Source organism: Hippocampus bargibanti, linkage group LG11, assembly GCF_051943395.1.
Source record: "Hippocampus bargibanti isolate YZ-2025 linkage group LG11, ASM5194339v1, whole genome shotgun sequence".
NCBI lineage: Eukaryota > Metazoa > Chordata > Actinopteri > Syngnathiformes > Syngnathidae > Hippocampus > Hippocampus bargibanti.
This window is the reverse complement of record NC_142744.1, coordinates 18,436,440-18,508,528: the sequence shown is the minus strand read 5'-3', so window position 1 is coordinate 18,508,528 and position 72,089 is coordinate 18,436,440. Positions and strand designations below refer to the sequence as shown.

General features: G+C 43.1%; 1 protein-coding gene across 5 annotated transcripts; it reads left to right on the top strand.

The window, feature by feature from the left end:
- The first annotated feature begins 18,617 nt into the window (after positions 1 to 18,617).
- On the top strand, positions 18,618 to 61,332 carry mylk4a (myosin light chain kinase family, member 4a). 5 transcript variants are annotated; one of them, XR_016116427.1, is made up of 16 exons: positions 18,618 to 19,442; positions 22,459 to 22,566; positions 25,195 to 25,279; positions 25,432 to 25,840; positions 30,632 to 30,942; positions 32,357 to 32,462; positions 32,912 to 33,005; positions 33,297 to 33,406; positions 36,071 to 36,212; positions 37,003 to 37,073; positions 37,147 to 37,275; positions 38,588 to 38,740; positions 38,810 to 38,888; positions 38,968 to 39,022; positions 60,735 to 60,783; positions 60,890 to 61,332. XR_016116427.1 is itself a non-coding variant. In XM_089008163.1 (15 exons), exons 1-14 carry the CDS (start codon positions 18,957 to 18,959, stop codon positions 39,019 to 39,021), a joined length of 2,337 nt encoding a protein of 778 aa, XP_088864289.1. In that variant the 5' UTR covers positions 18,618 to 18,956; the 3' UTR covers position 39,022; positions 48,355 to 49,046. The 5 variants fall into 5 exon arrangements, 3 of the variants coding, with proteins under 3 accessions (XP_088864289.1, XP_088864288.1, XP_088864290.1); XM_089008163.1 differs by lacking the exons at positions 60,735 to 60,783; positions 60,890 to 61,332 and adding an exon at positions 48,355 to 49,046; XM_089008162.1 differs by lacking the exons at positions 60,735 to 60,783; positions 60,890 to 61,332 and adding an exon at positions 45,951 to 48,305.
- Positions 61,333 to 72,089: the final 10,757 nt, after the last annotated feature.

Here is a 72,089-nt window from a genome sequence, read left to right as displayed (position 1 = left end):
GGTGTCAGTTTGTACCAGAAAAAGTGTGACGATCGTGGGGGAGCTTAAAAAAATGTATTGTTTTCCAGATAGCTACACATAACCAAATAACCCTTCCCAGGTTCTTTACAGAAAAAAAGTCAGGAAACAAATAATAACACTATTAACGAAATAAATAATAACTAAATAACCCTCTCTGAATAACCCTCTAACAGATAAAAGTTCAACTCAGTTGTCGGAGCAGAATCTCTTGGACACAAATGAGCAGTCTGTTAAAGTTCTTGTGTTCCTTCCTTATAATCGTTTTGTAGGTTCCAGTAGGCTTGTAGACACCGCTGTTTGCAGCTCTCTCTCATCAACTTCCCTGTGAACACCACAAAGGAAGTAGGTTGAGAAACGGAACTAAGTGAGACAGCACCTACACAGCACAATATATTTCACTACCAGTATGGCTGTGAAGATGGATTTTATCCTAATAGATTTTATTGTGATTATATTTGTTTATGCTCAGAATGACTCATTCAACTCAGAAAAGTGAGCTTACCTATGTATCAGTACATAGGTACTGAACTGTGAACTGTGCATCTGGCTGGTGAGAAGTTGAATAACGGGTTCCATTCTAGTTACAGCCAGTCTCAAGCACTGATGCAAATGTTCATCTGTCAATCTTGATCTCATCGGAGTTTTCAGCAGTTTCATGCGAGAAAACGTTTTCTCATAGATATACGTGCTGCCATAAACGGTGGACATTTTCATTTCGTTTTTTTAAAATGTTTGGATATGTGTCGTTTGGTAGGGTGGCATAGAAGTCAATGAGACTGTTGGGCTTGAATGCGTCTTTCAGAACATCACAGTTCTGTAACTCAGCCAACTCAAACTGATATGAAGGCTGGGATTCATCAATGTTGGCAACAAAGGGGTTCTGAAAAAGACGGGTTTCTTTTGCATGAACATATAGTTCACTCAATCGCACACCGAACTCTGCCTTCAGCATTTCCAGTGCTTCCACGCACTTTTCAGCTGGGAACGGAACCGCTGGGTTCTCTGTCCACATTGGGTAGCAGGAAGATAGACAAAGTTGCACTTTTTCACTTGTTCCAAAAGCAGCGCTAATTTCACCTCAAAAATTTACATGTTAATACATGTTGCAAATGAGTTTCCGCTCACCTTGTAGCTGCAAGTTAAGGCTGTTAAGTACAGTATTTCTGTCAGGTCTGTTAAAAATGCGAGGTGCCATTTCCATTCTGGGTTAATCAGCCCTGGAATCGTTTTGTCTTTTAAATGAAGAAATGCAGGTAGCAGCTCGTAAAAACGCCTCAAAACTCTGCCCCGGCTCAGCCATCGGACCTCTGTGTAGTAAGCACATCTACCTGCGTAGACTCCAGTTCAGACAGGAATTCTAGGAACTGTCTGTGTTTAAGTCCCTTTGCTCTGATGACGTTTATGCACGACACCACAACATTCATTACAGAATACCACATCGACACTTTGCAGCACAATGCTTGCTGGTGAATAAGGCAGTTGACTCGTAGCGGGGCGGTTCATGCGTCCTATTAGACCGCGAGTTTCGCCCACCATGCTAGGAGCCCCGTCAGTCGTGATGCTAGCTAGCTTTGACCAGTCCAGGTCCAACTTCTCCATGGTTTGATACACTTTGTCAAAAATATCCTCTCCCGTTGTAGTCCCTTTGAGACTTTGGAGGGCTGCCAGCTCCTCGCCTATCTCAAAGTTTGCGCTAACTCCACGAATAAAAATGAGCAGTTGCGCTGTGTCTTGCACGTCCGTGCTCTCATCCAGTGCTAATGAAAAAAAAATATTTATTCCAAAAATTATTCACATTATTTCGTGTTCTGCTGCAGCTGGTCATGTACATTGCTCCCGATTTCTTCAACGCGTCTGGTGATTGTACTCGCCGACAGACTTTAAATGCATCTTTCTTCTCGGGACACACCTCCTCCGCGACAGTTTAGCAACCCGAAAGCTGGCCCGAACGGATGTCTTCTTCAGCTGAGCTTGGCGTACAAATGTATTCTGCTGAGATAGTAGTCTACTTTTTAGCTATGAGAGTTTGTCTGCTTGTATTTGGCCTTGTAAGCTATCGTACTTGTCTTTGTGACGGGGTTCATAGTGTCTGCGAATATTGTATTCTTTGAATAGCGCCACCGTCTCTTGACAGATGAGACAAACAGCCTTTTCTTTGCATTGAACAAAAAATTATCGTTTGTCCACTGCAGGTTAAATACCCTGCATTCTGAATCAATTTTCTCTTTCCTGACCTTTTCACTGTTCTCTCTTCGACAGGGCCTCAGATTTTTTTTGTAATGGAGGCCAAATAGGAAAAAAAATCTGATAGCATCTCTGGTATTGTTCAGAGGGCCGGGCCAAATATGCTGACGGGTGGTATCAATTCCTGCCTTCCTATCAGAACAGGCATTTACGATCCACTGGCACATAGTGGCGTATGTCGTCCGGCGCTGCCTCCCCATCTTGGTGAACGGTCCTACGCAGTTAGCAGTCTAGCTTTGAATGCTCTGTTGACGCCGTTGTATATATCCCAGCATTCACCGGGCACTACTTCTTCTAGGAGGAAAAATGGAATCTCGGCTGCTTACCGTTGTTACAAGACCTGTTGAGGCTCAATATTGATCCATATATACGGCGCACCGGATTGTAAGGCGCATGGTCAGCTTTTGAAAAAAATTAAGGCTTTTAGGTGCGCCTTATAGTGCGGAAAATACGGTACCAAGGCCCAAGGATTGGTCATATGTGGTGGAGACTTTAAAGGACAACCGACGTCTCCGGACAAGTTGTGTCCATAATTTGTAAAATGGTTTCAAATGACTTCTACTGAGCGTATTTTACAAATATTCCACCGCATATAGCTAGATTTTATGTTTTAAGACTCGCGCTGAATATTTAGGAAGTCTTGTTTTTGAGTTGGTGACGAGTCCGTACGTGACGTCACTAAAGGACCGCCTTTTGACCGTAAAAAAGACGCATTGTAGCGGTCCTTCCATCACGTCAATGCATTTTGCTGTACGTGTTTGGTCTGGGGACCTCGTGTTGCACTCAAAAGCCGACAGAAGGCCAGAAGAGGGCGTCCAAGCACCATATAAATAATTTATCAGTCTGTGGAAGCAGAGGTGGCCAATGGAAGTAGCCATTTTGTGCCTCTTTTTTTGGGTGAGAGATTTTCCCCCAATGTTGCCTCAAAATGGCACATATAATTCTTTAATCGATTGCAAACATGTCTGCTTCAGAACTATATTCATAACTGGATGTGTAACAAGAAAGCATATTCTCAGAATCTGAAGCCATTGTTTTGATTCACAAGCAATGCAAGACGTCTTGGCGTGACGTCACAAATTGGGGGCGGGACTTTCTGAAAATGCCCAATTCGCAGCTCAATTTTTTGCAGATTTTGGACACTTTAAGTCATTTTTATTGGTGTTTTGCATTTGAATAAAAATATCATACTGCGTGTTTTGAGTATTTTAAATGCATAAAACGTTTTTCTGGTGTCAGTTAAACAACAAAAAAGTGATGTCGGTTGTCCTTTAACATGAGATTGAATCTTAAAACAGATGTGTCAAAAACAACAAAGCAGCACTATAACACAATGGCGGATAAAGTGGGAAATATGGTAAAGAAGATGGGTATATGTGATGTATGGAGCGAGCTTAACCCAACTACTACAGACTATACTCTTTACTCAGCGCCACATAATACAATGATACCTCGGCTTACGAATGCCTCGTCTAACTAACTTTTCGACTTACGAACGTCAAATTCACGAGAATTTAATCTTGGCATAGGGTCCCACAAGGGGCACAACAATGAGCCCGTTCTCCAAAAAAAAGGGGCAGCTGACTTTTTTTCTCCTCTATTCCCGCCCCCAGTCTTTGTTAAAGCCGCACATGATTGGTCAAGAACGCAGCAGTGGGGGGGGGGGGGGGGTACAGAAACACAGCTGCAAATTAAAATGGACAGGCAGATGAGAGAGAGAGTGAGAAAATGGATAGAAAATACAGTGAAATTTGGACTTGTTTTAACTTTATTGATAGTTCAAAGGCAGAGTGTAGACTGCATTGTTAAAATGTCAGAATGAATCAAGCACCACAAATAACCGCACAAGCCATCTGTACACTTGATGCAAAAAAGCTATCAACCCAGCTAAACAGAACACAACTGATGAGGCACTAGGTAAAATTATCGCAGAGAAAGCACGCCAAATTCACTTGGATATTGTCAAGACTCAACCTGGAAGTTTGTCATCCATTGATGATTTCAAGGCTAGCCACGGATGGTTCGAGAAGTTTAAGCGCCGTACAGGGATTCATAGTGTCACTCGTCATGGTGAGGCAGCCAGTTCTGACGATAAAGCTGCCAAAGCTTACAAAGAATCATTCCTGAAGATGGTGGAAGAAGGCTACGTTCCTCATCAACTGTTTAATGCTGATGAAACCAGCCACTCCATTCCATCAAGCCATCAACGACCATCACAAAGGTAAATAAAACGACTTTACTATACTGTACAGTTCATTTCTTCAATTACAATACCATAGCATATATGTTATACAAATGTTGAGTATAGTTTTTGCTTTTTTGAATTTTGCTGTGCCGATGACTATTTTGGTTTTGGGAGCCTTTTAATGAGCGGATTGCTTGTTCTGTAGCCACCAAGGCACATAAGTCTTCTTGTGCCGGTCCCATGCCCGGATAAATACGGAGGGTTGTGTCAGGATGGGCATCCGACGTAAAAGCTTGGTCAACAAACATGCGGATCAAACCTCTAAAGATGGAGGACAATTATTTGCTGTGGCGAGTGCACATGCTCCTTTGGTTTATAGCCAGGCATCACTAGAAAAGGTGGTGGGCAGGGTGCGGAGGGTCCAGTAGGATTTTCCGCGCCCTAGTTTGGATTCTTGCAGTGTGCAAGTCCTCGAGAGTGGGTAGGGCGGTGCCAATGATTTTTTCCGCCGTCCTAACTGTCCGTTGAAGTCGGATTTTGTCCATTTTTGTGGCGGCCCCGAACCAAACGGTGATGGAAGAACACAGGATGGATTCGATGACAGCTGTGTAGAAATGTTGCAGCACATATCATCACATCTCCCTTTCTTAATTGAATTCTTTACTTTTAACAAATGTAGTGAATATAATTATGTCAGTATTTAGCAAATTTAAACTTGAATAAAGTCTTTCCAAATTTTGAAATAATAAATGAAACATTCACATGAAATATTCAATCATTTTTTTCTTCACATGATCACTTAGAAAACATGTTAAATGGTTCGTCTGTGTAAGCTCTCAGTCGTACAGGAGTGGTCCATCGATGAGAAGGTTTCTTCAGCCGTCATCTGTACAATTTTGAAGGTTTCGCACGTTTCGCCTCCTATCCAAGAGGCTTCGTCAGCGAACTAAAGTCTGACTGGTCTAAAAGAAGCGATTCTTATAAAACAACAAAATCCTTCTTTAAACCGGTCTGGTGGGGTGAGGTTCAATTTCATTTCAGCTCATTTGCATATTGGTCAATAGTTTCTCCAACTGTCTGTACACATGTGAAGAATCTGTGTCACATTGCGTTTCGGAATGCAGTAAGCTTCAAACTTTTCCATTATTTTCGAACGCTTCATATTGTCATCCTCAGCATCAAATGTGAAGTTATTGTAGACCTCCAGAGCTTCCTCTCCCACAACGTGCAAAAACATGCATCTTTAATCTGCGAATGGCTTTCATCATCTCCAATTGCAGACAAATACAGTTCAAAACGTTGCTTAAATCTCTTCCAGTTTTCCCCCACGTTACCTGTTTGCTGCAGAGCTGTGGGTGGACGTAAAGCTTCCATTTTCGCCGTTTTCTGCTGGGATTTGTGCTCAATGTCTTTCCTCCGTGGAATCTTCCGTTCCAAGTCCTTTTATCGTCCTCTTGTCTTGCAGACCAATTCTGACACAATGTGTTGCTTTGTGTAAGCGGGTTCGGCAAATGACACAACTTCTGGATAGAGTTGAGGTTCTTTATTAGGACGGCTGTGTTGGTTGGAGGGAGAAGGCAATTGACATTTGTGGCCCTTGTAGGCTCTCATCAGACTGACTTGAAGCAGCGCGCATGCTTCTTTGGTTTATAGCCAGGCATCACTAGTAGAACATGCAAATACGATTTGCTCATATCATTTGATGCAGTTCGTGACGTCACGCCAAGATGTCTTGCATTGCTGGAGAATGAAAACAATGGCTTCAGATTCGGAGAATATGCTATCTTGTTACACATCCAGTTATGAATATGATTCAAATAGTTCTGATGAAAGCATACATGTTTGCAATCGATTAAAGAATTTATTCCGTGCCATTTTGAGGCAACATTGGGGGGAAATGTATCACCCAAAAAGAGGCAGAAAATTTCGTCCAAGCTCTTGTGAGGAATGAATCAGCCCGTTTCCACAGACAGATAAATTCCTTCCATGGAGCTTGGTCGCCCTCTTCTGGCGGCTTTTTGGTGCAACACGAGGTTTTCAGACCAAACAAGTACAGCAAAATACATTGACGTGATGGAAGCACTGCTACAATGTGTCTTTTTTCGGTCAGGGGCGTTCCTTCAGTGACGTTTGTGGGGACTATATAGGATTTAAGCGGCTCCCTCGTCGTGAAGCGTTTTCACCCGTTGATGAGATTAGTTCCATTTTACTTTGAAATTGGCTTGCAATAAAATGACAGAAAATCAGCTATTTTCTGCAAATTTCCACCCCAAAAAAGCTAAGTACATCTCAAGCGTGTGTTCAACAATGTATTCGGAGCCAATTGGAGCAACACAGAGAACACGGAATTCGTGTCAAGAAAGAGGATGTTCGTCTGGTGCTGATAATTGGATCTCAGAGGAGTGTCGTTAAGGCAGGCGAGATATCTAAGACAGTTCAGCTACTTCTCCAAATCACGTTTTACTCATTTCTGACGATTAACATAACACTTCATTTTCAGTGCGTAAATGTAACACTTTTGAGTCTATTAATACACCACCACAATAAATAAACATATTGTCACTGTTTAGGAAAAATATGTAACCTGCAGTGTAAAACGTTGGTTTGGGAAAGCACTATTGATGTAAATAAACTTTCTCTCATGGTCACTTTTCACTGTGGCCAGCAGGTGACGTCTTACGTCAGAAAACGAACTGAGGGACTGAAATGGAACACATTTCACCATCCGTATGTTCGCCTGTGTCTCGGGGAGAAGCCATTTTAGGGGGCCGATGTTTAGTCAATTCATCTCGAAATTGAACACAGAAGGCAAAAAAATATATATTCTTTACTTATGTGCATGGATTTAGCAACACTGTTGCAGCTGCATGTATGTGTCCGAGTATTTTGACGGAAAAATGCTGTAAATCCACATTTGCTCTTTTCTGGTGCAGGTTCTAAATTATTTGCTGGATAAAAGGCAACATTTTACACCTCATCCACCGTGTTCGCGCACGTGTGCACGATTGTTTAAGCATATTTTAATAAATATGCGGCGTTAGTAAAGGACCGCTTTTTCGTTAATATGAGATATTATACAGGGACACGCACGCACGTCATAGCTTGTTACACACCTCTCGATGGCACCTGTCACTCTTTTGTCACAGGGACAAAGTTACGGTCACTGGGCTCTAAGTGCTGATATGAGCCGAGGGGGCACGACTGAATTAACGGAGGCTCTCTCAACGTGTATTCAGATTTGAGTGTCACATGCTCGACGCCGAGCTGTCATCCTTTCATACCCGTCAGTTGAAACTATCCTTCCCCACCCGGCACGCCCCAAGTCCTTCTTTAGTAGAGTGCAGCAAAGCGCGAACAGTAGAAGACTTGGGAAGAAGATGCGGAGGCGACCTAACGCGATAGGGGACTTCACCAGCACCTGGGATGTTTGGGTGGTCAGCAGCATGTGTGTGCTTGTAGCCTACTTCGGGTTCAGGCTTTGGAATTTACTCTGCTTCAGGAGAAGTCAAAGAGCATCATCACATGACACACAGGTACTACAGTTAACGCATGGAAGCTTATCTTTCAAAGAACTGCTTCATATAAATATTATACAGATCAGCCAATATAGAAAAATAATATATTTCTGCACAAAATAGGATTGGTCATCATCAGAAGTTACCCTCACCTATGTTTGTTTTAATGGTACTGTACACCAAAAGTATTCAGAGGTTATTGTAACCATGCAGTCCTCTTCAAATTAAAAAAAATATTACAGTGTACTACATTTTTGCAAATATGTACATATTGAAATGTACAACATGGCAATAAAGTTGCATTTGTAAATTTAGAAAATTTTGTTGAATATTTTTATTCCATTTTCAACTTAATTACAATACTGAACATAGACAGCATGATGTACTCTCGCTGGGACATCTGCCTCACCTTGCTGATGCCACTGCACTAAAATTTGAACCTGTAGCCCTGTTTCCCATCCCTGGTCTCGTGTTATATTGGCAAATCTATCTATCTATCTATCTATCTATCTATCTATCTATCTATCTATCTATCTATCTATCTATCTATCTATCTATCTATCTATCTATCTATCTATCTATCTATCTATCTATCTATCTATCTATCTATCTATCTATCTATCTATCTATCTATCTATCTATCTATCTATCTATCTATCTATCTATCTATCTATCTATCTATCTATCTATCTATCTCTCTCTGTCCCTCTGTCTCTCTGTCTCTCTGTCTCTCTCTGTCTCTCTGTCTCTCTCTCTGTCTCTGTCGCTCTCTCTGTCTCTCTCTCTCTTATATATATATATATATATATATATATATATATATATATATATATATATATATATATATATATATATATATATATATATATATATATATATATATATATATATATATGTATATATATGTATATACAGTGAGACCTCAACTTACAAACACCTTATCTTACAAACTTTTCGTCTTACAAACATCAAATTTATGAAAATTAAACCTTATAATAAGCACTATTTTCATAATACACACCCACCACGGCTGGCGGAGTGATCTTCGGCGGCAGCACACGACCGAACAGCACCAGAGGTTAAATTACCAACAGTTCTTATGGAAGGTGACTCTCCATAAGAACTCTTCCATAAGCCATCAACGACCATTAAAAAGGTAAATAAAACTTTATTTTACAGCATAGTTTATTTCTTTAATTACAGTCCTCATGTAATGCGCCTCTTTCCAAACAGCAATTCCCTTTGACCTTCGACCTCCAACGCCATTCCATCAAGCCATAAATGACCATCACAAATGTAAATAAAGTGACTTTATGATACAATGCAGTGTATTTCTTTCATTACAATACAATAGCACATTTATTATACATAGAATAATGTATGTTGTGTGTAGTTTTAAGGCTTATTTAGTTGAAAAGTATATGTTATGGAAACCCGGGAACGGATTATTCCCATTTTAATGGTTTCCTATCGGATTTTTTTTTGAGATACACACTTTTCGCCTTACACACTCTGTCTGGGAACCAATTAAGTTCGTATGTTGAGGTCTCACTGTATATATATATATATATATATATATATATATATATATATATATATATATATATATATATATATATATATATATATATATATATATATATATATATATATATATATATATAGAGAGAGAGAGAGAGAGAGAGAGAGAGAGAGAGAGAGAGAGAGAGAGAGAGAGAGAGAGAGAGAGAGAGAGAGATGCGCAACAGTGACGATGGAAAGCCAAGGTCTATCCCATTGAAGTTGGATGTAGAGGGTTTGGGGCTCCCCCCACCATCAAACTGCTAAAAGACCAGGGCATCCATGGACAGGCTCTGCGGCACACAGTTAGGTCACTCTCTGAAGCGGCAGAAAGAAGCAGTCACTGGATCTGGATGAAGAGGAAGGACCCTTGTTGGGCTCATAGGTCAGCAACCTAAGACCCCCCCCCCCCACACCAGCTTCTGAACATCTGATTAGGCATGGGACACAAGCGCGGGCGTGATCAACCTGTCGCTGGCCACCATCGATGAGGGTGTCTAGTGATGAAAGGCCGAAACACTCAATGATTCTTTGAAGCACTACTGATGATGTGTCCCAAATTCACAACCTTCCCATCCCCGAGGCACAGCTCCCACACCACTCTCAACATCAAGGCTAAATCTCGTGTGCGGACCATCCATTGGCACAAACGGACAGAATAACGTTCATGTCCAGTGTTTCATGATTCACACACACCTCTCTCTCTCTCTCTCTCTCTCTCTCTCTCTCTATATATATATATATATATATATATATATATATATATATATATATATATATATATATACAGTGAGACCTCAACATATGAACTTAATTGGTATATATATATATATATATATATATATATATATATATATATATATATATATATATATATATATATATATATATATATATATATATATATATATATATATATATATAAAACGGTGAAGTTAAATGCACAAGAACTTTAAAGTACAAATCACTAAATACATATAACTGTTTAATTTATTTTTTCATTTGATATTTCCATGACAGCTTTCCATGATATATATATATATATATATATATATATATATATATATATATATATATATATATACAGTAAAGTCTCGTTATATCGATATCGTTTATATCGACAGTATCGCTTATTACGATACTATTTCTATGAACGCAAGGAGAAGTCCCGGTTATATCGATATTTTTTCGGACTCCCGAGAATATCGATATAACGAGACTTTACTGTATATATATATATATATATATATATATAGTAATATATATATATATATATATATATATATATATATATATATATATATATATATATATATATATATATATATATATATATATATATATATATATATATATATATATATATATATATATATATATATATATACAGTAAAGTCTCGTTATATCGATATCGGATATATCGATAGTCCCGGTTATATCGATCCTATTTCTATGCACGCACGGAGAAAATTACATGCAAACAGGGTCGGATATATCGATAGTCCCGGTTATATCGATATTTTTTCGGACTCCCTTGAATATCGATATAACGAGACTTTACTATATATACAGTAAAGTCTCGTATATATATATATATATATATATATATATATATATATATATATATATATATATATATATATATATATATATATATATAGTAAAGTCTCGTTATATCGATATTCAAGGGAGTCCGAAAAAATATCGATATAACCGGGACTATCGATATATCCGATCCTGCGCCGAACTGCATTAAACAAAAGCCGCCAAAAGAGGGCAGCCAAGCGCCATATAAGAAACGGAGCTGGCCATTAGCTCCCTTTTTTTTGGGTGAGAGATGTTCCCCCAATGTTGCCTCAAAATGGCACATATAATTCTTTAATTATTGTAAACATGTATGCTTTAATCTTCAGAACTACAGTGTATTTGAAACATATTCATAACTGGATGTGTAACAAGAAAGCATATTATCCGAATCTGAAGCCATTGTTTGGATTCACAAGCAATGCAAGACGTCTTGGCGTGAAGTCATTTTTATTTGCATTTGAATAAAAAGTGACATCGGCTGTCCTTTAATACACAGTATGGAATGTTAATAATTTTCAAAATCATCGCGCTTCAGCAGACAAAACAAGAAACATTGTTGCAAAAAAAGATTGCATTCATATACAGTACAGTGGGCATGTACATAACACAACAGGGAAACTGCAACGCTTACATCTTACTGTATTATGTATACAATTTAAAAAAGTCATCAATCTTCTTCTGCTTCCCATTTTTACCTTTTAACACAAACACTTCAATCTCGTCTGCTACACACGAGCTAGCGTCTGAAAATGAAAATGGCTCTGCTACACGGGTGCTGGGCACGTAACCAAGTCACCTGACCAAGTCGACCAATGGCGCGACTGATGGCGTGACACGTAACCAAGACACGTGACCAAGTTGACCAATGGCGCGACGGATATATCGATATAAACAACAAAAATGGCCGGCGGGGGATGAAAAGGAGCACCGTAATAACCGGATTATCATAATAACCGGGTAGCGTACTAAACGGTACTAATTATACATAAAAAGACTAGAAATGTGCAAGGGAAATGAAAATAGTATCGTAATAAGCGGTACTATCGATATAACCGATATCGATATAACGAGACTTTATATATATATATATATATATATAGTGAGACCTCAACTTACGAACGCCTTACAATACGAACTTTTCATCATACGAACGTCAAATTTATGAATATTAAGCCTCATAATAAGAACTATTTTCATCTTACGCACTTCGGTGGAAGTGTGTATACATAAATACATAATCTTCTGCGGAAGAACACGAAAGCACACGACCTTCGGCTCTGGCCGAGTGATCTTCGGCAACCGAACAGCGCTCCAGCCGACGCTACTTTGCTCTTAAAGCAACGGTCTCGGGCAATCGAAGATGTTGAAAAACTTCTGTTAATTTGGATTCACGAAAAGCAGCTATCCGGCGACAGCGTGCGTAAAGCTATTTTATTCGAGAAAGCACGGCTAATTCACGCCGATATCGCCATGCGCCAACCTGGAAGTTCGGCGCTTATTCAGGATTTTAAAGCCCGTAACGGATGGTTCGAGAACATCTGAGGGCGAGGAGGAGAAGGCAATGTTGGCAAAGTGGAATGATGTGCAGGCTTTTACCGAAGAGTTCCATCCAGAAAAGACTGACTATGACAATCATCAACATGATGAACGATAATGTGATGCCTCAGCCTCGTAACACCTTACAAGACAGAAAGCTAAGCAAGCAAAGATAAGATACCTTTCTCTCACCCTCTCTTGTTTCCATTCCTCCTTTGACATTTAGGAGATCTACAATGACATTTACCACAGCAGATTTATCACTGTGACCAAGCTCTTCCCATGCGGCCTCCCACATTCTGTCATTGACCTTGAATGTCTTGTGGAGCATCTTCCCAAGTGTATGGATGACGCAAGGATAGGTGCAGTACAGCGCCAACTGTGCTTGACCACAGAAGCAAATGAAAGCCTAGTATAAATTTTATCACAATTGAAAAACAGAAACATTTGTTGGACGCATGGCGTAGGAGCTATGTCATTCAAAACCAAAAAGCAACCGGACAAAGCAAACCTTACAAGCAGGGGCTAACCTCATTGGCTTAGCTGGCGCCATAAATGACTGGACTCACGTTATTAAAATGACATTACACCCAGAGGGCAGCACTGCTTTACATTGTTTTTGTAGGCACATTGTTTATATTCCAACTGATTCCCATGACTCCATGGATGGTTACATTATCACAGCTGAGTTCCTTTTGGGTTTTGGAAACAGCCAGAGAATTCCCTTCAGCTTAAGTGGTTACATTGCTAACACCTTAATTGAATTCATAAAGAGTCCTACTGTCTGGGAAAAACAACACGTCTGTGGTCTGTTAGCTTGAGCTTCTTATCAGTCATTCAGCAGAGCAAAAATATAAACAAATGGGAACTTCCTGCAACAACCCAAGATAAACCCAACTTGTGCCCGGAATACACAAATCGACACATTATCATTTCAACATACTTCCTTTACAACACAGGTGTCCTAGTCAAAGCCTGAAGGGCAAATCTGACCCGCCACATCATTTTATTCAGCCCACGAAAGCAAATCAAGCATGTCAAGTGCCACAATGCTTGGAAAAGTCAGAACCAAAATTTCAAATTGTCATATGTAAACCACAATAGCAGTCATTAATTATTCTTGACTTCAGATTTACAAACTAGTTATTCATTAATTTGTAGTGCATTATGTATGTAGTCTGTTAAAGAGATGAAACATTCTAATGGTTTTCCCAAATTCATAACGGCCCGCGAGAGGAAACCATAACTTCAATGTGGCCTGTGGCAAAAATTGAGTTTGTCACCACTGCTTTACGATTATGACTTCCCTTCATTCTCAGTGAATATCTGAGAATATGTTGCACACAGCAAAAACTAGAGGAGGCGGCGGTTCACTGTACAACGGAGAAATAATAGTATCGTAGAAGACCTCAAAGGAGGTAGGCTAACTGTTACCTTATTCTTTAACCAAAATAAACATTTAAACCAGCAAAACTGCAGTGTATCAAAAGAAAGAAAAATTCCCTGGAGTGCCTCCTGGAAAGGCTTGACCTCTGTTGTTGGTGGCACTGCGATTGGACAGTCAAGGTTTCTGGGCTTTGGTATTGTAATCAATACATCATTCCAAAAGGCTTCACAAAACATTTGGGAACATATCCAACCAATCAATGTTGCTGTTTTGAAGTGCAAAATATTTTGCATGCAGAGAGAACACACAGGATGACGGCAAAAGAAAACTGAGAGACATAAGTATGGGGAATTAGGTTTCACGGCTGCCGCATACACATTTAAGTGCACAAGTTTCCGAAGTAAAGTCGAGCCAGGGCTGGCAGGCAGAGCCAGCACAGCGAGGCTGATTGGACAGTAGCCACACAGCTCAATGGCCCTACGCCTCTCGGGACATTTTGTTCTTTGACGAGGAGGCCACACTCCATTTTTAACTGATCACATTGACCACTTCCCAAATCGCCTGATACCATGGGGTAAGCCAGGTCACTCAATTAAAACCAAAAATAGAGATTTCCATGCACATAGCAAATGAACAGCAGATGCAATCCATAAAATAACCGGAAAACAGTATTTCACGCATGTTGGTACCTCGCAAAGCACTTTACAGTCAAGGGTGACATCAACAGGGATATGCAAATGATAAAGTTGCCAAACAATGTACGTGTCAGAATTTAGTAAACCTTGCTGATGAGCTGACCAATTGACTCCGGTGTGTTGGAGCGAGAGCATATCTAAAACAAATAAGATCAGAAAAGATGCCATTAAAATGTTCTGAAAAAACATGTTGCAACATGACCTCCCCTACATTTGTACAAACATGCAGAAATGTAACATATTTGGTACAACAAGGAATGTCAAAATGGAGTATGAAGCCGACGCCAAATTATTACTGCGAAGTCTTGAAGGACTTCATATCTTGTTTCTGCCACTTTATAATAAAGTGTGAAATGTTAACGACAGCATCTTCCCAAAAGGTGAACTTGTTCATAATACTTTTCAAATAACCCACACAAAAACCTATAGACTTTGGTGCTGCTGTTTTGAGTAGCAACAGAGTTAAACTGCTCAGCATCTACCCATTCTCTAAAGTGCCAATTCTTTTTGGCTTACGGGTGAGCTGGATAACATCTGATTTTGGGCAAGAGGTGGGGCACACCCTGAACTGGCCACCAGCTAACCACAGGACACACAGACAAACAGGCATTTATATATTCGACTGTCATCGCTGGACACCACAGGGGACATTGTGCTTTTTTGCGTCTGTAATGGGCAGCATCTTCACAGCCTCGCGTTGTTTAGTGGAAGGTCGGTGCTGTTGGACAGTCTGCGGCTGGATGGATAAATGGCATGAGGAACCCGCGATAAGAAGGAAGGAGCGTCAGCGCAGAGCGCCGATGCGTATATGGAACTGTCGCGGGATGGAATTGAAGCTGATTTATGTGGGACAGGAGATGTGAGACAATCTCTTTTCGTCAATGGATGCTACAGCTGCGTGTTTGCTTTCAACATTTAGCTTGTAGTCGACGTGCACATTCCACCATGATGTCCCTGATCCACTGGTGAAGAGGCGCTTTGATCCTCTCCTCTTTCATCTGGAACTGCTTTACGTAACAAAGAGGGTACAGAAAGTGCTGAAGAATGAATGTCTCTCAGTGTCTTTGTGTTGTCATGTTATTTGTTATTTAGTTTTTCTTTTGTTCTTTTGACTTCAAGACGGCGCCGCGAGAGTGGCTGCCTTACCAGCAGCTCCTGTGTTTTGCTTTTCTACTTTCATTTCTTTCATGACTTTGCTGCTGTGAAATGTAAATTTCTCCACTGCGAGACTAATAAAGGCAAATCCAATCCAATCCAAATCCAATCCAATATACATTGTGGTATCACTTTGCTGCTGTGAAATGTAAATTTCTTCACTGCGAGACTAATAAAGGCAAATCCAATCCAATTATATGTATTCATACCTGCAGACAATCTACAGTTGCGGTAATTGCAAAAAAAAAAAACACATACACAAGCATTAGGAAATCATGCATGTGTACCATAATAAAAGTAAAGTTGATCACAGATGAATAATTACTACGTATTTGTAGTGAACTTTGTATTGTTCCATGCACAAGAAAGCTACATGACATCCCGCAAACGACGTACACCGCGTGCCATCTATTGGAAACATAACATAATGGATGCTTGCTTTCTGTCCAATTGGTTTCTGTCACGTCAGAGCTGCTTCTTTCCTGGCCTTGTCATTGTGGTTGGGTACTGACAGGCAGTGACAATCAAAAAGCAGGGGACCTGCACAATGGAGGATCAAGGAATGTTTTAAAAATGAGTACTTTTAAAGTGAGCATTATTTTGTCATTCATTTAATAAGAGTCAAATGTTACATTTTGAACATGACTTGAACTGGCCCATGGCGCATTGCACCCATGAGGTCAGATCTTGGCTTGAACCATTACAGTGGCAAATTTGGCCAGGGTCACTCTGGCTTAGTTTGCAGTACGAGCCTCTGACATTGTCAAGTGTCATCACGGGGGCTGCAGTGGAAAACATCGCCGCTAAACTGCACCGGGATTTAGAATTTATGATTGTTTGAGTCAGTTCCTGATAGTGTAGTGTTTGCCTGACGTGTGCGGGCAGTGTGGAATTGCTTCCCACTCAGTGACGGTGTGGGCATGTTTGATTAAATTGTTTCTATTGTGTAGGTGCAAGCTTCTTGGCAAGCCTTTCTTTTATGGTGTCAATATCTTGATTCTGCCCTAAGTGACAAGTGTGTGGATCCACTCGTATAGATTGTGTTTGAGAGGGAAAGTGAATTATTTTCTGATTACTCATGGACATTTAAAAAGCGCTCTCTCTTTCCCGGTGGTTATGAGTGGCTGTGTTTATCAGTGAACTTGGTCACTATAACTTTTAGTCAGCCTTCTTTTTTTCAGACAGGCCAGTTATCTTAATGTACTGTAGGACCTTTAAGGATGTATAAGAATCGTCTTGCAGTAGATACAGTCAGGGGTCTCTTCACAAAAGTGCAAGAAGGCATTTTTAATGTGTGGAAAGTATTACATACAGTACACAATATAACATGTGGCGGGCCGGTTTTGGCTCCCGGGCCTTGACTTTGACCCCTGTGGCCTACAATGAGCTTCTAAGTATCTGTATTTTTTTTTTACCGTTGACCCAGTTGAGCTAAGTCACGTAAAATAAATTGGCAGCAAATTCTGCTGATGTTTAATCTGTGCATAGTCAATTTTTGACATGCTTTGCTTTGTTACAGTGTTTACCAACGACTTTGCTTTGATGGCACTACCATCTCCACTGCGAGACTAATAAAGGCAAATCCAATCCAATCCATTTAACAAACCAGCCAACTAACAAACTAACCCTCTGAGATTCTTGCTAATTTGATCAAATTTAATGTCATTGAATGATTACATAGTTTTTAATAAGATAAATGGCTAAATATTTGTGCGAGTATGATAACTAACAAACTTTATAATGACTTCAGCTAAATTCCTATTACACATGTCAAAATCAAGGCCGCAGAGCCCAATCTAGCCCATCACGTCATTTTATTTGGCCCGCAAGAGCAAATCAAACCTGTGAAATTCCATGATGCTTGCATGAACCAAAATTTCAAATTGTCTCATGTAAACTACAATAACTTACTGTTTTTGACTTCAAATTAAATATATATATATATATATATATATATATATATATATATATATATATATATATATATATATATATATATATATATATATATATATATATATATATATATATATATATATATATATATATATATATATATATATATTAATTTGTTGTGCGCTATATATGTCATATATGGAGAGGAATAAACATTCTAATGGCTTCCCCAAATTCAAAACAGCCCCAAGAGGAAACCATCACTACAATGTAGCCCGCAGCAAAAAAAATGAGTTTGACAGCCTTATCCGAGTACGACCACCCAACAATTACGTTTACTTGCTCACATACTAATTATTTGATTGATACATATTAAATTAGCAAATGGTTAAATAATGTTGTTGCTTGTTCACAAACTAACATGCTGACTGGAGAGCTAAGTTGCTAGTAGAACCATAAAGGTAATTTACTTGCTTACTGTTGAGCAAAGTTGGAATCATTAGATTTAATTTTCATCACAATGACATGAATAAAACACAATCTTGAAAACATTTTAAACACAGTAGATTTCTATTGTGACACATGTCTAGCAGATCTTTAGTTCCTCAAAAAGTGAGATTAATTTGGTGTCTTTGTCCTTTCATTTGCAAATAAGCTTTCTCATTTTTCTGTGTCACTCAAGTAGTGTGTACAATTTTTGACACCAGCCAGGCAAGTGGTGCTGGTAAGCTTAGCACTTAAAGGCTCTCAAATGTCTCATAGGCTGAGGAAGGCCAAGCCCCCTCCCCAAAAACTTGACCATGCTGACGTAGTCTATCCATTTACATTTAGGTCTGTGGGCTCACTGCAATCTCCTTAGTGTAGGCAGGAGCAGGCACCAGGAATATTGCACGAGAGAACTACAGCTTCACTGGATGGTTTCTTGCATGTTTATTTTTTGGTTCTTCACTGAAATTTTGCAGTCGAGATTGGTTGTGACAGGTCCTTTCCAACTATTGAGTCCTTTTTTCCCAGTGTGTTGATTGACAAGTTTGCACACCCGGTTGGAGTACTGAAGGGTAGCGCTGGCTCCAATCGTTACAAAAGTATTTCCGTCTGTTTCACGGACGTCACCGATTCCTCAGTTGTCTCAAGCTGGTGTCTTGACGTGATTTTTGTTTTGCACTGCAAGAACCATGACTTCCTTTATGAAGACAACTGGTCTGGGTAAGCGGATGGGCGAAAGCAGCAGTTTTGACCTTATCCAAAATCGAATCGAGTCTTTGAGTGGCAAGATGGACAAGCTCATTAACCTTCAAGAGAAGGTACTTGTCCGGCTTGATGCCAAGTCCAGTGGTATTGAAAAGGAAGAGGACTATGTCAAGAGCCAAGTCACATGTGGAGAAGTCAAACAGTCGCAGGGACGAGATGTCAAAGATATATACCAGGAAATGAGCAACATCATGTTGGCGGTCAATCATAGGTCTGAGATTCAAGCTCAGAAGCTGGAAGGAATGGAGAAACTGGTCCTCAGCATGCAACAGGTGATCAGTTTCATCGGAGAGACAATCAAGAGCTCTAGGGTGATGGAGCTCATGTTCAAAGGTCCTGGTGACTACAAGGGAAACAAAGGAAAGCAAGTCTCAACAAAATCATCAGACACAATGAAAAAGTCAGACAAGGTGAGAAATACCCATATATCACCGCCTAATTTGTTGGTTGCCAAGTATCACTTCTAATGTTTTTTGCTGATTTTGTCTCATCTTAAAAAAGTTATGTGAAATGGATTATAGCAGCAACACTCTGAGTTTACATATGACATAGCTTGTCATCCCTGCTCCAAGTACACTCCACACTTGGAGCAGGGATTGACCTGACTGGAGTAAGAGGAGTTGCCAAGATGCCAAGTGTGGCACAAGAAGCGACTCCAAGACCAGGGGGAGAATGTGACGGCCCTCTTTAAAAATGATTGTTTTTTGATCCAGGCCAGAGTATGTGCGGTGTGAAATGACGGAAATCAGCTGGTTAGTTAGGAAGTCCAATGTCAGCAGTGTCATGAGTCCAAAATGCTCTTGTTCTTGTTTTGACAAACTTTGGACTGTCTTTTTCTTGTCTTTGGTGTTCCTTGAAAGTTCCACACCAGAAAAAATGATAGGAGTACCAACGTACATTGCATATCAATGTTAAACAAAATGGTGTACTAAAGTTGCTCTCTTATATTTTGTCAAGCGGGTACACAAGAGACTTATCTGGAATTGGATACAAGTTGGTACAGGTGCTGGTGTCAAACATGAACCTCTGTCGCACTTTGTTTAATTAAATATTTAATCACAAATCTACACGATTGTTCTGTCCACACAAGTGTCCATCCATCCATTTTCTAGACCGCTTAATTCTCATTAGGGTGGTGGGGGTGCTGGAGCCTATCCCAGCCGTCTTCAGGCACTCGGTGTGGGACAGCCTGAATGGGTTTGTCATTGTTCCAAATTATTATACAGTCTATTAGTTAAAATTACTTATTTTGGAGCTACCTCGTTCCCACCCGATGCTAGCCTTTAGGGTTATTGGTTTTATTGATGATCCACTAGTATCCCTGACGGATCTTCTAAAAAATACTGGCCAACTTTTTATTCATTTGTGGCCACATCTTAAATGAAGCATGTAGACCACACGTGTGCAAGGCAAGGCCCAGGGGCAACATCTGGCCTGCCACATTATTTTATTGGGCCTGCGAATGAAAATTGAGCAGGTCAAGGATTATACTTGCTAAAGTCCGAACCAAATTGTACATTTGTTGTATGAACATGACATTATTCTTATTAGTCATTATTCTTGACTTCAGATTTGCAATTAGTTATTCATTAATTTGTTGTGTATTCTGTATGTAAAACTGTATGTGGAGGAGATGGAACATTCTTATGGTTTCTCCAAATTTGTAATGCCCTTCAAGAGGAAACAATCATTATAATATATGTAATGGAGTTGTTCACTGTTGTGACACCCGTCACATATAGCCCGCGGCAAAAAATGAGTTTGACATCCCTGATGTAGACTATATCAACATGCTGAAGGCACGTCATATATCCAAGGTGACAAGTCAATAGATTTGGTGCAAGTGCATTGCTACCGTGTTTCAGGGAATTTCTGTTGTCCCTTCAAGTGTGTCCTTGTGTTCAATCACAGGTGTGACATTCCTAAATTTCTGTCAAGTAATTTCTGTTATTCTTACATCTCCCGGTCCGTGATTCGATCTGAAGCAAGTGTGTCTGTCACCGGGGGGAAACACGGCACCGGAAATATCTTGTGCGTTATGTTTACCTCACCAAATGTGAGAACCCTCCCGTGGGTTCAAGGCAGCTTTTTATTCCATGCTAACCTGACCGCTCAATGATCAGTGAGTTTCCTCAGCTGCGCCATTTGGACCGTGGCCGACCATCACTTGTAATATTTTCCACTCTGGGTGAGACTTCCAACGCTTTGCATTCTATGGCTGAGTGCAACAAGCGATAAGCTATAAATTCGCTGGACCGCTGCCATCAATCCATCTGCCATGAATAGTCAAATGCATGCTGTCGTACCAACAGCGCACGCATGAGTGTTACCTGAAAAACAAAGGAAATTGTTGCTTATTTTTGTGCTACCGCAATGATCCATGTGTTTCCATAATTACTTCTCTAACATCATCACATCCACTTGTTGTCGTTGACTACTGAGAGAGTCCAGCTTCACATCAGTGCCTTTGTTTATCAAATATAACTTCCAACAATGACACATCAGCTTGGATTGATCACAGGGAACACTAAGTTACCTTCCGCGTTGCGGACAATTTAGAATCTTCAGTCATTCTAAATGCATATTTCTCGAATGTGCACAGGCGTCAAACCCAGATCCAGAAAGGAAAAACTTGGCAATAGTTCTCATTGAGCCACAGGTGGTCTGACTCCACTGGCTTGTGGCACCAATCACCTCAAGTCAAACTGGCGAGGTTTTGATTTTCTGGACATGAATTTGACACCTCTGGGAATGTGCGAGGAATCGTACTCGTGGAAAACCGAGACATGTAATGGGGCTTTTCATTATTCCACCAAGTCATTCGGTGAAAGGCCAGAAAAATACAAATTGAGCAATTCTAGTTAAAGGGATTGCTAGAAGAGTGGACACTGAGTAGTCAGCCTAACGTTTCAGGAACTTGGTGTTCTTTTTTGTTTTTGACACTTATAGTTCATGAAACTAAAATATTCCAGTCAGATATGTTACAAGGTGCTGGCATAAACCCAAAAGTTCTTTGGCCCCATGAAGTAAGATGAGTATTACTCTGCCGACATCCCTTCAATCCAGGGACACAAGAGTTTACTGGGGGTCCATTTATAGAGATGTTTTTCATTTGGTTGGGTATGACCAAGTAATGTCCAGACACATTTCTGACATACTGTATTGTATGCAAAAATTTAATTTACGTCATCATCCTGGCACCATCCTCTGTATTGTATTATGGATCATGTTTTATGCATTATGCATTATCTGCAACAGATTAAACAGGATTATGGTTCAAACTTTAAACAATTTCTCCTTTCATTGAACAGTTTACAGTTGAATTCATTTGTGTTTCTGTGAACATTACATGACACTCATCTGCCTTTATTTACGCTCATGCATTGTAACCCTGCTAAGCGCTGCCATCTTGTCTTTTTTTACTAGAAAACTACCTCTAACGCTGTTTGTGAGCCTGCTACTCAACTGTCATCTCACAGGACAAAGCTCCGCGGACCGAAGCGTTACTTCACCACTCGAAAATATGGAACCTTTGTAGGTCTACTGATGTTCAAGAAGCACAGTGCCACTATATTAGGCAGAATCTGCATTCTTATTTTTTGCATCTTTTTGTTTATCACATAAATGCACCATATTTTCCGCGCTATAAAGCACTATGGATTACAAGGCCTATTTTAAAACTTTCCTATATGTACTGTATTTTCCGCCATGTAAGGCACACCCAAAAGCCTTCATTTTCTTCAAAAGATGACCCTGCACCTTATACGCTGATGTGCCTAATATGTAAAGTAATATCCATTTCCCCCTAGAGAAGAAGTCATGTGTAACCCCAGCCTCTCTTGAAGTGTCGTATAATGTGGTGTACCTTATACTGTATTTGGAATACATTTATATATTTGGAAAACGTTTTATATATTTGGAAAACGAAAGGAAAACAAGTCTATTGCGCCTCATCTATGGAAAAAGTTTGGAAATACAGCATTTATTGTGCGCCTTATACTCTGGTGCACATTATATGCTGGAAAATAGCATGTGTGTGTATATATATTTATATATATATATATACTATATATATATATATATATATATATATATATATATATATATATATATATATATATATATATATATATATATTTATATATATATATATACTATATATACAAGATATCGTTGTTGTCTGACTGTTTTAGCGGTTACTCAGGTTGCAATTGTTTTCCTGATAATACTCACCGCGAGATGGTATAGGAACGCGATCAGGCAAATAACTCAACAGTTATTGTAAAGAGAGTTAGTCTCTTTAGATTAGGCGCATTGGATTATGCAGCATCACACAGTCACCTTTTGACAAAATCTTCTTCTTCTTTTCCTTTCGGCTTTTCCCTTCAGGGGTCGCCACAGCGAATAAATGTCCTCCATCTAGACCGGTTTTGTGCATCCTCTTCTCTCACACCAGCTACCTTCTCTTCGGTCTTCATATCGGTCTCCTGCCTGGCAGTTCAAGATTCAGCATCCTTCTCCCGATATATTCTTTCTCTCTCCTCTGGACATGTCCATACCATCTGAGTCTGGCCTCTCTGACTTTCTCTGCAAAGCCTCTAGAGTTGTCCCTCTAATGTACTCATTCCTGATCCTATCCAACCTGGTCACTCCCAAAGAAAACCTCAACATCTTCAGCTCTGCTACCTCCAGCTCCGCTTCCTGTCTTTTCTTCAGTGGCACTGTCTCCAGTCCAAACATCATGGGTGGTCTCACCACTGTTTTATACACTTTTCCTTTCATCCGAGCTGAAACCCTTCTATCACACATCACACCTGACATTTTTCTCCAGCTGCGACAGCCTGCCTGGACACGCTTCTTCACCTCTTTTCTACACTCTCCATTGCTCTGGAAACTTGACCCCAAGTACTTAAAATCCTCCACCTTCTTTATCTCTTCTCCCTGTAGCATCACTCTTGCACTTGGATCTCTCTCATTCACACACATATATTCCGTCTTGCTGCGACTGATCTTCATTCCTCTCCTTTCCACACCTCTAGATTCTCCGCCACCTGTTCCCTGTTCTCGCTACAGATCACAATGTCATCTGAAAACATCATGGTCCAAGGAGATTCTCGTCTAACATTGTCTGTCAGCCTGTCCATTACCATAGCAAATAAGAAGGGGCTCAGAGCTGACCCCTGGTGGAGTCCCACCTCCACCTTGAATTCCTCAGTCATACCGACAGCACACCTCACAACTGTCCTACAGTCATGATACATGTCTTGCACCGCTCTGACATACTTTTCTGTTACTCCAGACTTCATCATGCAATACCACAGCTCTTCTCTGGGCACCCTGTCGTACGCTTTCTACAGATTTACAAAGACACAATGCAATTCCTTCTGACCTTCTCTGTACTTATCTATCAGCATTCTTAAAGCAAACACTGTATCTGTCGTACTCTTTTTTGGCATGAAGCCATACTGCTGCTCACAAATGTTCACTTCTCCTCTTAGTCTAGCTTCAACTACTCTTTCTCAAAATTTCATTGTATGGCTCACCAACTTTATTCCTCTGTAGTTAGTACAACTCTGCACATATCCTTTGTTCTTAAAAATGGGCACGAGTACACTTCGTCTCCATTCTTCAGGCATCTGTTCACCATCTAATATCTTGTTGAATAACCCAGTCAGGAACACCACCGCCACCTCTCCAAGACACTTCCATACCTTGATGGGTAAATCATCAGGCCCAAGTGCCTTTCCCCTCTTACGTCCTCCTCTTCAGTGCCCTCCGCACTTCATCCTTGCTAATGTTTGCTACGTCTTGGTCCACAACAGTCACGTCTTCTACTCTTTGTTCCTTCTCATTTTCCTCATTCATCAATTCTTCAAAGTACTCTTTCCATTTTGCCATCACACTACTGGCACCTGTTAATACATTGCCATCTCTATCCTTAATCACCCGAACCTGCTGCAGGTCCTTACCATCTTTATATCTCTGTCTCGCCAGCCTTGGAGCAGGGATCAGCCTTTTTACCTCACCTTTTCACCTCATCTTTTGACAAAATGAAATGCTTTATTGTGTGTCGTAATTTTGTGAATTTCTTCAAATTAAATGCATTCTAACACATCACTACCGATTTGGGAGATTGATTTTTAAAAACTTGTACTTTCACAGTTCAACGACCACAGTAATGATGGTGCAGAGAGGTCTGGTTTGACCCCCAAAGCCCAAAAGACGATGAAACCCCCCGACACTGCAGGTAGTATAAGACTCCTTGCCATCTATCCCTAAAATATAAATCTATTCAGTTTATTGGAAAGTGCTATGTTGCTCAAATGAAAATGAAATGAAAATGAAAATGCATATTGTAGTCTCTTTGTTGTTGTTGTTGTTGTTGTATTTTTTTTGTAGATGTCTCACTGAAGAAACAGGCACTGCTTCGGGAAGAGGTGCAGAAACTCAACAGGGAGAATGCAGAGAAGTCGACTCATCAGTTTAGCGCTGTGTTTTTGAATCTGGAAGCTGACGTGCCAACAAGCAGTGGCGCACTGCGGGAACATTCCACAAGCTATTTAAAGGCGAGGCTGGGTGCTGAAGAGGATGAGGAAAAAGATCTTGACGAAGATGTGGACATTACAGAGGTGATTGAAGTGGAGGAGGTAGTGGAGGAGATCATCCTCGAGGAAGAGGAGGAGAAAGCAGGGAAGGAGTATGAGGTGGAACAAGTGGTGGAAGAAGTGGTGGAAGAGGCGGATGAACTCAAAGTAGAAGAATCAGAAATGACCGAGTCTGACAATCCAACAGAACAAACTGATCCAAGGTAGTGAATGTTTTATGCCAATTTCCACCATCCAACCTAATTTAACTTTATGTGTTAGAGGAGTCTAATTCAAGTGCATTGAACAAAGGAATAACTACATAAAACAAAGCAATAATTGCATTACACCGCACCAAGGTAATAAAATATGTTTAATTCACAGGGGTGAAACTCAAAGCAGGTCGGGCCGACCACAAATTTATGTAGCCTCCGAAAGCAAATCACGGGTTTCAACTGGCACGGTCCTTGCAAAAATGTGCCTCGAAATGTCAAATTCTCATATATAATAAATAAAAAACAAGATTTTTAAATAATTTTGTTGTGCTGTTTACACTCACTTATAGGACAACCGACGCCATTTTTTGTTTCCTAACTGACATCAGAAAAACGTTTCATAGCATCTAAAATACTCAAAACACGCAGGCTGATATTTTCAGTCAAACGCCAAACGCGCTCATGTTGGTGAAAGCATTAATGTTACTGTAATCCACGATCTATTGCAGCTGCAATTAAACAAAAAAAGAATACATAATCCCCTGGGTCAAAATAAATTTTCCAATTTTTTTATTTCTTTTCCCAGTCCTCGTGCCCGAACTTCCAGAACCTCATTCCCTTCTGAAGAATCCCCTACAAAACCATCGTACATCGGCTCGAATTAAAATGATCCGCCTTGACCCGATCAAAATTCGATTACAAGCCAGAGATACGCAGATTGACCGTAAATAGAATTAGTTTTTTGGCCAGAAGAATCCCACAATGCATTCACCCAACATAGCTGCATGCTAGCGGCACTCACCCGTGAAGCATTCCTGAGAGACGCACACCAGAAGGGAGGGGCTGCCCACTCGAACACTCTCGAAAGACACAGGGCCCACACACCCCCCCTCCCGAAGCCATCAGCTAGGACCCGGAGTTTTTCGGCACCAAATGTTGGATTATTTTGATAGTTCGTCCCTGATTCATTGCTTTTACGGGCGTTGACGGCAGATGATGGTAAATCATCATGAAGCCAGGTGAAGAACAGAAAGTTGGTTTAATCTTGAAGACAGCGGAGACATTGTGGGAGGTCAGCGAAGGAGGAAGGCAGAGCGAAGAGAGCCTGAGAGAGCGAGACTGCGGGAGTATTTATGCGGCGCACAGTGTGTGACGCGATAGCATATGACGTAATGTAAATGCAACATCATGTAAAGGAAGGCAGGATATGACTTATCAGGAAGTCCAAAATGTAAACAAAGATTACAGAGCAATGTTTAGAGATGTTTGTATGGCAAATTACCCCACCAAAATTGACTTAAAATTGCCCAAAACTGCCACTAATGAGCTCAAAACTGGAGAGATTCAGAAAGTCCCGCCCCCAGTTTGTGACATTTCGTCAGGATACTCTTTCACAAACTGCCTTGCTCCAGAATCAAAACATTGGCTTCAGAGAGTTCAGTTTCGGAAAAAGATTATTTCTTGTTACTCATCCAGTTATGAATATGATTCAAATAGTTCTGAAGAGGAAAGCATAAGATTTTGCGATCGATTAAAGATGTCCTTCCGTATCAATTCGAGCCATGTAAGCAAAGCGAGGAAACTGGTGAAGGACACAACAATGAAGCATATATGAACCTCCGTGAATAAGCAATATAGCATCAACTTCAGTGATATGCGGCATATAAGGACATGCATCACAAATAATAGGCTACAAGATGTCAACATTAATGCAGATTGTTTAATGGTTTCGCATGCAAAACATTGTTTCAACTTTCAAGATGAAGAGTTACGAACTTACGTATGAATGACAGCGGTTATCCATCGCTAACTCCGGTTAGCTCCTCATTCCAGCAGCTGAATGTTTGTCCGATAGGTTTGCTCCACTATTGTGACGATTGTACCACTGGAAGCAACTTTCTACCAATTGTAAGGCTGAGTGGATGACGGCGGTTCTTCAAGCGGGGATTCGCACACTCTGGGGAGCTCCTCTGCTGGCGCTATACTCCTCTGTTCTGTTGGAAATGGCTAGTTTGTCTGCTGGGAATTTGTGTAAACTTACACCTCCTTATTGCGTGTTACTGCAATTTGCTGCCACGCAACGATTCACCATCACTTTATTAATGTATTTTTCCTTCTAATTTTGTTTTGGTGGTGTTGGTTGGTGTTTTCAGATGAAAAAAAGTACCCAAAATGCACTGTGTGTCGCTTTCTCGATCAGGGGTGTACCCTCAGTGACGTCACTCCGGCATCGTCATCAACTCGAAAACAAGACTTCATGAATATTCAGCCCGAGTTTTCAAACGTAAAATATAGCTATATGGGGTGGACTCTTTGTAAAATGTGGTCAGTAGAAGTCATTTAAAGTGATTTTACAAATTATGGACGCAATTTGTCTGGGGTGTCAGTTGTCCTTTAAAGAATAATTGAACTATTATAGTAATTGAACTATTATAATTGAACTATAGTAACTATAGTTATTATAGTGAACTATTATAGTATAGTATAGTATAGTATAGTATAGTATAGTATAGTATAGTATAGTATAGTATAGTATAGTATAGTATAGTATAGTATAGTATAGTATAGACTGACTTTCAAAACGAATAGCCTCATAATTTCTTACAAATTATACAGGTATACAGGTCACATCCGATTTACGGCCGGCGCGAGTTACGACCACCCGTACTTACGACCACGACCGCCAAACTTTTTTTTCTACGGCTGCCACCGCCACAGCCAGCAACGCGACAAGTTCGGACGAAGATATAGAAAGTCCAGGTGTATCTACCCCGGTCAAGGATGACGCTTCGTACTGATGTCACAACGCTTATTGTTTATGTGGTGGAAGCGGGGAGGCGTGGCCCCGCCCCCAGCTGTCAATCCGAACGTGACAATATGGAACAAGTAGGATGTTTATTTGCCGGAGCAGCATTGCACAAAATGACGATCCAAAATAACTTTCTTAACAAACGTGTACGGCAATTTTCTCCAGCATGACAGCATCTGACTCGCACAGCAATCGGGGGAAAGGCAGGGATGTCCACCGACGCTGAGGCGGAGCGGGTGGGATCGCCGCGTCGGGCTAACGGTCGGTGCGGTGACCTCTTCTGGCTTCTCCATTAGCAGGGAGAGTAATTTTTGGACAGCTCGCATGCGTGGGAAGCCGTGCCTATTTGGGTCAGCAGAAAGTGTGTGTGCCGAAACAATAAAGATCGATAATACAAACTATAAAATGATTAAAATGACACTAAATGTTATAAGATTTATAAATGAACTCAACATTTTGGTATATCATAGTATCCAATAGAAAATGTTAACAACAGATTCACATTGTGTACTATCCTTTCGTATAGGAGATGCCAGCGTGTCGTCATTTGTTATGATCACGTGATCCTCGCGTCAGCCATTTTGAATGCTTTTCGATTTACGGCCGTTTGACTTATGACCGTTTTGTCAGAACGGAACCCAGTTGCAACTTGGATGTAATGCGATGAGACAATTAAAAGTGTGTTGTTTCAACCGTCATAGAACGGCCCTCTGAGGGAAGACGTAACTCCATAGAGGCCTGAAACAAAAATTAATTTGACACCCCTGGTTTAATTACACAACTACAAAGTAGTTACGACATTTATAATCATATTACAATATTACTGGAATTGTAAAATAACAGTACTGTACATTTACTTCATGCAGTATGTTAAGTCAGTTACAGTGACGTGTGGTGAGGTTCATGGCTGGCGAGGCACTGACGCCATCACAGTCAGATTTACAAACATATGAACTCCACAGAGTAGCTTATTCACCATTTGATTGGCAAAAGTTATCGTGTTTTGTCATGTCAGCATTCTTTATATACTGTATACAAACTGTAGCATAGAAAAAAAAAAGAATTAAAAAAACGTTATTGTGTTACCTTTACTTATAAATGAAGTCCAAGTCTCTCTGTCTCAATGGAGATCACTGCCAGTGAAGAAAGTCGTCTTTGATCAGTCCTGTTCCGACTGTATGTTTTCAGTCCAGGAGATTTACATTCATCCCTCACCATTTGTTAGCTATACAGTCCGGTGTTGGTCTTCATTTATTTTTATCTCCTGCTTCGATTGAAAGTCCAGTTTACAAAATTCTTTCAATTCCGATATGTAATCCATCATTCTGAAAATAAGGCCAAGCAACACGAAAAAATGACTGGACGGTTGCACTTATCTTGCTAACTTTACTGTAGCTTACTGTCACTAATTATATTATTCTGCAGCCGAGGAGTCGCAAGAAGAATCTGTAACCACCAGCGCCCCCTGTCATGAGGCAGGAGAACTGTGTGCCTCACCTATGCACACAGTTTTGATAAAAATAAAATAAAATAAACACTGTAGTACAGTATTTTAATGTACAGTAACTACATTATATACACCAGCTAAAGTGTAGAAATGTAGTTCATACACTAAAGGCTTTGACCACTTTAATAGCGATATGCAAAGGGACAGCAATGCCGTCTCACTGCAGAGCAAGCCATCACAGTTATCATAGTCATTGCGCAATCCATGGTGAGGCTCAGCCAGCTGGTGCCTCACCGCTCGTCTCTACTTAGTAATTGAACGGTAAATGTGAAAATTCAGCGATTTTGAAAAAAAAAATCCAAAAATTGTGAAGTTAAATGGAAAAGAACGTGAAAGTACAAATCACTGAATAAATATAACTGTTTATTTTGTCATTTGACATTTCCATGATGACAGGTGAGGCACAGCCTCACCTGCCTCCCCTGACTGCACGTCACTGGTCAGTTAAGTGACAGTAAGTCACTCACACTGTGCACTGTTGCAGCACCGATGATTCTGAAGCCACCCTCCTGTACACCCAAACGGAGGTTGTTGCCAGCGGCTCCTTTGAGACTGAAGAACTGGAGGTGGTGGAGGAATACACTGAGGTCCTAGAAGGGGAGGAGGAGGACGATAACAAGAAAGACAAGGCGATTAAGCAGGACAAGAAGTATCAGGAAGACAGGGCCGTCTTCCGAGCTGACGGCGTTGAGTTCCAATTTGATCTGAAAGAGAGATTGGAGCGGGAGAAGAAAGATAGCAAAGCCAAGCCCGCGGAACAAAAGGAGCCTGGGGATGAACAGCAATACTTTATTGGTAAGTCATCACTTTTTAGTTCACAATTGATGATTTTTAGGAAGTGGGTGCAAGACATACTTGGATGAGGTGCAGGCAAACAGTTATTGCTGCAAATGTTTACTTTGACTTTCCCTTCATGTTTGTCTATACCTCCCTATACCTTTGCCCTCATGCTGTCTTTTCACAACTCAGATATTTCTTTCATGGAATGGGTTGCAATTATTAGCCTCTGCATCTGCCATTCCCATTTCCCCCTTATTCGTGAACAAGACCCCAAGTTCCTCGAACTCCCCCACTTGGCTGGATCAGAATCAGAATCAGAATCAGAATCAGAATCAGAATCAGAATCAGAATCAGGATCAGAATCAGAATCATCTTTATTGGCCAAGTGTGTAGAACACACAAGGAATTTGTCTTTGGTTGAACACACTACACTCGTAACATGTGCAAGGTATAAAGCTCAGCTAAAGTGATCAGTGGTAGGATAAAATCCGATAACAGTTGTACAGGTGGTGCAGAAAATCAGTGAACCATTTTAAAGTGATCAATCGCTGTATTTGTAGTAAAACAAGTGTGCAATTGTGCAGATGTCCTTGAGCGCTTCAAAGTGGCTGGTGCTGGAGATTATATAGGTCAGTAACAGTGGTTCAAGTGAGTACAGAGCTGGAGCTGCCATGATTATAACAGGATGCTGTTCCACATCGTTGTGTAAAAATGTAAAGAGGCACTATACAGTTTTATTGGTTAAAGTTGAGAGAGTTAATGGCTAGGAGGAAGAAGCAGCTTCAATGTCTGGTGGATTTGGTGCGCATGGATCGGTAGCGTCTGCCTGAAGGACGTAGCTGGAAAAAGTTGTGGGCAGGGTGCGGAGGGTCCAGTAGGATTTTCCCTGCCCTTGTCTTGGCTCCTGCAGTGTGCAAGTCCTCGAGAGTGGGAAGGGCGGTGCCAATGATTTTTTTCCGCCGTCCTAACTGTCTGTTGAAGTCGTATTTTGCCCCAAACCAAACCGTGATGGAAGAACACAGGATTGACTCAATGACTGCCGTGTAGAACTGTCAGAGCACCTCCTGTGGCACAGTCATGGATCTTCAGCATTCTCATGAAGTGCATCCTCTGTCATCACTGACCTGCAGAGGGACCAAATAGAAATTATAAAATAAAAATGAAAACAATAAAATTGAAGAGGTAGATTTTTGATAACAAGAAAACACATTTTTTGGGACAAAGGCTTCACCATAAATTCTGAATTTCCTGTGACAGACATTAATCCAAAGAAAGGGACTCAGTCGACAAAAGTGAAGGAAATTAACACGGTAGGATGTGACAAAAATCTTCAAATATAGCCAAGGATATAGTATTGTAACTGCTCAACAATGGCAGTCAATGATGACGAAATGTTTTCAGCACCGATATCTGTCTTCAATCCCTTTAGACACCACTCCTCCCCCGGCAGCGCCATTTAATCACCGAATCGTGTCGGCCAAGCCCAACCAGATCAGCAACTTCTACACCATTAATTGGCAGGAGGTCCTGGGCGGGTGAGAAACGCTCTTCAAAACTAGTATGCATTTCAAACAAAAAGAATGAAGATGGCATGCTTGTGGGTCAGTGAAAGGATTCGTACTTTTCCTCTCCACAAGGAAGACTTGTATAATCCCCTCCCCACCCCCACCCCCACCCTTTCCGCTTCATAACTCTGGAGTCTATTTTTATTGCCGGACTGAACGGTATGTGAAACTCTATCTCTGGTGCCAGCTGCTTGCTAATCACTAAGTGTAAATCCACATCTTCAAAGCGGAGTCACCACAAAGGTCCGCTGTAATGAAATAACAGATTAGGCTTGTTAGTTTTGCATCGAGATCAATTCTTTTTATTTACACACGAGGAAAGCCATCAACAAGTGGTTGCTCGGTGAAAGCAAAATGGTGTTTAGCGCCCCAATTTCCAATGTAAGTTGTCTCCCTATCTTTTCTGACATTCTCTAAAGGGGTCGTTTTGGACAAGTGCACAAATGTGTTGAAAACTCATCCGGTCTGACGTTGGCAGCCAAAGTCATCAAGGCCAAGTCCCAGAAAGAAAAGGTAGATGCATATCATGATGGAGTCCTTTGCTTGATCCCTAGACGGCTACTCGAGCATGCGATATAAGAAGCCAAAAGCTCATTTACAGTCTTGAGCACGTGCTCATATAGAACCGGAGACACTGAAGGGATCATAACTGTCGAGGGGTGAAATACTTTACCCCTGAAGAGATGACGCTGCTGTGAGGGCTGATGTTGTATTATATGAAATCACCGTGTATGTGAATGGATAATGTTGTCGTCCTTTCCGCTCAATTTGTTGCATCTGACCCCTGTGTTGATATCTTTCCAGGAGCTGGTGAAAAATGAGATCCAGATTATGAACAATCTGGACCACGCCAACCTGATTCAACTATACGCAGCATATGAGTCCAGGAATGACATCATCCTCGTACTTGAATAGTACGTTCTATCTTTTCCACATTCTCTGCTGACGATAGTAGAGATTACCTTTAATCCTTTGGTGTTTAAGAGTTGATCTCCTGAACCTTGTGGGAACTGTTTAGTAACTCAAGTGGGCCATTGCATATGCATCACTATATGATGAATTCAGTGGTGGGCCGTCAGGGCCAGCAAGGCCTTTCTCTGCTGGCCTAACATAATCACACATCATTATCATAATTATAATAAAAGTCAGTTTCATTTAAAAAGTATTTTTTCTAAATACAGTAAAGTCTTGTGATATCGATATTCAAGGGAGTCCGAAAAAATATCGATATAACCGGGACTATCGATATATCCGACCCTGTTTGCATGTAATTTTCTCCGTGCGTGCATAGAAATAGTATCGATATAACCGGGACTATCGATATATCCGATATCGATATAACGAGACTTTACTGTATTTAGAAAAAATACTTTTTAAATGAAACTGACTTTTATTATAATTATGATAATGATGTGTGATTATGTTAGGCCAGCAGAGAAGGCCTTGCTGGCCCTGACGGCCCACCACTGAATATATATATATATATATATATATATATATATATATATATATATATATATATATATATATATATATATATATATATATATATATATATATATATATAATTATTCTACATACTGTTTTCTTGATGTTAAATTATACCCATTTGGTTATGCTCCTTTCAGTGTTGTAGTTTTAGGTCAGAGTTTTTAATCCAATCAGAATTAAGCTAGTTTGTGTCGCCAGGCTGTATGAAATCTGACCGACGCCTTCAGAATCAACAGTGAGGGCGTCTGTGCGCTGTACATGAACGGGCACATGTAGTTGATATACAGTTGCGATAGCCAATCAGATCACGAGTTGGCACAGTAAGGCCAGCTAGAGGGCCTCACGTTGAACATGACATGCGCGTCCTGTGATTGGATACTCACTTTACCTCAGCCCTCAGCGGAGGCAGCGCTATGCAAATCAACCAAGCTACAACAGATCAGACCTGGAAACTTTAGCAGAAAAATCAAGTATATCTACTCGCTTTTTTAACCCATAATGGCTGAAGGAGAGGACAACTCGCTGTCGCATGTAGGTTAGCCTATTCTCAAGAACAAATGTAAAAGATTTGTTTACTTTTATTTTCAACAAATAGTTCGTTTTGTGAACGTCTTGTTGTTTTTCTTATATTAAACTGACATTTTGTAATTTAGCGTAAAATCTTGTTAAAGATTGCATATTCTTGGTGGACTTAATCAGAATCAGAATCAGAATCATCTTTATTGCCAAGTACATAGAACACACAAGGAATTTGTTTCCGGTAGAACACGCTGCACTAATATCGTCGTCAAAAAAACTGCTAAGTGGCACTATACAGTTCCATTTTGGCTACTGTTAAAATAGTTCAAAGAGTTAATGGCTTGGGGGAAGAAGCTGTTTAAATGTCTGCTGGATTTGGTGCGCATGGATCGGTAGCGGAACAATACTAGGGAGCGTGTGACCGAGGCTGCCATTCGCGGCGCCATCTTGTCGTCAATAAAACTTTGTGGACAAATGATTTTAAATTTCCTTTTATTTTTAAGTGTTTGCAGTATCATGTATAGTGACAAGTTCTAATTGCTGATGCAGATTTATTGATGTGTAATTGCTCCGGAAAATATCCTGTGTTGTAGACGATTAAGGTGATGCCACGCCCAGTACTGCGTGTGTGTGCTTTTGTAAATGATATCTCCAGCCGTTGTGTCATAAATTATGGTATTACGAGGGATATTTGTTCAAGTCGGACTAAGTAGGACTTCACTGAAGGCCTAGGTGTGAAATGCACGGACCGCCACTGGATGAATTCTGCTACCAAATACGTACACTGCTTTCGAAAAGCTTTGCAACGGCCAGGTCAATAATTTTCTTTTGATGTTTATGAGACAGAAGTGTATGTTCCAAAGTATTGGAGTAACGATTACATGAACTGAGAACAGTTATAGTATAACCTTTACTTACAATAACTGCATCAGCCTCGCGAGCATTTGAGTGTTGTAATAAGAAATGCTCTTCCAGGCCTATACTGCAGCCCTTATCACTTGTAGTTTGTTTCCCGGGGGACTCTCTGAAAGATGTAAAACATAGGCTTTATTGGGTTGAGGGCCAGTGACTGATGTGGCCAGTCTAAGAGCTCACAGTTTCTCCACCGATGATGAAATTCTTTGTTGTGTTAAAGAATGTGTTTTTGGGTCTTCTTGAATGATGATGCTTCTTCTGATTAGTTTGGACGCATTTTTCAGTAAATCGGCAGACAAAGTTTTATAGTGAGCGCGTTCCAAAAGAAGCCTAGCCCAAGACATGACATTACCATCACAATTGACCTCACATGTTGCGATCATAAATGCATTATTTTGTTTCGTCATACCTTAGGCTTGCCATCACTTTGGTTACATCAGTGCATAGAACTTTCGTCCGAAGATTTTGTGCATCATCATTGCACTTTTTTTTTGACAAAATGCAATCTGGCTACTTGATTTTTTTTCCACCGATGAATGGTTCGCATTTTATTGTCTGGCATGTATATTTCTTTTAAAGACTTCAGATTTTTTTACAGATTTATTGACTGATTTGTTGTTTGATTGTTTGTTTTTCTACCATGCTTTTGCTAGCGTGGGTGGAGGCGAGTTGTTTGACAGGATAATTGATGAAAACTACACATTACTGGAGTTGGATGCTGTGGTGTTCATCAGGCAGATCTGTGAGGGCCTGGAGCATATGCACAAAATGTATATTCTCCATTTGGATTTGAAGGTAACTTGAATGCACACAAAGTTTCTTATTTGATGAATTAAAGGACAACCGACGTCTCCGGATAAGTTGTGTCCATCATTTGTAAAATGGCTTCAAATGACTTCTACTGGGCGTATTTTAATAAGATTCCACCGCATATAGCTAGATTTTACGTTTTAAGACTGGCACTGAACATTCAGGAAGTCTTGTTTTTGAGTTGTTGACGAGTCCTCACGTTACGTCATGAAAGGACCCCCCCCCCCCCTGACCGACAAAAAGACACATTGTAGCAGTCCTTCATCACGTCAATGTATTTTGCAGTACTGTTTATCTGAAAACCTTGATGTTACATCCAAAAGCCACCAGCAGATGGAGTCCAAGCTCCATAAAAAGAATTTATCAGCCTGTGGAAACGGGCTGATTCATTCCTCACAGCTCGGTGGCCATTTTCTTGCCTCTTTTTGTGTGAGACATTACCCCCGCCTGTTTGCCTCAAAATGACACGGAATAAATTATTTAATGAATCCATTGTTTTTATTCTCCAGCAATGCAAGATGTCTTGGCGTGATGTCACGAACTGGGGGCGGGACTTTCCAAAAATGCCCAATTCGCAGATAAATTTTTTTTGCTGACTTTGGACACTTTAAGTCATTTTTATTGGTGTTTTGCATTTGAATAAAAATATCATACCGCGTGTTTTGGGTATTTTAGATGCTATAAAACGTTTTTTTCTGATGTCAGTTAAAAAACAAAAAAGTAACGTCGGTTGCCCTTTAAGTATACATTAAGGTGGATTTTTATTTAATTGCAGCCGGAAAACATCCTTTGCGTAAGCAGGGTCACTAATAAAATCAAGATCATCGACTTTGGTCTCGCTAGGATGTAAGTGTCCCTTTTGCTTTGCTAATCTTGACCTTTTTGTTCACATCACTGCTACGGTTCTTTTCTAAAATAGATACAAACCCAGGGAGAAGCTGCGAGTCAATTTTGGAACACCGGAATTTCTGGCCCCTGAAGTGATCAACTATGACTTTGTCTCATTTAACACAGACATGTGGAGCCTTGGTGTCATCACATACATGCTGTGAGTATACATTACATGTCACAACAACACCCTACCGAGCCTTAACGTCATTTACAGTAATCCCTCGTTTTTCGTTTGGGGGACCAGGAGAACCCGCGATAGATGAAAATCCGCAAAGGAGAGTTATATAATAGCCCACGTGATAAGATGCACAGACAATCCACATGGCTGTAAACCATGAGATATCGTGCTGTCATTGGTCGACATCAGTGCTGGGAACCAATCAAGCTACGGCCATATACAAAACCTCTTAGTCATTTAGCATTTTTTATAATTCTGAACGTTTTATTCCCTGACAAAAAAATAATCTGTGATGCACTGAAACCGCGGTAAGTGAAACGCGAAGGGGCGAGGCATCACTGTAATTTAAAAAAAGGGTGGGATGCACGTAGGCTTGAGACCACAAATTAGTTTGCTTCACTGATTCTGACTGCAATAAATATGTGCTCTGATAAGAACAGAAAAATAACCATACCTGCTACCTAAACTACTATTAATTAAATTCAATTAGTTTTATTTATGTATTTATTAATGTATTTATGTATTTATTTCTGTATTTATTTATTTAATATATTTAACTAATTCACAGCCATTCCGGAATTTATTCGGGAATTGAAAATATAACGTGGAGCCCCATTCCCAAATTTGTTTGGGTTTTCTTTTTTTGTTTTGTGCCGATTAAGCACTGGTCTGCCTTTTGCACAGCAGCACCCACTTGTACCTCATTTAACTCCGGACCTATATAATTCGGGAATTAACTCTTTTTCTGATGAAAGAAGCAAATTGAAGGTTTCTTACGCTGCATTAAATGTTTATGTAGTAAAACACAATTTTCTGTGGGTCCTGGAATTTCAGTGAAAATGATAAAAACCCTGGCACCGGAGTGGATGCATTATTTCACGCCTGGCAGTGAATGAGTTAAAAACACATGAAATCATGATCAAATCTTTTATAAACATTTTCGGGAGCACCATGGAATTGTGGTGACCATTTCTTCCTCAGCTTCACAGTCAAAAAGTTCCTGTGTTGAATCTTTGCAGGCCATTTGTTAGCTCTCCATATTTTTTCCAGGTATCCCAGATTGCTGTCACATTCCAAAATCATGTTTTCTTAATGAAAGAAAGACCACATGAGAGCGTAAATGTTTTTTGTTTTGTTATTTTGTGCCCTACAATTGGCTCCCAGCCTGTCCAATGTGGATGCCGCCTCTGGCCCCATGTCAGCTGGAAACCGAACACGGGCTGACTGACATGTAACTATACGCAATAATAAAAATAAACATGCATGCCTGTGTTTGCCCCCCCTCGCTTAGTCTGAGCGGCCTCTGTCCTTTCCTGGGCGACGACAACAACGAGACGCTCAACAACATCTTGGCTTGCCAGTGGAACTTTGAGGAACCAGAGTTTGTGGAGTCGTCTGAAGAGGCCAAAGACTTCATCACCCGGCTACTTGTTGTCAATAAAAGGTACACTCATCTTCAGTGGGATATCATTTTCCCTCCGAAACCTTAATTTATATGTTTATTATTTTTCAGTTGGAGGATGGGAGCGTCCGAGGCTCTGAGACATCCCTGGCTGTCTGATGCGGGCCTTCATCACAAACTTCATACCAAGGTAGTGTCAGCAGTAATTTTATTTGCAATGACACAGAACTTAGTGCTGTTTACGTGATAACATTAACTATTTCTTTCAGAAAACCATGTGCCAATCTCGTCGGTCATCATGCGTGCCCGCCACGGACAGTTGAGGTAAGTCAGATAGCCTGTCTTCTTCTTTTCCTTTCGGCTTTTCCCTTCAAGGGGTCGCCACAGTAAATCAGTGTCCTCCAACTTTAGAGGTTTGATCCGCATGTTTGTTTTGGCCAAGCTTTTACGTCGGATGCCCTTCCTGACACAACCCTCTGTATTTATCCGGGCTTGGGCCCGGCACAAGAAGACATATGTCCCTTTGTGGCTACAGAACAAGCAACACGCTCAGTGAAAGGCTCCCAAACACAACATATTTTTTATTATTATTATTATGATTGGAAAAAAAACTTTGCACTCATTTATATTCCACATCTTTATTATCGATTCCAAGGGCTATTTCCAGAAGGTCCGTGACAGTCATTCAGTGATCCATTTTTCTCTGGAGCGATACAGATAGCCTGCGGTGGACGGAATATATATCTGTCTAAGTGAGCATGCAACATAGACAGTCGGTTATTGTTGGGCCTGTCTACCTACGCATGTAAAGCCTGGACTCAGCAGTTTCAACGGGCATGAAGGTGGGCCCAGCAAAGCGTTGTGGAGCGCAAGTAGGACACAGTGAGACACGTAGAGCACTGTGGTCATCCACTGCATCCTGACCATCCCCAGCCGTCTTGACTCTGTCTTGCCACTGGCTTCAGATGTGTGTGTGAATATATATATATATATATATATATATATATATATATATATATATATATATATATATATATATATATATATATATATATATATATATATATATATATATATATATATATATATATATGGAGAAGAGATAGAGAAGGTGGAGGATTTTAAGTACTTGGGGTCAACTGTCCAGAGCAATGGAGGGTGTGGAAAAGAGGTGAAGAAGCGTGCCCAGGCAGGCTGGAGCGGCTGAAGAAAAACGTCAGGTGTGATGTGTGATAGGAGGGTTTCAGCTAGGATGATAGCAAAAGTGTATAAAACAGTGGTGAGACCCGCCATGATGTTTGGACTGGAGACAGTGCCACTGAAGAAAATACAGGAAGCATAGCTGGAGGTAGCAGAGCTGAAGATGTTGAGGTTTTCTTTGGGAGTGACCAGGTTGGATAGGATCAGGAATGAGTACATTAGAGGGACAACTCATATTAGAGGCTTTGGAGAGAATGTCAGAGAAGCCAGACTGAGATGGTTTGGACATGTCCAGAGTAGAGAGACTATATCGGGAGAAGGATGCTGAGCCTTGAACTGCCAGGCAGGAGACTGAGAGGAACACCGAAGAGGAGGTTTATGGATGTGGTCAAAGAGGACATGAAGATAGCTGGTGTGAGAGAAGAGGATTCGTCTGTGTAAGCTCGCAGTCGTGCGGGAGTGGTCCATCGAGTGGTAATACTACGTATTTTCAATTTTGGGAGAAATTTTATAAACAAAGTCATGGTTGTGCTATGGGCTCACCAGTTTCACCCATAGTGGCTAATCTGTACATGGAAGAGATGGAGAAACAGGCCCTCACATCTTTCCCGGGGACAAAACCTAGACACTGGTTTAGATATGTGGACGATACTTTTGTCATAATTAAAAAACAAGAAATTCAATCCTTCACAGATCACCTCAACTTTGTAGACATCAACATTAAATTTACTCGTGAGGACATTAAAGAGAACCAACTAGCCTTCTTAGATTGTAAAGTAAAAACAGAAGTCGTTAGGAAGGCTACGCACACTGACCAATACTTACTTTTTGACTCTAACCACCCTTTACAACACAAACTAGGAGTTATCAGAACCCTCCAGCATCGGGCTAAACTAATACCAACTAGTATTGAAGGTAGAGAAAAGGAGTCAAAACATATCAGGAGAGCACTCACTAACTGTGGGTACCCTCAGTGGTCATTCAACAAATGTGAGAAAGAAAGATTAGGGAATGAAACCAAAAATTCTCAAGATACAAAAAGGAGAGGAGTAGCAGTACCTTACATTGCAGGAGTTTCTGAAAAATTACAGAGTCCTTTGGTAACACAAAATTTCTACTTATTCCAAACCGATAAACACGTTAAGGCAAACATTAGTGCATCCAAAAGATAGGCTACCAAATGAAAAACAAAGTAACGCAGTTTGTTCAATACATTGTAAGAATGAAAATTGTAAAGAGCAGTACATTGGGGAGACTCAACGAATTCTCAAAAAAAATACTTTATCAACATCGCAGGGATAATACAAGTGGGCCTCAATCGGCAGTACATTTGCACCTAAAAGCTAGCAACCACTCATTTGACGACAATTAGGTTAAAATCTTAGCGAAAGAACATAGATGGTTTGAAAGGGGAGTAAAAGAAGCGATTCTCTTAAAACAACAAAATCCTTTATCAAACCGGTCTGGTGGGGTGAGGTTCAATTTGGATCGTTCATACAATAGCCTGCTTAGGCAAAACAGGTTAGGCAACATTCGTAATGCTGATGAGGTGATATCGGTGGGAGTGGGGCAAATAGGCCAGTCGTTGTCCGGAATGTAGGAACAATCAGTGGGGCCACAGGGAGTGGTCCTCTGCTCCCCCCAACCTGAGAGTAGGAACCTATCATAGCTGTGTCCGGCGCCGCCATGTCTGGACATTAGGTATATATAAATAGGGCCGATACGACCAGTCAGACTTTAGTTCGCTGACGAAGCCTCTTGGATAGGAGGCGAAACGTCCGAAACCTTCAAACTTGTACAGATGACGGCTGAAGAAACCTTCTCATCGATACTTTTTCATTTATTTACTTTTCCGTTTTTGCTTTGTCTAATTTCGTTCCCTAAACCTACGGAGAGGAGATGGGCATCTTCTCTTTTGCTCATCGCCATTATTTTTTTTTACTTTTTCACCGCTCCTGTTAACGGGGAAACCACTCGCACTCGGAATCCCATTGTTTACAGTCAAGACCAGCTACTAGCATGGCGGGCTAGCAGCGGACTAGCGGCCGCCGCACCGGACATCCCTGACGAACTGAAGAGGAGGAAACGAGGATGTCGGGCCGGGAAAGATCACCGCAAAAGAACGAGGAAATATCGACACGTTCTCCCGTCCGTCATCATGGGGAATGTGAGATCGCTCCCGAATAAAATGGACGAGCTGGCGGCGCTAACGCGGCACCAGAGGGAGTACCGTGAAGCCAGCTTGCTACTCGTCACGGAGACATGGCTATCGGCGATCACTCCGATCGCCCACGCAGAGTTGGAGGGTTTCCAACTAGTGCGAGCGGACAGAAATGAAGGCAGCGGTAAGCAGAAAGGAGGGGGGATTGCTGTATTTGTGAACGACAAATGGTGCAACCCTGGGCACATCACGGTCAAGGAAAAACTCTGCACTCGCGAGCTGCTAGCGGTTAGCCTCCGGCCGCATTACCTGCCGCGGGAATTGTCACACATCATAGCCGTGATGGCGTACATTCCCCCTACGGCAAATGGCGGCGCTGCCTCCGATGCCCTCATGACTGTTGTGAACAAGCTGCAAACCCAGTCCCCCAACGCCTTGTTCATCATCTCAGGGGACTTCAATCACGTTTCCCTGGAATCCAACCTCCCAACATTTACACAGTATGTAACTTGTGCCACCAGAGACAGTAACATATTGGACCTATTTTATTTAAATGCCAAGGATGCATACAACCCCCCCTCCCCCCTCTCGGAAGAGCAGACCACAATATGGTTTATCTCCAGCCTGTGTACAATCCCCTTGTCCAGAGGCAACCAGCTGTGACCCGCACGGTCAGAAGATTGTCCACAGAAGCTGAAGAAGCTCTGCGGGACTGTTTTGAGTCAACCAGGTGGGAGCTCTTCACTGAGATCCATGGGGAGGACATTGATTCACTCACCGACACCATCACAGACTACATAAACTTTTGTGAACACAACACCGTACCCGTCAGGACTGTGTGGTGTTTTTCCAACAACAAACCATGGATTAAGCGCGACATAAAAGTCCTCCTGAAGGAGAAGAAAAGGGCTTTTGTGTCGGGCAGCAGAGAGGAACTAAAGGCTGTGCAGATCCAACTGAGGAAGATCAGAGAGGGAAAGAAGGCCTACAGGATGAAAATGGAGGATCAGCTGCAAGCCAGCAATGTCGCTGGTGTCTGGAAGGGCCTGAAAAACATCTCAGGTCACAAAAGCCCAGGACATTGAACGAAAAAGACAAGGACTGGGCAGATGAACTCAACCGCTTTTTCAATCGGTTTGACAATACGCCTGTCGCCCCCGGCCCACCGTCAACTTCATCTGTAGCTGCACCTGCACCAACTCTCACTGTGGCCTTACCCTCCCTGCCCCTTCTCACGACCAGCTTCCCGCAACCAACAACTGCCCTCCCAACCGTTGCCACACCCTCAGCCGCCACTCTGCCTCCTGGTTCCTACCTGTCTGTCACAACTGCGCAGGTGAGGAACCAACTTAGGAGGATGGAAGTGAGGAAGGCAGCAGGTCCGGATGACATCAGTTCCCGACTCCTTAAGACCTGCTCTGACCAGCTGTTTGTCATTGTCCAGCACTTGTTCAACCTGAGCCTGAAGCTGGGCAGAGTTCCACAGCTGTGGAAAACGTCATGCCTGGTCCCAGTGCCCGAGATTGCCCACCCAAAGGAGCTCAGCAGCTACAGACCGGTGGCGCTGACGTCTCACCTGATGAAGATGCTGGAGAGACTCGTCCTCGCCCACCTGCGACCGCTGGCAAGCTCATCGCTGGACCCGCTACAGTTTGCCGACCAGCCCAGCATCGGTGTGGAGGATGCCATCATCTACCTCCTCCATACGGCGTTGCTGCACCTAGAGAATGCTGGGAGCACAGTGAGGATCACGTTCTTCGATTTCTCCAGTGCCTTCAACACCATCCAGCCAAATCTACTGGGGGACAAGCTGCAGCATGCCAGAGTCGACCAGCACCTCACATCCTGGATTACAGATTACCTCACAAACAGGCCACAGTACGTGAGGGTAAAGAACTGTGAGTCGGACAGGCTTCTCTGCAGCACCGGAGCGCCGCAGTGGACAGTCCTGGCTCCATTCCTGTTCACCCTCTACACCTCGGACTTCAACTACAACACCCCAACCTGCCACCTTCAGAAGTTCTCTGACGACTCAGCTATTGTCGGCCTCATTACAGAGGGAGACGATAGGGAGTACAGGGGACTGACAAAGGACTTTGTGGACTGGTGCCTGCAGAATCACCTCCAGATCAACACCGGGAAAACCAAGGAGCTGGTGGTGGACTTCTGCAGGAAAGAATCCTCACCTGCACCGTTGAACATCCAGGGTTCGGACATTGAGAGGGTGACCTCCTACAGGTACCTGGGTGTTACTCTCAACAATAAACTGGACTGGTCTACAAACACGGATGCCCTAATTAAAAAGGGACAGAGTCGCCTCTTCCTACTCAGGAAACGGAGGTCTTTTGGAGTTCAGGGGTCACTCCTAAAGACTTTCTATGACTCTGTGGTGGCTTCAGCCATCCACAATGGAAATGTCTGCTGGTCAGGCAGCATCACCACCCGGGACAGGAAAAGACTGGAGCGCCTTGTCAAGACGGCAAGTTCTGTCCTGGGCTGCTCGCTGGACTCTCTGGAGTACGTGGGCAACAGACGGACGCTAGCTAAACTAAAGGCTATGATGGACAGCCCCTCCCAACCCCTCCTGCCCACCCTGACAGCACTGGGTCGCTCCTTCAGCCAGAGACTATTACACCCGCGCTGCAAGAAGGAAAGGTACTGCCGCTCGTTCCTACCGACTGCTGTCAGGCTTTGCAATTCTCAATGATCACATGTGAAAAAAAAAAACTGGACGCTTGTAAATATGGGTTGATGCAATATATCAAAATGCATTTCTTATTCTTGCACTATATATATATATATATATATATATATTTACATATATATATATAGTTATATATATATATATATATATATATATATATATATATATATATATATATATATATATCTATATTGTATATCATACATTGTATATCACATTGTTCTTTGAAGAGTGCTTCTTTTTCAACTCAGACTTGGCATCTTTTAGCTAAGGCAACTGTATCAACACAGAATCAAACACAGCTGATGAGACAATTGTAGAATGTCAGAGTCAGAGCAACCTCCAATGGACAGAATTAACAACGGCCGTTTCTGAGATTGAAAAATAGCACTTGAAGTGTTCTATACCCCCACGGGCGGTCATAAATTTGACAACAACTTCTTTGACCTCATTAGGGTCATGGGTGAGTTGCATATTTACACCTCTGTACAATTTAGAACAGTGGCTCTTAAGCCTTTTAAAGGTACCAAACATCAGCACGTTCATTTACAGAAACATTAATGAGTGAAAAATAAATATGTGATTGCGCAACTCCTCACTAGCAAGATGTAAAAGCCCGAAGCACATCATTGTGGCGCAGAAGTGCGAGGCAAAGTGTAATATAGTATCCTCATGAAATGTTTTCAGACTGTCCACTGGAGGGAAGCATCACTCAAGTTTACTAAGGAAAATTTGTTTTAATGTGTTCTGGTGGCTGTCGCGCTCTTCTACTGTACATGAAGAGGTCAATGAAAAAAGTGTAGTTAACATTGTATGCCTCATTTTAATTCTGAAGCATGCGGCGTGGTAGTCGAGTAGTTAGTATGTTGACTTCACAGTGCAGAGCTACCGATCAATTCCACCACTGGCCTGTGAGGGTTTTGCATGTTCTCCCTGTGCTTGCGTGGGGTTTCTCCGGGTCCATTGCAAAAACATGGATGGTTGGCTGAATGAACACTCAAAAATTTCCCTAGGTTTGAGTGTGAGCTAGATTTTTTTTCTGTGTGCCCTGCGATTGGCTGGGAACCAATTCAGGGTGTCCCTCGCCAACCCCCAAAGACTGCTGAGAAAGCTGTTCAAAAATGAATGAATGCATAAACAGTTGGAATAGGCACGGCTTTATTATGTGACAATGTTTTCTTGTCAAGGTACCAACAAGATGTGATGACTCCCAGCTGTGGCCACTCCGGACCAAGCTTCTCATCCCCCTTTCACCACCACCACCACCACTTTGAAATGAATGAATTTGTGGCTTACTGTGCCATGATATTAATATTTTGTTTTTGTTTTTTTTAATGAAAAGGCATCATTTATTTTGTTGGGATTTAAAAGTTAAGTACTTTTCAAGAACTAACAATAGACATTTTTTAAAATATATTTTTAATATGCCTTGTATGAGGCGGAATTATTGTACCCCCAAAATTGCATGTTTGATTAACCACAAGTAATGCAGGCTAGTTTTAACCCTGCAGATTGGTGAAAATGTTTTCACCCTTCCGCCAGCGAAAAAAAAAAACATGTCCCAGAAGTCACACAGGTAGATAAATAAAGTCCACCTCATCGGCTATTTGCTGCCATGTTTTCAACACCGGATGCCATATAATGTCCCTCTGTAAAAATGCTCCCATGAATTGAAAAGAGTGAATATATTTTCTCAATTAAATAATCTCTATTGACCTTGGTCTTTTAATGGTGACTGAAAAAAATGAATATGAGTTGAACAGGCGGATGGCTATTGGACACTCCTGATTGAAGTTACTCAGGCATATTGAACACACCGTATTTTCACGACCATAAGGCGCATATAAACGTCTCAGATTTTTATCAAAATGTGCGGTGCGCCCTGTAGTGCGGACGTGTTAGAGACCACCATGAGGAGGACGTGTAGAGAAAACGAGGGGGGTGTGCGGCCGTGGTTTGTGTATAAACGAACAGGTATGTGCTTTATGTAGAACATTGCTGTTTTAACAACCCTGAAAATGGCAAAGAGACATGGTTATGAAGATCCATTTATTTTAACTGAAGGCTATCAACTACGCCGAGGAACAGGGGAATGGAGCCGCCGTGACATAATAGGCGGACATAAGGCAAGGTGGCCGGAGTTGGAGGAAAGCTTCAAGCAATCGATCGGCGATCTAAGAGCGAGCGGAAGGAGCGTTTCGACTGTCACCATCCCCCTCAGAGCAGTAACGCTAGCGGAGGAAATGAAAATTGAACATTTCCAAGGAGGTCCGTCTTGGTGCTGGCGTTTTATGAAACTGTGCGATTTTTCCATGCGGACCGGGACTACTGTAGCGACGGCCGGCGAATTATTCTGAAAAGCTGGCGAAAAGGCTGCCATGCTAACGGAGAGAAACTCCCAGCGATTGTGATTTTTTTAAAAGAAAGACTTTGCCCAAAGAGACATTTCCAGCAGGCGTCATTCTTAAGGCAAACAAAAAGGGCTGGATGTTACGCCACAGTTTGCCAATGGATTGTGGATGCTTGGGCTAACGTGTCTGCTAGCACGGTGGTTTGAACTTTCAGAAAAGTCGGTACCGGTAATGTGCTCCTTTTTACCATGCCGACGCATATTGAGTGATGATTACAAAATGTTATTCCTTTGTAATTATTAAATAAAGCACTACCAAACTCAGTTTTGCTCCTGATCTGTTTTTTTAAATACGCATACTTGTATGCCTGTGTGGTGTTGTGAGGCGGACGTACGTATAGCAGTAGAGGATATGTACCGGTATATAAAACTTGCGTCCTTTCATCCGGTGCGCCCAATGTGTGTGTTAAATACAGAAATGGCACACATAAATGAGACTGCGCCTTTTCACACAATGCGCCGTTTGGTCGTGAAAATACGGTACATAAAACAATGTGAGCCTCGCTTGCTTTAATCAATTGATTTTAATCAATTTAATTAATTGATTTGAACAGGCGGATCAAACCTCCAAAGATGGAGGACACTGATTTGCTGTGGTGACCCCTTGAACGGAAAAGCCGAAAGGAAAAGAAGAACAAGATTTGAATGTTGACTTTAAATTTCACCTTAAAGCTCGATTAGAGAGCGTATTCTTGCTTTGCTAGACAGCTGCGCGGTGATTCAAATTTTACAACACTGTTCCCAATGCACTATATTGGCCTGTTTTCGGTTGACAAATAAAAACAAGGGTCGTCTGATTTGCACACTGGCTTTACGGTGCAGAGATACCGAGTTCAATTCCAGCTGTGGCCTTCCTATCTGGAATTTGCATTTCTCCCTGTGCCTGTGTAGTTGTTTTTTTGGGGGTACTCTGGTTTTCTCCCACATTCCAAAAACATCCATGGCAGATTAATGGAACACTCTAAATTGCCTCTAGGTGAGCGCTGAAGGGATTTTCATTCACTGTAATGGCTTTCATATTGCTGTATAGCAGTTTTTCATGCACTCACAAATATTTATTGTGCCAATGCTGCTTTTAATGGTTATTGATGATTTGGGTGAAGGTTTGGAATGTGTGACTGCGAATGATGATCTTTTGCTGAATGTAAATGAGAGACTGTTTGCATTTGGGTGTGATTCAGGAAGAAGTGGTGATAAGGTGCCATGAGCAAAGGGGGACCCCGGCCAGACCCCTGGACTGGAAATCACAACCGGCACTTAAAAGGGCCCCCCACAGCAGGGCGACCACTTCTGACAACAAAAGACGGCCAAATGTTGAAAACTATATCCACATCAAAGGAAGATTCACAATAGAATGACAATTCACAGCTAATCTCAGATCCATTTGATATCATCTGGACTGACCTCTCAGGCCATTTGTCCATGCCTGAAAACATGGGCACGGATTCACACCGAGGCAAAAAGAGCGACCCCTTTTTGCGGGATTCCAGTAAAGTCACCGGCTCAATACCATCTGGTTAGAAGTTGATGACCGAGTTCGGTTTTGAACAATGGCCTTACCCGTAATCTATGATGTAATTAAACATTGTTAGGGATGAAATATTTTTCTGTGTTCCTGACTGGACAGACGTTTGCATGTGGTCATTCCGGAACCCATCAATAAGCACCCTGCAAATCTCCCAAAGTATTTGAGTATTGGTTGGTTGGTTGGTTGGTTGGTTTGGAAATTTTACCATAAGCACAATTCGATGCAAAATGTTTCTTTAGCCGTCATCTACTTTTTTGAAGGTGTCGGATCTTTCGCTTCTCATCCAAGAGGCTTCGTCAGCTAACAAAAATGTTGCTGGTATCTCTGACTCCCTCTCTCTCTCTCTCTCTCTCTCTCTCTCTCTCTCTCTCTCTCTCTCTCTCTCTGTATATGTCATGAGCCAGTTGACAGCGGGGCGGGGCCTCCGTTCCCGCCGCTCGCCAGCTGCTGTCAATTCCCTCCTCATTAACTGTGGACATTTAAACCCGACGCTGGCATCCACCCAGTGTCGGAAGATACTTCGCCTTACGCCAAGCTAGTACGTGGAACTTGTTACCAGTACGTTATTTGCTTCGCCCGAGGAATGATTTTAGCCACGAACGCGTTTGTTGTTTGCACCGCGTCGTAGGTTGTTTTGCACCCTCGTGTGCCACTTTATTTTCTTGGTTAGTGTGGTTGGGTGGATTGCCGCCACTCACCCACTAACATTGTCAGTTGTCATTTTGAGTTTGTTTCACGAGTTGTTACCGGGTCCGCGTATTTTCGGACCCGCGCTTTATGTTAATAAATCCTTTGCCGGTACCCACGCCTCTGTCCTGCTCTACGATCCACCGCCTATACCACACGTTCCTGCTCGCCAGCTGCCACTGTCGCCGCCGGAACGTGACAGAATCTTCCGACCAACATGGATCCTGCGGACAGTAACCGAATCTTCTCCGTCCTCGCTCAGCAGGCGGAGCAGCTCGGCCAAGTGGTGCCCGCCATCGCGGAGATCCGCCGCGACATCACCCGGTTAGCCCAACGGGTAGATAGACTTGAGGCCAGCGGCGCCTTCGTCGCGGGGGCCGTCCCTCCCCAGACTTTGAGCCGCGAACCCAACATCCCACATCCCACCCGTTACGGAGGGGAGCCCGGGCGCTGCGCGCAATTCCTGCTGCAGTGCTCCATAGTTTTCGACCAGCAACCCTCCGTATACACCACGGACGCGGCCAAAGTGGCTTACGTCACCAGCCTGCTTGCCGGACCCGCAGCCGCTTGGGCGTTGGCCGTCTGGGAATCTCGGCCGGAGCTCCGAGCCTCCTTCCCGGACTTCGTCGCCGAGTTACGGCAGGTTTTCCATCTCCCGGTGAGTGGGCAGGCAGCGGAGTCCCAGCTGTGGATCTGCCAGCAGGGTAGCCGATCGGCGGCGGAGTATTCCGTCGCCTTCCGCGTCCTGGCTGCCGCCAGCGGGTACGACGACCGTGCGCTGCGAGGGATGTTTCGGCGCGGGCTCAGCGCGGCGTTGAAAGACGAGCTGGCTACCCGCGACGAGTGCTCCAGCCTTCGCGAGCTGATCTCCCTCACGCTGCAGCTGGACAACCGGATGCGAGACAGGGCCCGGGAGCGGGCTGCCCAGGCAAAACTCGAGCCGCCAGCAGGGACCCGAGGGGGTGCCCGGACCTTTCCGCGTGGGGGGCACGCGGCCGTGGAGCCGATGGAGATGGGGGTCGAAAGGGCCGTTGAGCGGGCGCCGGAGCGACGCAACACCGGCCCGGCATGCCAGCTCTGCGGCAAGTTGGGTCATCTAGCCCCGGACTGCCCCAGTTGGGGGCTTCCCGGAAAGACCCCCAGTGACTATAAGTTACCCCGTCCACACAAGCAACGGGTTCCCTTAAGGTCCGCGGGGGGGTTCACGTCGCGGAGACTGGAGCTGGATGCCGTGATACACGGTCCCACCAGGACAATGTCCGTTCGGGCCTTAGTGGACTCGGGGGCCGACGGCTGTTTTATAGACCCGCGCGTCGTGTCGGCGTTGGGGTGTCGGGTTGTTCAGCTGGGGGCGAGTCGGAGCATACTCGATCTCGACGGTCGGTTACTCGCCGAGGTTACGCAAGAAACCGTGCCGCTTCGACTCGTACTCTCGGGCAATCACGTGGAAAACCGGCGGTTTTTCGTGATGCGTTCACGCTCGGTTCCCATCGTGCTCGGGTTACCTTGGCTGGGGACCCACAATCCGGCCATTTCGTGGGACGGACCTACCATTCAGGGGTGGAGCCCCCTCTGCTACGCTCACTGCCTCCGGTCGGCCGCGGGTGGGCCGGCACCATCTCACAGCTACCCTAGGGAGGAGATTAGCCTAGAGGGGGTGCCGCCCTGTTACCACGACTTACGACAGGCGTTCAGCAAGGACCGCGCCCTGTCGTTACCACCGCACCGTCCCTATGATTGCGCCATTGACATTCAGCCCAACGCTCCGTTTCCCAGTTCTCGTCTGTACAACGTTTCCCAACCCGAACAACAGGCTCTCCGGGACTACATTGACTCTTCGCTCGCGGCCGGGCTCATTCGGCCATCACGGTCACCTCTGGGAGCGGGGTTCTTTTTTATCACTAAAAAGGATAAATCGTTGCGGCCGTGCGTGGACTATCGGGGACTCAACGAAATAACTATAAAGAACAAATACCCGCTCCCACTGATTGACTCCGCCTTCGCGTCCCTCCAGGCCGCGACCATCTTCACAAGACTGGACCTCCGGAGCGCTTATCATCTTGTTCGGGTCAAAGAGGGGGATGAATGGAAGACCGCATTTAAGACACCTCTGGGACACTTCGAGTACTTGGTGATGCCGTTTGGTCTCACCAATGCACCCGCTGTGTTCCAGAACCTCATTAATGATGTCTTGAGGGATTTTCTGAATATTTTCTGTTTTGTGTATTTGGACGACATTTTAATTTTTTCAGAGTCCCTTGAGGCACATCGCCAGCACGTCCGGCTAGTTCTGCAGCGGCTGCTGCAGAATCGACTATACGTCAAGGCCGAGAAATGTGAATTCCACACCTCCTCCTTATCCTTCCTGGGCTTCATCGTGGAGCGGGGGCAGATCCGGGCTGACCCAGCCAAGACCGAAGCGGTAGTAGAATGGCCCACACCTACCTCTCGCAAGCAGTTACAACGCTTCCTGGGGTTCGCCAACTTCTACCGCCGCTTCATCCGGGACTACAGCCGGAAAGCCCTCCCTCTCACCCAACTCACCTCCACTAAGACCCCGTTCAGGTGGACGAGAGAAGCGGACGCCGCGTTCCGGCTGCTGAGAGAGGCTTTCTCTCACCCCCCAGTTCTCCGCCATCCAGACCCCAACGGCGCGTTCATTGTGGAGGTAGACGCCTCGGACTCAGGTGTTGGGGCAGTACTCTCCCAACGCTCCTCAGTCGACCAGCAGCTCCACCCCTGCGCCTTCTTCTCCCGCCGCCTCAGCTCCGCCGAAGCCAACTACGACGTGGGCAACAGGGAGCTGCTCGCCGTCGTATTGGCTCTTCAGGAGTGGAGGCACTGGCTCGAAGGGGCGAAGGAGCCGTTCACCGTGCTTACGGACCATAAGAACTTGGCGGTCATCCGGGCCGCCAAGAGGCTGAACGCACGCCAGGCACGGTGGGCGCTGTTCTTAACACGCTTCTCCTTCACCCTAACCTACTGTCCAGGAACAAAGAACACCAAGCCCGACGCCCTCTCGCGGATCCACGAGCCAGCAGACAAGGAAGACCTTGCGGAACCCATCCTGCCCGGCCGCCAGATCATGGGGGCGCTCCAGTGGGAGGTCGAACGGAGGGTCATGGAATCATTAAAAGGTACCCCGACTCCCGAGAAGTGTCCCACAGGCAGACTGTTCGTTCCCCAGTCGCTGCGCTCGGAGGTGCTCCAGTGGGGGCACGCATCCAAGGTGGCGTGTCACCCAGGGGTGAGCCGCACCGAGCACCTCGTCTCCCAGCGATTCTGGTGGCCGCGGCTCCGCGACGACGTGGCGGACTTTGTTAAGGCCTGCCCGGAGTGCGCCTGTGGCAAGGTCTCCCATCAGCCTCCGGCAGGACTGCTCCGCCCCCTACCTGTCCCCCCGCGCCCTTGGTCCCACATATCAGTGGATTTCATCACCGGCCTCCCCCCATCCCGTGGTAAGACGGTCATTCTCACGATAGTGGACCGGTTTTCTAAGTCGGCACACTTCGTGCCGTTGACCAAGTTGCCGTCCGCCATTGAGACGGCGACACTATTGGTCAAACACGTCGTCCGTCTCCACGGGATCCCCACTGACATCGTGTCGGACCGAGGGCCCCAGTTCGTATCCCGGGTCTGGAAGCGTTTCTGCAGGTCCATGGGGGCGTCGGCCAGCCTGTCCTCCGGTTACCATCCACAGTCCAACGGCCAGACCGAGCGGAAGAACCAGGACCTGGAGGCGGCCCTGCGCTGCGTATGCCTTCATCGTCCCTCGGCCTGGTCCATCCATCTCCCGTGGGTGGAATATGCCCACAACACCCTGGTCTCCTCAGCCACAGGTCGGTCACCGTTTATGTCGGCTTATGGCTACCAGCCGCCGCTCTTTCCCACACAGGAAGGGGAGGTGGAGGTCCCGTCCATACAACACCATCTTCGGCGGGCCCATCGGGTATGGAGGGAGACCAGGGCAGCCCTATCACGCACGGCAGTCCGGAACCAGAGGGTCGCGGATCGCCGTCGCCGTTCCGCGCCAGCCTACCAGGTGGGCCAGAAGGTCTGGTTGTCCACAAGGGACCTACGGCTGGCCGGGACAACCCCCAAATTGGGTCCGCGTTTCGCGGGCCCCTTCACTGTGGAGGCCATCATTAACCCGGTCGCGGTCCGACTTCGGCTGCCCGCCTCCATGAAGATCCACCCGGTTTTCCATGTATCTCTCATCAAACCGGTGGAGTCCAGCCCCTTGGCCCCCCCTCTTGCCCAACCCCCCCCCCCCGCGGATGGTGGACGGAGGACCGGCATACGCAGTGCGGGAGATCCTGGATTCACGCCGCAGGGGAAAGGGCATCCAGTACCTGGTCGACTGGGAGGGGTACGGACCGGAGGACCGTCAATGGGTTCCGCGAACCTGGATTCTGGACCCGTCGCTCCTGAGGGACTTCCACGAGGCTCACCCGTCGAAACCAGGTGGGCCGCCAGGAGGCGTCCGTTGAGGGGGGGGTACTGTCATGAGCCAGTTGACAGCGGGGCGGGGCCTCCGTTCCCGCCGCTCGCCAGCTGCTGTCAATTCCCTCCTCATTAACTGTGGACATTTAAACCCGACGCTGGCATCCACCCAGTGTCGGAAGATACTTCGCCTTACGCCAAGCTAGTACGTGGAACTTGTTACCAGTACGTTATTTGCTTCGCCCGAGGAATGATTTTAGCCACGAACGCGTTTGTTGTTTGCACCGCGTCGTAGGTTGTTTTGCACCCTCGTGTGCCACTTTATTTTCTTGGTTAGTGTGGTTGGGTGGATTGCCGCCACTCACCCACTAACATTGTCAGTTGTCATTTTGAGTTTGTTTCACGAGTTGTTACCGGGTCCGCGTATTTTCGGACCCGCGCTTTATGTTAATAAATCCTTTGCCGGTACCCACGCCTCTGTCCTGCTCTACGATCCACCGCCTATACCACACGTTCCTGCTCGCCAGCTGCCACTGTCGCCGCCGGAACGTGACAGTATATATATATATATATATATATATATATATATATATATATATATATATATATATATACCTCTGCTATGATAGATCCCTGAACTAAGGTATGGGGGAGCAGAGGACTATTCCCTGAAGCTACACTGATTACTTCTATTGTCCTGACTGATTATGCTCTATGACTGGCCTGATTGCCCCATTTGCTCTGGTAGCAAAGTAGTACAGATGACGGCTGAAGAAACCTTTTCATCGATGAACCACTCCTGTACGACTGAGAGCTTACACAGACCCATCAGCACAAATGGCCGTTCGTTTCCATGCGTCCTGAGATAGGCCGGCCAGCGGTTTAGAATGTCCCCCGCCTGACACCCAAAGGCTACGGCTCTCCGTGTTGCATAACACTAAAAGCATTTTTCTCTTTATGTCCATTGTTTGATTGCTAACCAATTGTCTGTAACATGTTCTCTCTCTCTTTTTTTGATATTTTTGGCCAAATAGACATTTCTCATGGTTCTCCCCCATTGAGTGTGCAGCAATCCTTGACTAAAGCAGAGGCCATTTTTTTACAGTACCCGCCTGCCTGAAACAGAATGTCTACTTTGTGGTAACGTAGCTTGAAATCATATTCACCTCTCAAAAGTCTCACATTTTATGCCCTTCCTGTGACCTCCCCACAAAAAAAGTATTCCAGCCTTTTCCCCCTTCCCCGACATCTCAGTCAAAGCCTCCTTTTTTTCTCAATCAGCAACCCCACACGCTCACCGTTTATTTGCTCAGGTGAATAAAATGTATCATGCAGCCGCACACACACACACACACACACACACACACACACACACACACACACACACACACACACACACACACACACACACACACACACACACACACACATACACACACACACACACACACACACACAACACACACACACACACACACACACACACACACACACACACACACACACACACACACACACACACACACACACACACACACACACACACACAAACACACACACACACACACACACACACACACACACACACGAAACAGGCTCCCTCAGATGCTCCTTATTAGTTTCAAGGAGTTAGTCACAAGCTTTCATCTCGGGCCTATAAGGAAGTGTTTATGTGCGTCATGTTTGAACAGATCGCGGCTTAGATTACTTGCAGGGGTTTGGATGTTGTCAAAGAATTAAATTCCCCCCTTGGGAGAAGTCGGAATTCATGCAACAGCAAAGTAAAAAAAATAAAAATAGACACAGACTGAACGCAATGTGGAGTAGCATTAATGTAGTGCTGATTAAGTGTTTGAATCCTCTTGTTATGTACCTTGGATGATGATCAAACACCTTTTATAAGGGTGAAAGAAGATGTGTGTTATTAAATGCACTGAAAAATAATGCAGTGTTGAATTAGTGTTTGCATGAAATATAAGCATCTGCAACCAGATAATTTTTAAGCAAATGTATTGTCCACTTTAAAATGATGTCCAGATCCAGATGGTTTTATTTTGTGAAATGACTTGATGAAATAATAATGAGTAAAATCAAAATATTTATTATATAAAAGTAAAATATTTTTTGTCAGTCTATGTATTCAGGGGAATTAGCCCATATCATGTTTTCATTAGTCTCCTAGTTGAATCACTAACTATGAGAGATATTTGATGTCATCAATGTCTTCACATAAATGATTAGAATTCTTCTGAAATGTAGTTATCCATCCATATCGCTTTATCCTCCCAAGGGTCGCGGGGGGTGCTGGAGACAACCCCACTCGTTTTTGGGCTCTAGGCAGAGGACACCCTGAATTGGTTGCCAACCAATCGCACAGCGACAAAAAACCATCAGCACTCACACTTGGAACAATTTAAAGTGTTCAATCAGCCTGTCATACATGTTTTTGGATTGTCTGAGGAAACCGGAGGACCCGAAGAAAACTCATGCGGGCCAACCCAAGTGTGTATCAAACTACTAGCCATTTACATTAATCAGTACGTTAAGAATATATGTATCTGTTTCCGCGTAAATCAAAGTCAAAAGTCAGCTTTATTGTCAAATATGCTAATATGCATGACATACAGCAGAGATGAAATTACTGTCCTCTCGGACCCAGCATGCAAGGCACTTATAATGACTTTAACAAACATAATAAACATGAAAACGGCAATTTGCCGGGAGAGGGGAGCCGCTGCGTGTTCACGCGCCGCCATCTTGGAAAAAAAAAAACAATAATAAATATGACACCACAAAGACACAGAGTCATTCATTCTTCAGGAGTTTTTGTATCCTCTTTGTGATGACATGAAACAGTTCTAGATGAAAGAGGAGAGGATCAAAGCATCCATGTCAACAGTGTATCAAGGACGTCATGGTGGAATTTGTACGTCTACTACAAGCGACATGTTGAAAGCAAACACAAAGCTGTAGCATCCATTGACGAAAAGACATTGTCTCACATCTCCTGTCCCACATAAATCCACTTCAATTCCAAGCCTTGACAGTGCCACATACGCATCGGCACTCTGCGCTGACGCTGCTTTCTTCTTATCGTGGGCTCCTCAAGCCATGCATCAATCCAACCGCAGACTGTCCAACAGCACCGACCTTTCCGCTGAACAAAGCGGGGCTGGGAAGATGCTGCCCATTACAGGCGCAAAAAAGCACAATGGCCCCAGAGCTGTCCAGCGATTACAGTGAAATAGCTCAGACATTCCTCCCATTCAAAAACAGTACTGGCATATTCATGCTGCCGAAAGGCGCAACCGCTCAGCACAGTGTCCTCCAAATACATCCACCGTGGGTCTCGTCGGAGATTCCCCGTTGATGACTCAAGTGACTTCACCTCCCTTCGGTCAGCCCGACGCCGGATTCGCAAAAATAACCGCCGATCAGTGTTCACAAAGATATGTATGCCACTCAACTTTCTCTCTGCAAGAACAGTATCTCTCAAGCTAAGTCACAATACTACCCTGGACTCATTGACTCAAATACTGGAAATACTCGGGATCTCTTTTCTCTTTATTACAGAATAATTCCACCCCGCTTCTCTCCCCCAACACTTTTATTCCTCTGACACCTGCAATTCTCTCCTTCTATACTTTTCTGAAAAATCCACCAACATCTTGGCTCCTCTGTACCGCTCCCCTCCCCCAACCTTCCTACCCCCTCTCATCTCTTATCTTCTTTTGATCTCCATCATCCCACTACAATCTCGAACCTCATAACTAAATCCAAGAATTATTCATGTCAATTAGATCCCCTCCCAAAAGTTCTGGTCAAATCATGCTTGCCATCTCTCCTTCCATTCATTTCAGACATTATTCACTCCTCGCTGTCATCAGAAATCGTCCCTCAAAACGGCGGCTGTCACAACAATTCTTAAAAAGCCTGGATCTGATACATCCTCGTCCTTCTTGGCCTCACTGCAGCTTTTGACACCATTTCTCATCCCATCCTCCTTGACAGACTTTCCTCCATAGTGATCACTGACACTGCTTCCACCCTTATCTCTCTAGCCGCTCTCATTTTATCCAAATTAACTCCTTCACTTCACAGTCCTCTCCTGTATCTTCTGGTGTGCCCCAAGGCTCTGTCCTGGCACCGCTCCACTTTATCACCTACCTTCTTCCCCTTGGATTGGATTGGATTGGATTGGATTGGATTGGATTTGCCTTTATTAGTCTCACAGTGGAGAAATTTACATTTCACAGCAGCAAAGTGATGAAAGGAATGAAAGTAGAAAAACAAAATACATGAGCTGCTGGAAAGGCAGCCATTCTCGGGGCGCCGTCTTGAAGTCAAAAGAACAAAAAAACTAAATAAATAATATAACAGCATAGAGACAATATGACAAAACAAAGACACAGAGAGACATTCATTCTTCAGGACTTGCTGTACCCTCTTTGTGATGACATGAAGCAGTTCTAGATGAAAGAGGAGAGGATCAAAGCGTCTTTCCACCAGTGGATCAGGGACATCATGGTGGAATGTGCACGTCGACTACAAGCTAAATGTTGAAAGCAAACACGCAACTGTAGCATCCATTGACGAAAAGAGATTGTCTCACATCTCCTGTTGCACATAAATCTGCTTCAATTCCAAGCCACAACAGTTCCACATACGCATCGGCGCTCTGCGCTGACGCTCCTTTCTTCTTATCGCGGGTTCCTCAAGCCATGCATCCATCCAGCCGCAGACTGTCCAACAGCACTGACCTTTCCGCTAAACAAAGCGGGGCTGTGAAGATGCTGCCCATTATAGGCGCAAAAAAAGCACAATGGCCCCTTTGGTGTCCAGCGATGGCAGTCGAATGGCTCCGACATTCCTCTCATTCAAAAACAGTACTGGCATATTCATGCTGCCGAAAAGGCGCAACCGCTCAGCACAGTCTCCTCCTTGATGAATGTCGTGGTCAAAAATGCTGAAAAACAATCCGTATCCGTTCCACACGACGCACAACAACACAAAGTGACAAAAGAAAACACAAAACAAGACAAAAACAACCCAAAAAAAAGCAAGGCTCATGAGAGCACTTGCTGAGGCTGCCTACTCGGGCGCCATCTTGAACTTCTATGGCAATATTCTCCGCAAATTTGGTATACAATTTCATTGCTTTGCAGATGACACACAGCCCTATCTCTCCAGAAAACCCGACACCTCTCTTCCACCTTCTTCCCTTTCACTCTGCCTCTCTGAAATTAAATTCTGGTTTACCCATCACTTCCTCGAACTTAACAGCGAAAAAACTAAAATTCTCCTCATTGATACCAAATCCCCCTTGAGCAAAGCGAACAGTTTCTCTCTCACTATTGACAATTGGACCGTTTCTCCTTCCCATAAGGTGAAAAGCCTAGGTGTCATTCTTGATAGCACAATATCTTTCCACTCCCATATAAATAACTTAACCCGGTCTGCGTACTTCCACCTACGCAATATCAGTCGTCTTCGCCCGTCTCTCACTCCTCACACCACTGCTATCCTCCTTCATAGTTTTGTCATCTCCCGGATTGACTATTGCAATTCACTTCTCTTTGGTGTCCCTCAGAAACTTCTCCACAAACTTCAACTCGTCCAGAATTCTTCATCCCGGATCATCACCAGAATCTCATCCTTTCCCCACATCACCCCCGTCCTCCAATAGCTCCACTGGCTCCCGGTCAAATATAGAATCAACTTTAAAATTCTTCTTTATACGTTTAGAGCTATCCATAACCTGACCTCCTTCAAATTTCTATTCCCTGTTGTTCCCTCAGATCCTCTTCCTCCCTCCACCTCTGTGTGCCCCCCTGCCTGTCTCAGCACGATGGGTAACAGAGCCTTCTACTGCTCTGCCCCCAAACTTTGGAACTCACTTCCTCCTAACATTTGTAACATCGATTCTCTTCCCACCTTCAAGTCCCATCTCAAAACCCACCTATTTAAATTGCATTTTCTGTGTAGCTCTTTCTCTTGTTTCTATTTATAATTGTATGTATTTTACTCATTGCATTCTATTTGTGATTGCATTTTATTTATTATAGTACATATGCCTGTCTGTGACTGTAGTGTCCTTGAGAGTTTTGAAAGGCACTTAAAATGTAATGTATTATAATACATAATAATACTACTATTATTGTTATTTATGGATTGATGGATAGATTTTGCCATTCTTATTGTAGCATACATTATAAAGCGCATATTGAATTTCTATGTACAGAGGACAAAGTGTGACATCAACTACCGTCTTCGACTGATTTCACTGCAGCGATAGCGACCTACGAGCTGTGCGGTGGCACACATCAATACAATGTCAGCTCTGCAATTTTTCATCTTGCATTGGCTCACACTTCCCATTGATGTTGCTCAAAACTGTGTATCCAACATCTGCAGAAAGGAAAAGAAATGAAGAGGAATAAAAATTAACGTGTGATTGCTTGTACACAAATCACTTGACAGATGAAAATCCATGATATAGTTAGCCCCCCAAAAATAAATGTATATAATAATTAATAATACAATTTTTTGAAATGTTTCACCCTTTGGAAGTAATTTTGACAGCCGGTTTTCACTCTCAATATAAAAAAATGAAAACTGCAGGCTGTATTCAACAAAAAGTGAAATTATTTAAACTCACCACCATTTCTTCATACAATAGGCACAGTGTGTTTGCTTCAAGCTTTATTGTTGTTTATTTTTTGCAGTGGAGACAGGCTGATGGAAATTAGCATCACTGTTGCAGGAATTTTAACCGTTCAAACTAGTGCTTACCCAAAATGGAGAGGCAACACATTAAAATAAAAGACATTTATTGTATATCCTCTGCTGAAACAATGACTATTGGGCCTCTTATTCTTGTGAATTCTCATGTATCTCTTCCAGTTGAGCAGTCTTGAAAATCCACGAGTGTAGCCGGAATTCATAAGATATGGTATGCAAAAAGTCATGACATATTTGCTGCACGTTTTTTTCAAAGATAATAAAGAATATTTCCTGACAAAACAGATGACATTGATTTCTTCCAAATATTTTTTCAGGAGCCGGAGGGTTGGAAGCCAGCTGCAAGTTCGTGGTGCGAGACCTGGGTCGGAACGGTGAGAAATTCAATTTGGGAGGAGAGAATGAAAAAAAGAGTTAAGAGACCTGACTGCTCTTCTCCCGCCTCGCTTCGGCCCGCCCCGCCTTGCCCTCCGTCTACATCCCCAGGGGCGATCTCCAAGAGCCAAACCAAAACCAGATGTACTTATTGGGCCTAAAGATAACAAATAGTCTAAAGTTCCTGTCAGTTAAAGACCACCGGTGGAAAAAAAATTCCTGGAGCTGGAAAAGGGAGGAATGAAAAAAAACCACGCAGATATGGAAATCTTCATCCAGCTGTATAAAATGATATTACAACATGAAAAAAGACACATTGATAATGCAGTCAGCTATCTTGCTTTTGGGAACCAAAAAATACAAATAAAATAATAATAATAACAACAATAATCATAATAATAATTGCTGACCCAAATCTGTGGGTGGTACAGGCACTTCAGCCTATACCACCCACGCACTAGAGAGACCGCTGGGAGACGAGAAGTTCTCACAGCCTCCCCTGCAGATACACCAAAAAAAAATTCATTTGTAATAGGATTTTCCTGTCTGTAATTGAAAGATATGTAGCGCCCCCAGTCCCCTCCTGCTGCAGAAAGGAGACGATAGGGGTACGAGGGGTTTTCGGAGGCTATGGGAAGGGTGAGATTCCACATTTCTTATAAGATCCCTGGAGCGGATTCAAACATGAGTCTAAACAGGGTGTGTTCACTAACTCGCGTGCTACAAGGAGGTCGGTAAAATAGAGATTGGGCTGTAGGGCAGGTGAAGTCTTACTGGTAGTTTACGCCCTACATATATATCCCTACTGTCCAGACATGGCAGTGCCGGACTCTGCTATGATAGGTCCCTGCTCTCAGGTTGGAGGGAGCAGAAGACTACTCCCTGCAGTTGCTCCACTGATAGTTCCTGTCGTTCTGACTAATGACTGGCCTGATTGCCACACTTCGACTGGTATCACCTCATCAGTATCACTAATCCTGGGTTTCCTAAGCAGGCTATTGTATGAACGATCCAAATTGAACCTCACCCCACCAAACCGGTTTAATGAAGGATTTAGTTGTTTTATGAAAATCACTTCTTTTACTCCCCTTTCAAGCCATCTGTGTTGTTTCGCTAATATTTTAACCTCATTGTCATCAAATTAGTGGTTGCTTGCTTTTAGGTGCATATATACTGCCGATTGAGGCCCACTAGTATTATCCCTGCAATGTTGATAAAGTCTTTTTTTGAGAATTTGTTTAGTCTCCCCAATATACTGCTCTTCGCAATTTTCATTGTTACAATATACTGAATAAACTACATTACTTTGTTTTTCATTTGGCAGGCTATCTTTTGGGTGCACTAATTTTTGCCTTAGTGTTAATCGGTTTGAAATAAGTAGGAATTTTGTGTTGCTGAAGGACTCTTTGTAGTTTTTCCGAAACTCCTGCAATGTAAGGTACTGCTACACCTCTCCTTTTTGTATCTTCAGAATTTTTGGTTTCATTCCCTATTCTTTCGTTCTGACATTTGTTAAATGACCACTGAGGGCACCCACAGTTTGTGAGTTCTCTCCTGATATGTTTTGACTGCTTTTCTCTACCTTCAACGATAGTTGCTATTAGTTTAGAGTGGTTAGAATCGAAAAGTAAGTATTGGTCAGTGTACGTAGCCTTCCTAAAGACTTCTGTTTTTAGCGCTCTGTCCTCTTTTATAATTACTTTACAATCCAAAAAGGCTAGTTGGTTCCCTTTAATGCCCTCCCGAGTAAATTTAATGTTGATGTCTACCGATCGGTGGACATTCAATGTAAAGTAATTATAAAAGAGGACAGAGCGCTAAAAACAGAAGTCTTTAGGTAGGCTACGCACAATGACCAATACTTACTTTTTGATTCTAACCACTCTTGGAGCAGCTGCAGGGAGTAGTCTTCTGCTCCCTCTAGCCTGAGAGCAGGGACCTATCATAGCAGAGTTCGGCACCGCCACGTCAGGACAGTAGGGATATATATATATATAGGGCCTAAACTACCAGTAAGACTTTAGTTTGCTGACGAAGTTTCTTCTAAGAAGCGAAACGTCCGACACCTTCAAAGAAGTACAGATGACGGCTGAAAAAACCTTTTCATCGATGGACCACTCCTGTACGACTGAGAGATAACACAGACGTGAAGGGCAGGTGGTTCTAATTTGGCGGTCGAGACTGACATGCAACAAGCATGACGGTATAACAGTGACGAGTTCATATTTGGTCCTCCATAAAATGTCTCCGGCATACAGTGGTACCTCGGTTCTCGAACGTCTCACAGTTCGAACAAATCGGAGTTCGAACAAAATATTCGAGATATTCTTGCTTCGTAATTCGAACACCAATCGGTGGCTGTGAAATCTAGTGATGTGGCTGTGGGAGTGAGAGCAAGTGTCATTGGATAGATATTTGAAGAGAAAAGAACATCCTGTAGCCGAGTCATCCGTAGCTGTCACGTTCCGAGCGAGAGTGACGGCAGCTGACTCGTCGGAACGTAGTGGAATGTTCGGGATCCCAAAGCAGGCGGCAGAGACGTACTACCCAAGCAGGATGTTTATTCACAAATAAAAGAAAACACAGCGAGTAAGAAGGCAGGGGGTGATCCGACCCGCTTACTACTCCAAAAAGCAAATGGCACACGAGGGTGCAAAATTACGCAATCCCGGAAGATGACATACATTTACGGGACACAGGGAAATACCTCGGACCGGATACACTCGCGCATCGAAGGAAGAGTCCAGGCACGGTGGCGAGGGAGTCAATTATCCGGCATTGGCGAGGTGATCGCGAACCGTATAAATGCCCCGTGTCCGTGATTAGAGAATTGACAGCAGGTGGAGGGCGGCCGGGAGAGGCAGCCCCGCCCCCCGTTGTCAACTCGCAAGTGACAGGAGCAAAGAGATGGTGTCGGTGTTCGAACAAATCGCTTTTCGAACAGAGTCCTGGAACGAATTATGGTCGAGAACTGAGGTATCACTGTATTTCAATAAAATATAAATCTAAAAAAATTACATGGGACTCAACACTCCGGTTAAAATCATTTTGCTCCGGTATCGTGATTTTATTTTTGGTGGTTTTACTGAAGCCTTTTGGCAATGGAACAATACTTTGTGCTGCCTGCAGAGTTGATTAAACAAGCCATTTCTTTTAAGTTAATTGTCTCTAATTCAGTTCCTCCCTCCGCCCGACTCATTTTCTACGAGTATAGAGCGGAGGAATGAGCCGTTATGCTAGGAAAAAGAGGAGGAGGTAGAAGGGAGAAAGATGAGTCATATCAAACACGATTGTCCGCTCTGTTGATGAATATGGATGTTCTTAAAAATACATAAAAAATGTTGCCCGCCATAGGTGAATGGATAGTCAGTCAAACCACAGTTTTTGAACATCTCGTTTCTCGACCAATTCGGTTTTCGAGTTAAAATTTCAGTTTTTTTATACCTCAGTTTACAACCGAATATCCATTCTCGATTAAACTGAGCGCACCTGAATGCACCACCTGAGCCGCCCTCCGTTTCCTTATTCAGTGGGACCTTGGCTTACAAACTTAATTGGTTCCCACACAGAGTGTGTAAGGCAAAAAGTGTGTATCTTAAATTAATTTCTCATAGAAAACCATTAAAATGAGAATAATCCGTTCCCAGGTCCTCATTAAACATAATGTTCTACTTTCTAATTTTCTAAGCCTTAAAACTACACAAAATATACCTTATTTTATGTATAATAAATGTGCTATAGTATTATGATTAAAAAAATTAACTGTACTGTAAAATAAAGTCATTTTATTTACCTTTGTATTGGTCGTTAATGGCTTGATGGAATGGAGTGTCCGGGTTCCTCAGCATTAAACACTTGATGAGGAACAAAGGCTTCTTTCACCATCTTGAGGAATGATCCCTTGTAGGTGCTTTCTCTGTGATAATTGTATCTAGTTCTTTATCAATTGTGTCTGTTTAGCTGGGTTGATAGCGTTTTTGCATCAAGTGTACGGATGATTTATGTGGGTTATTTGTGGAGCCTGATTGATGGGATATTTAACCTTCCGGTCTACACTTTGCCTTTGAAATATCAAACTGAAATGGGTCCAAATTTTCTATCCCTTTTCTGACCATTTTACTTTTTTTTTTTTACTTGTGTTTCTTTTTTTGTTTCAAGCTCTGTCCTCTCCCTTTCGTGTGTGTGTTTTTTTCTCACTCTCTCTCTGTCTGCCTGTCTCTTTAATGTTTAACCCCCCCACTGCTGGTTTCTTGACCAATCATGTGGCTTTAACCGAAGACGCCATTTTGTTTTTGGGAGAACGGCCTTACACTCTCTCTCTGTCTGTAACCGCATCCCCCACTGCTGCGTTCTTGACCAATCACGTGGCCTTAACCGACGACTGGGGGCGGGGACCATTTCCTTGTTTGGAGAACTGGCTCGTTCACCAACGACACATAACTCATTGTGGCAACTCCGTGTGTATCCTGAAAAAGAGTTTGTATGCCAAGGTAAAATTTTCATAAATGTCACGTTCGTAAACCGAAAAGTTCGTAAGCCAAGGGGTTCGTAAACCGAGGTCCCACTGTACGTCACTTCCTTGTGTCGTGTCTCATTCTGACCGACGTACAGTAATATCCTCATGTAGCATTCCATTGTGAGTATGCATGCTTTTAATATTCAATCACGATTAAAAAAAAAAAAACAACAAAACACAGACAATGATTATAATGGGAAATAATTCGCTTTTCAACCAAATGATTTTTCGAACAGGTTTCTGAAACAGATTACGGTCAAAATCTGAGGTTTGACAGTTGTGGCATTTTATGTGACGAAGCAGACACACGCGTTATCCTTAGAAAACTGTATTGTTGCATCAGCCGACATGGGGAAGAGGGGGAGAGAGTGGGGACATTTACCGACATGTGCAGTAGATGATAAACGTTGAGGTTAATTTGTAGCAGGATGCTTCAGTGCTCCAGTTGTGTGAACGATTCCATTTCTTTTCATAAAGAGCTGGAATTCATTCGACATGAAGGTTGTGGCATTGTCGGTGATAATCTGCTCTGGTATGCCTTGGGCTGCAAACAACCTTTTGAGTCTTGTGATGGTGGCTGCTGAGGTTATCTAAGACATTATGAAGACCTCGGGCCACTTGGAGTAAGCATCGACCACTATCATGAACATGTGATTCATGAATTGACCTGCAAAATCAATGTGGATTCTTCTCCACACTCCTCCAGGGAACACACATGGCACACATGTAAGGGAACATGGTGTGGCATGCGTTGTTCTTGCTGGCACGTCTCACATTCCCTGCAGACCTTCTCTGCGTCCTTGTTGATATTTGTCCACCTTTTTCTTTTATGGTTTCTTCTTGGTTGTGCAAGATTAGAGCCTGCTGGCTTTATCTTGAGGCAGAAACAGACGGTTGTTTTTTTTGTCATGTCTTCAGACTCACAGAGATTAATTGTGCTTTGATTGGAAGCCTTGGTGTCCTCAGATATCTTGGCATTGACATCAGCACTTAATCATGGCTTCATGTCGTCATTATCGAAGTCGTCATCTTTCTTGAGTATTTCTGGGATTGACTTCTGCCTTGGAGACGACAGCATTTTGTTTTTGTTACTGTTGTTATCGTTTCCCAGTTTACTTTTATTTTATCTAGCCACTCTCGTCCACAGAGTGACGGCCCATGAACCACCACAACTACCAGTGGTAAGTTAGCAGTCTTACCTTCATATGTCACTTTAACGTTGAATTGACCTGTCACTGGGATGGGTTGCCCTAAATAGCCCTTTAGTGCTACACGACTCCCCTCTAGTGGTATATGCGAGAACGAGCGCTCATACACCTTTTTAGAGATAATGCTAACGCCTGCGCCAGTATCAATCTCCATCAAAATCGTTGTTCCATTTATGTCAAAAACGGCCTTTTATGGTCTATGGCTGCCATTAGCACAATACACGTGTACTTGTGACATGGGAATATCATCATTTTTTTCGTCATTTTGCGCATAGCCAGTCATTTTACTATTATTTATCTCTCTGTTCATCCCCCCCCCCCTTTTTTTTTGTTAACATTAAATGCCTGTGCCCGGGCCCGACATGCCTTTTGAATATGACCTACTTTAACACAGTTATGACATTTTGAATTCTTGTAGAAAATTGTAGAATTCTTGTCACCAATGGCTTGGGCTCGTAATATTTCTTCAATGTGGATACAATTTCCACAAAAGTCTTATCTCTGGGCTTGGCAGGTTGCACTAAATTACGGAGAAGTCCATATGCTGATGCGCCCATTGAGCTCAATAAAATGACAACTTTCTTGCCGTCGTTGACATTTTGTGCCTCCAACAACAGTTCCATGCGCTCCACGTAGGCTGACCACGATTCAATATCGGGGTTACCGTATTTTCACGACCATAAGGCGCATATAAACGTCTCAGATTTTTTTCAAAATGTGCGGTGCGCCCTGTAGTGCGGACGTATTAGAGACCACCATGAGGAGGACGTGGGAGAGAACATGTGGGGGGGGGGGGTGTGGGCGTGATTTGTGTATAAACGAACAGGTATGTGCTTTATGCAGAACATTGCTGTTTTAACAACCCTGAAAATGGCACAGAGATATGGTTATGAAGCTCAGTTTAAACTGAAGGCTATCAGTTACGCCGAGGAACATGGGAATGGAGCCACCGTGACATAATACGCGGACATAAGGCAAGGTCCAGAGTTGGAGGAAAGATTCGAGCAATGGATCGGCAAGCTAAGAGCGAGTGGAAGGAGCTTTTCGACTGTCACCATCCCACTCACAGCAGTAACGCTATCGGAGGAAATGAAAATTTAACATTTCCAAGGAGGTCCGTCTTGGTGCTGGCGTTTTATGAAACTGCAATTTTTCCATGCGGACCGGGACTACTGTAGCGACGGCCGGCGAATTATTCTGAAAAGCTGGCGAAAAGGCTGCCATGCTAACGGAGAGAAACTCCCGGCGATTGTGATTTTTTAAAAGAAAGACTTTGCCTAAAGAGACATTTCCAGCAGGCGTCATTCTTAAGGCAAACGAAAAGGGCTGGATGTTATGCCACAGTTTGCCAATGGATTGTGGATGCTTGGGCTAACGTGTCTGCTAGCACGGTGGTTTGAGCTTTCGGAAAAGTCGGTAGCGGTAATGTGCTCCTTTTTACCATGGCGACGCATATTGAGTGATGATTACAAAATTTTATTCCTTTGTAATTAATAAATAAAGCACTACCAAACTCAGTTTTGCTCCCGATCTGTTTTTTTAAATACGCATACTTATATGCCTGTGTATTGTTGTGAGGCGGACGTACGTATGGCAGTAGAGGATATGTACCGGTACATAAAACTTGCGTCCTTTCATCCGGTGCGCCCAATGTGTGTGTTAAATACAGAAATGGCACACATAAATGAGACTGCGCCTTTTCACACGGTGCGCCGTTTGGTCGTGAAAATACGGTAAACGCGTCCGGTCGTTCTGAAAAGTAAGCCATCTTCACTATACTTTAGAGTATTCCTTCTAGCCTAAACTTGACTTTTCCTCAGCCGACATGGGCAAGAGGGGGAGAGAGTGGGGTCATTTACACACATGCGCAGTAGATGATAAACATAAGGTACGGCAAGTCTGTGCGTCCAAACAACCTGAATATCCTGTTGAGGTTAATCCACCACAACTGTAAAACAAAATGCTACTGTGAAACCGAGTGATGCTAAGTGTAGACTTGCTTTGCATCAAATGTGGTGCTTCTTTGTGATCGCCTCATCTGTTTAAGCTGCGTATCATGTCCGAGTTGCTCGCTGCTTGATGCACCCATGCTGACGGCCCTTTTGTCCACCTGGCCTCTTTTTAGTTGTCCTCTGACTCACCTCGACGCCTGCACGGAGTCTCTATTGCGTCTGCCAGCCCCGCTGAGTTGCCTCTGAAGCTGGATGAGACGCCATCCATCATGGATGCTGCCGCCCCTATGTGTGCATGCGTGGGTGCAGATCATCCTTGACGATACAGCGTTGTTAAAACAAGACATCTTGTGTATGCGGTTAGAATGTTAACAAGATCACATCATTTTGGATCGCTGCACGGGATGGATGAACTTCTTCTCGACCTCTCGCACAAGACGTGTGAACTCCCTACCACCTTCTCAGCCATGACATACTATATGAACTTGTCCTCGGTCACTCAGCTATGATGAATGAACTTCTCTCACTTGTCATCCATGACGTATGAACTGCTTAGCCTGTCATACATGACACAGATGTCAACAGATATTTACACCGTACTTATTCTCAATCATAACCTATCAACTCCACATTGACCACTCAGTAATGACCAAAGACCACACCCTCTTATTTGTAAGATTAGACATTCTTTGACTTTACACCCATGACATATGATCTCCGCCTATGGCTCTCAACCTTGACATATCAACTCCTATTCCTCGTTCATGACAATTGAAATCTTGCTCGAACACTCAGTTATAAACTATGAATTCCACTTTTGACTCCTCATTCATGAAGATTAAATTATTTGATTTCTCTTCCATGGTGATATGAATTCACCACCCATCATCCTTAACATGAGGTATCAACTCCACCTTGGTCGCTTATCGACAACTTTTAAACTTTGACATCTTGTACATTAAGTTCCATGACGCTTGTCCTCACCATTTCCTCAGACATGGCACACTAAGTCACATATGAACTCCTCTTTGACTTCTCATCCATGGCATATGGACTCCTCCATGACCTCCCATCATTGCCGTTTTAGCCATGGTATTAGAAGGTCTCTCTATAGATCCCTCAACCGTGCCCATATTAAGTGCGCCTCAACCCCTCAGCCATGATGTATGAAGTCCTTCATGACTGTCACGATTTGCAAGGTGGTGGTGGTGGACACCAAAGGAGCAGTCAGGAGGGAGGAGCAGGGTGTATTTGACAGATCGTATTAAATAAAGTCAGCAGGAATAAGATCTCAAACAAAAGTTATCAAAACAAAAAGCTCCAAAGTAGCAAACAAGAACATGAGTAAACCATGACGAGATGAATCAAACCTGACAGGGAGATACAAACAATGACCCGACACCAAATGGTCGTGACGGGAATCCTTTTAACTGCCACTGATTAAAACGACCAAAACCTGTGCAGCTGCTGGCAGGGGCCGACAGTGCCACATGTTGGCTGCAAACAAAAATGTGACAATGACCACTCAGCCATGACTTATAAACTCGATCTTGACGTCTTAAGTTTGATGGATGAACTCCTTGCCAACCACACTTCTATGATGTTCGAACCCCTCTTGAAATTCCCATCCATGTATGAACTCCACTTCAACCCCTCATTGCTAGAATATAGACTCCTGCTTGACTTTTCAGCCAGCATGATGTATGAACCCCTCCTTAACCCTTCCGCCACAACATATGAATACCACGTTGACCTGTCAGCCATGTAGTACGAGCTTGTCCTTGACATCAACAGCATTCTTTCGACTCAAGAAAAAAAAACTCCTCTCAGCAATTCTCGTTCCCCAAATGGCTCGCCCACACAACATTCATGTGTCACAGCACAGTACATGCACTGCATTACGTGTAGTCATGTCTTTGCATCCCACCCACAACGCATGTCCTCCCTTGCAAAGCTCCGTAATGGATGAGCAGTGTGGCTGCAGCGGGGAGAGGTCGATTGGGACTGAGTACGAGGGAGCCAGAACAATGTTGACGCCGCAAATGCCATCGCTACTCTGCCATTGCTGACCTTCCATCACCGATTTACAATCTCGGTATGATTACATTTCCAGCTTCCCCCCTTCATATCTCCGTCTCTCTCTCTCTCTCTCTCTCTCTCTCTCTCTCTCTCTCTCTCTCTCTCTCTCTCTCTCTCTCTCTCTCTCTCTCTCTCTCTCTCTCTCTCTCTCTCTCTCTCTCTCTCTCTCTCTCAATCTCCCCCATCCTTCCAGTTCTATCCTTTCTTTTTGTCCATCAGTCCCTCCTGGCAACTAATTCCCATTAGCTTCTTTTACTCCCCTTTCAAACCATCTATTTTCTTTCGCTAAGATTTTAACCTTGAGGTTAGAATCTCTTTCGCTAAGATTTTAACCTTGAGGTTAGAATCAATGGTTTGAAAGGGGAGTAAAAGAAGCTATTTTCATAAAACAGCAAAATCCATCCCTTAACCGTAATGGTGGGGTGAGGTTCAATTTGGATCGTTCATACAATAGAGTGTTTAGGCAACATAGGATTAGTCATGCTAATAAGGTCATACCAGGGCAAATTGGGCAATCAGGCCAGTCGTCAGTAGGACAATAGAAGCTATCAGTGAGTGGAGCTGCAGGGATTAGTCCACTGCCCCCCCCTCAACCTGAGGGCAGGGACCTATCATAGCAGCGTCCGGCACCGCCATGTCTGGACAGTAGGGATATATATATATATATATATACATATATATATATATATATATATATATATATATATATATATATATATATATATATATATATATATATATATATATATATATATATATATATATATATATATATATATATATATATATATATATATATATATATATATATATATATATATATATATATAGGGCCTATACTACCAGTAAGACTTGTTTGCTGAAGAAACCTTTTCATCGATGGACCATTCCTGTACGACTGAGAGCTTACACAGACGTAAATTTATCTACTGCGAGACTAATAAAGGCTAATGCAGTAAGACATTTCTGAAGCTGCTGCCACGTAATTGCTGAATTAAGTGCCAGTACTTTTTGTGATGGATCACATCCTCCTGGAGCGTCAACTGGGAAGAGAGATTTCCTCCGCACCCACATACTCTACACAGGCAATCGTAAGTGAGCTGAGCCAATCGAGGCCTGAACTCGTTGGCAACACTTCAGCATCGCCGGGCGCTGATTGATCAGCCTTGGTGTCCGTTGCATAAACATCCTGCCTTTGAAACCTCCAATATTTCTGTGTGCGTGAAGCACAGTACGCAGCCAATCGGAGGCGAGCTCGGCTGGAAGAATGCACGTAATACAAAATCTAAATTACAGCATCTCTGTCTGAACATTTATCGACATACACGCACAAATGTTTGTATTTTTGTTTGTAACTCGAAAGTCAGGGAGTCTATGTATCTTTAAG

What these genes read in the sequence shown, in the direction of transcription:
- mylk4a (XM_089008163.1), top strand. Translation starts at nt 18,957, where the DNA reads ATGACTTCCTTTATGAAGACAACTGGTCTGGGTAAGCGGATGGGCGAA. An exon ending in TGAACAGCAATACTTTATTG is followed by an intron (nt 30,943 to 32,356) that starts GTAAGTCATCAC and finishes CAATCCCTTTAG; the next exon opens with ACACCACTCCTCCCCCGGCA. An exon ending in ATCACAAACTTCATACCAAG is followed by an intron (nt 38,889 to 38,967) that starts GTAGTGTCAGCA and finishes TATTTCTTTCAG; the next exon opens with AAAACCATGTGCCAATCTCG.